General features: G+C 31.7%; 1 protein-coding gene across 1 annotated transcript; it reads right to left on the bottom strand.

Annotated features, from left to right (window-relative positions):
* Positions 1–14294: 14294 nt before the first annotated feature.
* On the bottom strand, positions 14295–58224 carry LOC134705099 (galanin receptor type 1-like). The gene is made up of 4 exons (XM_063563864.1): positions 58127–58224; positions 21959–23258; positions 18938–19142; positions 14295–15123 (listed from the first exon to the last, which is right to left on the bottom strand). The coding sequence occupies exons 2-4, from the start codon at positions 22781–22783 to the stop codon at positions 14708–14710; spliced, it is 1446 nt and encodes a 481-aa protein (XP_063419934.1). The 5' UTR covers positions 22784–23258; positions 58127–58224; the 3' UTR covers positions 14295–14707.
* Positions 58225–61591: the final 3367 nt, after the last annotated feature.

Raw genomic sequence — 61591 nt, 5'->3', positions numbered from 1 at the left:
TCAAAGAACATTTCATGATAATACAGGATTATTTTGAGTTATAGATTTAAGGTTCGAACGTTGAGTTTCCGATTTGTGTACTTTACAGTTTTCCATTCATTTCACTTTATACTGTTCTGTTTCTGTTGATCGTTTGGCACGTGACTCGGTATATGTGCTTCCAGCTTTTTTACGGTGTGGTGTGTATATGCAAGAGGTATTCATAGTGATGTTTTCATTTTGTATACCTTCATATTATTATTTTTTTTGAATTTTTCCTTTATCAGGTAATTGTTAATGTGACTATAATTAAGTAACTGTTAACTGTATGCATTATCAATTTCAAATACTTATTTTGTTTGGGTCTTATTCACAAGGGATTTGGTTATGATACTGGTGTCAGGTAATTAAATATGGAATACATTGGTATTCATAGGGTCTTTGCATAAAAAATAAATAAATTTATTCTAAAACCAGTAGTTGGCATAATACGCGTCATGTTCTTCTAATATATTTTAAGTTGGTTTGTTACTTTTCCCATAAATGAAGGGATTATGCTTGATTTTTATATGATCAAGACATAATTCTTCACTCAAGTAATTGGGGTCTACGGTTCAGCTACTAGCTCTTTGTTAATTTATGTATTCTCATTTTGCTTTGTTTCTTTTGTTACCTATTCTAACATCGGACTTGGACATCTGAGAAGCCGAGTGTCACTGTATGTATTACTGTGTGTTTGTATATTCTACGTTCGCAAGAGGTATAGGGGAGTGTTAAAATTTCACAAAAAATACTTCACCAAACCGCATTTTTGCGCCGGTCACATGTCAGGAGCCTCTGTCTTTTGTTAGTCTTGTATGTTTTTTTTTTATTTTAGTTCGTTTATATGTTTTGAGATCCATTTTCACTGAACTAGTAAACATTTTTGTATCGGGGCCAGATGAAGCCCGCCTCCGGTTACGACCCTTTCCCGCTGTGCTGAAGACCATTTGGTGGCCTTCGGCGGCTGTTTTTACCCTTTGATCGGGTGTTGGTATTTTGACACATTTCCACTTTCATGCCCTTAGCTATTGTTTTTAGGGGGTACATAGTATCCTTTCTTTTTATCACCTACTCCTAAATCCCTGACAACTTATTGAAACATTTTCATTTTAACAAATATATATATACTGCTATTTTGCAAGTCATATTTTCTTTCATTTGAATGACTTTTGTGGATCTCTTCATATGCAAAATGCAGTTTACAGTTAGAAGTCTTTCATCTCCTATACTCTTAACGAATTTTAATCCTCCAGAGGTAATGTCATAGTTAGCCTTTTGTTTATCAGAATTAGTTATGGAGTTTCCATTAGAGGGCATGTACTTTACAAGGGATAGGGGAAGCAGTTTTTTTTTAATTTACCCTCAGTATCTATGTTTTTCGATGAATTTACACGCTAAACACAACTATTGTTTCAGTTTGACACAGAATAGACACAAATGTACTTGGACTTTACGGTGACCTGTAGTTACTTACATCGACGTCACAGTCATTTGCACTAAATATGGCGGATATCGGTCGTATTGACAATCACATATAGATTTGTTTCAAAGACTGGTCAGAGTTATCTTCCTTCAAACCATCATTGTGAAATATATGCAAATGGCCACTTGCCTACAAGTGAGGGATCTAGCTATAATACCAGGTTTAAATAACTGTTTTGTACATAAGTTAATACCTGAACCAAGTCAGAACTATGGCACATACTTCCTGTTCGTTTGATGTGTCAGAGATTTTGATTTTGCCATTTGATAAGGGACTTTCAAATTCGAACTTTTCGGGGATCTTGGTATCTTTATTTGCTGTAACTAGGCCTCTTTATAAATACTCCATATATAGAAAGTTTAAATTCTATTTTGACTACTAGTATATCACGTTTCTTGGGTGAAAAAAAAGCTTGACCATGCACCTAGTATTCTTTATAACAATAGCGTGGTAAAATCAATTTTACTATAAAATATGTCATTCGAATATTTACAGAATGACTAAGTTGAAGGATTATGTTATGTTTAATAAAATAGCATTAATAAAAGAAAGAAACTTCCTTTGAACTACAAATACATTTTTTCATTCACATCAGTGACGCTCAAATAAAAATAATTTAAAAAAAACGAAATTTAAGACCCAAAATTCCGACAGATTAAAAAATGAATGTCTATCCCCATTTAATAAGGATGATTTTATAATTGCTGCCTTATTGAACTAATGTCTTGTTGAGCGGTCACATTCTAGAACATCGGAAATGTTTGACAGATATAATTATCTTTTGACCTTTGTGGTGTATGCCATTCTTAGAAATTAGATGTTTATAAATATGAAACAAATCAGTTTAATTTAATTACGTGTATGTTCTTATGAAAAGTTGCGCTGTATTGAACGGCATGTTAACAGTGAAACGTATTTATCTTTACTATCTTTTTTTATAAATTGTCTTTGTTTTATTCTGTACTGAGGATTCCAAATCTTTCACTTGCAACTTTTGTTGTGGCTATTTCTATCTACTTTTCAAAACATTTTTAACCCTTTCGCACATATTGCATTGCATTTATATTTATTGGTTGGATTGGGTTCTTATTTCTGTTCAGTTTCGAACTAAGTAAATTTTCTACTCACGATCTAGTTTTATATTTAGATTACCTCCCTTACTATAGAAGAATCTTGTATGCCGTATTTTCCTGGTTGAACTTTTCATTTTAAACTGACTTCAGATTTCAGGCTGATAGAAATTTGGTAATTCCTGGACTAGTCTTAAACCACAGTGTATCACAATATTGTTGTCCTTTAGGTTTCCGGAATATATTAACAAGCAGTTATGTCTTGTTGAAATAAGCTCGTAGGAAATCATATTGAATGCTTCCTTCGGGTATAAAAATATAGACATTTGGCAGCAAACACAAACCTATTGAGGTCATTAGCTATAGTTTGGCTGTGTGCGATATATAAATATACTTAGTGTAGATAGATTACCAAGCTCGCTAAACTTTTCAGACACATTAAGAAGGCCAATTGAAAGTTAGCAGCCTAAATGAAAAGAAGAACTGGAGTATATTTAAATGAGACAGACCCCTTGCGAGACAACAACATCAAATGCAGTCGTAAACAATAGACATGCATTTCTACAATTGTCAAGCTCTGTATAACGTCACTTCCACCCTATAAAAACGAAACAGGCATGAATAATAATTCTTCAAGAGAGTTAAACAAGACCTGAATTTATCATAAATCAGTCGAAACAACATTTTCAAACCTTGCACTAGATTACCTTAACTGTATTTAGCAAGATCTTTTGAAATTGTAGGTCTACAATGATATTATATGTCGTACCTGATTTTGCCTCTCAAATTTTTTATTCATGCGCTACTGATCAGTTTTTTGAAACGCGCTTCTGGCATACACAGTTATAATCTGGTATCTTTACCATAGCATAATAACACAATGACGATCGGGATGAATAAATACAGAGCTACGTCATATGTAAGAAACACAAAAAGGACATATATAAACTGAAAGACAAAGCACATTAGTAAAAATGAAAGATTAGAGTACAAAAATTAACCATAGCGCAATCACGAGTTGTTTAATTACAGACTTACAAGTAAATGGAATATTCAAAAAGACAAATAACAGAATACTATAACACGTTATTAAGATGATAAACAATCTATACTTTAAGACCATCGTGTATAATTTGTGAAGTTGATACGGAATATAAATCAACAAGGTCATGTACCTTCCAATAAATTTTATTTTAGAAAAAGACGATACGTTCTTTTACATATTCTTGGTTCATCAACTTTCTGCTCAGACACTGGTTACGTTTTACAAAGTCTGTTTTCAATTATTATAAACATTTAAAAAAAATAATCTCATATTATTACTTGTATGTGTTTGTGGAAAGTTGCGCTGTATTGCATTGCATGTTAATCTTGAAACGTATTTATCTTGAATTTCTTTGCTGTAGGGTACAAATTGTGTGTAAAGTACTGTACTGAGGATTGCAAATATTTCACTGGCAAGAGTCTTCTGGCTATTTCCCATTTTTGTTTAAAAAAAAAAAGGACGGATTAAACCCTTTCACTCCTATGGCATTGCATTAATATTTGTTGGTTTGATTGGCTTCTAATTTTTATTCAGTTAAGAACCAATGTAACAGTCTAGTTTTATATCTAGATTACATCGCTTAGTATAGATGTATCTTGTATGCCATATTATAATTTTTTTAACTTATATTTTTTTTTTAGTGTCGATGTTCTGATTTCATTTTAAACTCACTTAAGATTTTCTTGAAAGCGTGTTTGTCCCAAAACGAAAAACCACAGTGGTTGACAGGCTTATATAAATTTTGTAATGCCTGTATATCTCTCATACAACAATATAGTTCGAGAGTGACGTTCTTTATGTTAACCGGGATGTATAAATATGCAGTCATGTCCGGTTGGAATAGGGACATCAGCCATTATATTGAATTCTTCCTTTGGGTTTAAAAATATGGTTATTGGCAGCAAACACAATCCTAATGAGTTCATTAGTTTGTCTGTGTGGGATGTGGTAACGTCTGGTCAGAATAGGACGTTCAACGTTTCGTGTAGATATATTACCGTTCGCGTTGAACTATTGAGACCCTTAATAAACCTATTGAAATTTATCTGCCTAAATGAAAAGTAGAAATGGAGTATACTTAAAGAGGACAGACCAGAATCCCTTGTTAGACAAAAAACAAAAGAACACCGTACAGTCATAAAAAGCAGACAGGCGTTTCTACAATTATCAAGCTCCCAATAACTTAACTTCAGTTCCACCCGATATTAACCAAACATGCATGAATTATGATTCTTCAAGAAATAAAAACAGCACCTGAATTTATCATTAGTCAGTCGAAACAACTTTTAAAACACTTAAACTATTTACTTAAGCTGTATTTGGTGTAAGCCCACAATATTCTTCAAACCCGTACTTGATTTTACCTCTTATCCTATCCATTCATGCTCCACTGGTATTTTGAAACGCGTGTCTGACATACATAGTCATAATTTGGTATCTTTGATGAGTTTCTTGTTTGTTGAAATTTTGATTTTCAAGGACTTCAAGGAAATTTGAATTTCTGTAGGTCGAATAAGTAAAATAAGTTAAATTCCATAGTTACTTTTTTTAACGTATAACTAAATTTGAAACTGAAATACTAAAATCATTCAACCGCTAAATGGAGAAAGAAGCCATCTAAAATTTCGTGATGACATGGGTTACGGAAGTAAATAGATTGTCAATGATATACGTAACTGGAAAGATTGATATCCGTAACTGATTTTATTTCTAAACAATTCAATCTTGTTTTGAATGAAATAAATGTCTCCGGTTATTAAAAGGGTTATACATATGAATAAGAATAATTGTTCTTCGAAGTCTTTTAAATAGTCCGTAAAACTATTATTTGAAAATATTGATCAGGCTACCAGTTCAGTATTTTTATATTGTCATCAGCATGCAAACAGAGCTAGAAGACGGATATTTGGTAGCTTATTACAGATAAAATATAAGTAAAATAGAGAACGGACAGTCCTTTAGCAAATGAAAAAATAATAAACCTCAAACACACCAAACGAATTGATAACAACTGTCATATTCTTGATATGTTACAAGCATTTCCATATGTAGAAAATTGTAAGTGTTCCACAGAACCCTGTGTCTCCCCTACTTATGCTGTTAATCGCAGGCTCAACAAAAATTAAGGAAACATATTCCTCTCGATGCTATCTTTTGATTGTAAGAAGCTTTTTGTTATGTTGATACCACTTAAAAACAGACTATGTAAAACGCCACCAGTCCATTCGTTTTTTATGTGTTTTGTCATTTTATTTTGCCATGTGATTATGAACTTTTCGATTGGATTTTCCTCTGAGTTAAGTATTTTTGCGATTTCACTTTTTGTCCAATTTTGGAAAAAATCCAGGATAGTTTATTAATCTAAAAAATGTTTTAAAAACGTTAACTACAGACTGTATGTAATGTTTACTGGAAGAAAAACTTACGTCCATTTATATGTATAATACGGAAAAACATAATTTTTGTTACAAAATTTACTTCTGGATACTATCTTTTGATCATAAACGAGCTTCTGTCTCAGTTTAGTAGACATCAAGAATAGTCTAACAAAAGTTATTACAATTTCAAAAACTTTAACCCTAGAGTGAATCATCGTGGACGACGGCGACGACGACGACAGAATGTAGGATCGCTATGTCTCACTTTTTCAACAAAAGTCGAAGGCCAGGATTATAATTTAGTACGCCAGACGCGCGTTTCGTCTACATAAGACTCATCAGTTACGCTCATATCAAACTATTTATATAGCCAAACTAGTACAAAGTTGAAGAGCAATGAGGATTCAAAATTCCCAAAAAGTTGTGCCAAAAACGGCTAAGGTAATCTATGCCCGGGATAAGAAAATCCTAAGTTTTTCGAAAAATTCAAACAAAGTTTTGTAAACAGGATATTTATAAAAATGACCACATTATTGATATTCATTTCAACACCGAAGTGTTGACTACTGGGCTGGTGATACCCTCGGGGACGAAACGTCCACCAGCAGTGGCATCGACCCAGTGGTGTAAATAGTTATCAACGGTGTTTATATATCTCAAGTTGTACGATTCTCTCGTGTTTGTAACAATGTTTTAGATTTTAACGAGAGAAATTTATGTATTACTGAAAAAATATTACACCAGGGTTTTCGAAATCACAAACTAGTCAAAACATTTACTAAATTATATCATCGGTATAAAGACATCATTCGTAAATATAGCAGAAACTTACAAAACCTTTGAATAGACCTATTAAGAAGGGGTATAGTTACGATACTGTTGTCAAGTCATTAAAGATTGCATATTTTGGCGTTAAAATTGAGTCACTGATAAGGTCTTTGCATCGGAACTAAACACATTTATTCTAAAAACAGTTGTTGGCATGACACGGGTTATGTTCTTATCATATATGTTATGATGGTATGATAATAAACCCCTAACGGGAAGGATTGTGCCTGATGTTCATATGATAAAATCATAATCTTGCAGTCAGTTTAATTGAAGTCTGGAGCTGGCATGTCAGTTAACTGCTAGTAGTCTGTTGTTATTTATGTATTATTGTCATTTTGTTTATTTTCTTTGGTTACATCTTCTGACATCAGACTCGGACTTCTCGTGAACTGAATTTTAATGTGCGTATTGTTATGCGTTTACTTTTCTACATTGGTTAGATGTATATAGGGGGAGGGTTGAGATCTCACAAACATGTTTAACCCCGCCGCATTTTTGCGCCTGTCCCAAGTCAGGAGCCTCTGGCCTTTGTAAGTCTTGTATTATTTTAATTTTAGTTTCTTGTGTACAATTTGGAAATTAGTATGGCGTTCATTATCACTGAACTAGTATATATTTGTTTAGGGGCCAGCTGAAGGACGCCTCCGGGTGCAGGAATTTCTCGCTACATTGAAGACCTGTTGGTGACCTTCTGCTGCTGTTAACCGTGTTTTTTTTTTTTTTATTTAGTCGGGTTGTTGTCTCTTTGACACATTCCCCATTTCCATTCTCAATTTTATCAAAGCTACCAGGACTATAATTAAGTACGCCAGACGTGCGTTTCGTCTTCATAAGACTCATCAGTGACGCTCATATCAAACTATTTATATAGCCAAACTAGTACAAAGTTGAAGAGCATTGAGGATCCAAAATTCCAAAAAGTTGTGCCAAAAACGGCTACGGTAATCTATGCCTGGGATAAGAAAATCCTTAGTTTTTCGAAAAATTCAAAGTTTTGTAAACAGGAAATTTATAAAAATGACCACATTATTGATATTCATGTCAACACCGAAGTGTTGACAACTGGGCTGGTGATACCCTCGGGGACGAAACCTGTTTGTATAGCTAGCTAAGCTTCTCACTTGTATGAGAGTCACATAGAATTCCTTTATATCAACAACAATCTTTTAGCAGCAAACAGACATGCTAGGTCAAAACATAAATGATTGATTGATTGTTGGCTGCTTAAAGTCCCGTGGCAAATATTTCATGCATGTTCAGGACAAGAACAAGCTAACAATGAATACAATAGGTCTTGAAATAGAGGCCATCTGGGATGATGGTTGGTGAAATTTAGACTGCCACTGGAAAATGAGGGTAAATTTGATAAGGAAAGAAATTTAGTCTTGCAATATGCCATCCACGGACCATTCAAAGAGTTGTTGCAATGGTTCTTAACGTGCACAGAGCCTGGCACTCTGTGTACACAAGGCATCGGATTTAACGTCCCCATTCTGATCGGACGTGGATGCAAATGTGATAAATCCCGCACAGCCAATGAACGCCCAACTTTAGAAAGCGTTTTACTGACGGTCCGAAGAAGACCAAGTGACCATATTTATATTCCACAGTCACCTTTAGGAAATCAGAATATCAAAATTTGGGATACAATGTATGACAATCAACTGTATTTTTGAATCTTAATCACTATCAAACAAAATTTAAAACTATTTCAACAGAGAAACACAACACGGTATATAAACACGTTAAAGATAAAGTTCATAAGCCAAATTGTAAATCAAGAGGACAAAATGACCATAACACCGTGTTCTCGAGCGTATAAAAATGTCATTCCAGAAACACGTGTTGTGTCCTCGGAAATCAAATTGAATGTAATATCAAGGTAATCCATATCATTCATATTTTAAATTTATGCAGATACCCTTGCCTTATCTCCTCCCAAGTCCCTTAAGGCGTGTTGACATAAAAATGTTTTAGTCTTTGATATTTCTAGACTACTTATAAACTCTAACCCGGTGTTTGATAATCTAACATCGGGACAACATGGAATATTTGACTGATCAGTTAAGATATCTAAATGAACCGGAATTAAACGAAAATCAGATATGTAGAACAGTTACACAAAATATGGACGAAATTATTAGTCTTCAGACACATAGTTAAAAATAAAATCTACTACTAGTTAGGGAAACTGAGACGCCAGTTACCTGCATGTCTTGTAGATCATATGCAAAATTCGGAGATGGAAAAGATAATCAGCTTGATATTATTGGATATGTTAATATATAGATATAGGAAGATGTGGTGTGAGTGCCAATGAGACAACTCTCCATCCAAATAACAATTTAAAAACTAAACCATTATAGGTTAAAGTACGGCCTTCAACACGGAGCCTTGGCTCACACCGAAAAACAAGCTATAAAGGGCCCCAAAATTACTAGTGTAAAACCATTCAAACGGGAAAACCAACGGTCTAATCTATATAAACAATGTATACTTATTGGTTCCTGGCTTTAAATTATGTTTGTATTCACTGATTTTTTGTAGTATGAATGATGATACAGATTAAAATAAAATGTAGACTACATCTCAGACAAAGATGAAGCAGAAGTACAGAAGTTCAAAGCTAACCAAAACAAGTTCGTAACTGTCCATTGTGGAAGGAAAGGTAGTATATCCCACACCCCTTGCTCACAATAATCATGGAATTAGGCTGTTGATGTGGGTGCCACAAGATTCAATTTGGACATTCAAGGTTGGTACAGGAATAAGGTAATAACATAGTTTTGACGAGAACGGCTTGCCATAAATAACTACATTTCTCCTATGATAGTGGTTGTATTTACAGAAGAATATGCAGGGAAGTGGGTAAAGTTGGTAAATGGCTTTTTGGAGCACATGACAAATACTTTAGGATTAAACGAAATTATACTCAACCCTTTGATTATGTCAATTAATATTCAAATAAAAATGGAGAGTCGTGTCACCATTCTCCTTTTTTGGTGAAGATGCTTTTCCTATTCTTACATTCAATAACAGCAACCATTTATAACCGTTCACGGCAGACATGAAACTATAAAAAACGTTTTGTCCTCTCCTCACTGAAAAATACTTTCTTTACTTATATGATATAGATATGGCTGGAGGAATTAGATGTATTGTTGAAAAGTAGTTGCTATAGGAAAATGTGAGCTGGACATTATTGTTAGACAATCGTCAAAAGAATTTAAAAACGGAAAAAGGTCTAACGAAAACAAGCCAGGATTGCTAACATAAAGAGTTACCTGTTGTAATCCATTGCATTAAATTATGATATTTCAGATGAATGCCTTAGGACAGTCAATTTCATAGATTGAAAATGAACTGACAACGCCATGGTTAAATAATTTAAAGACAGACAAATAATAGTACACAAAACATAACACAGAAAACTAAAGACTAAGCAACGTGAACCCACACGGAAGGGTAAGCAGATCCTGCGCCATATGTGGCATCTTACCTATAGACCATCATATCCATAGACATTTTTTTTTAAAAACAAATAAGCAGTTTAAAATCATTTCATTCCTAACATGTTTTGCTTAAGGTTTTTGTAATATATATTAACAAGGATACTGTAAATGATGCTGTAACTCGATGAGATTGTTCATAAGAAAGAGCAATAAAGTTTGTTAAAATGGCTAAAAAAGAAATTTTGAAGAGATGACCTTTCTTATATTTGACCTTCAACATTCCTGATGAAGGTAAATCCAGAAAATCGCTTCCTACGCATCAAAATAATAAAATCTTATTTCCATTATTTAGTCGTAACTCTTAATATTAACTGTCCTATAGTAGTTTTATGAAGGTTATGAGAGTATCTTTCAGTAAATTGAAGCAATATGAAAAGAACGCTGATTTGCATAGTATTAACTGAAATTGATAAACGACAAAGTATGTGGTAGTTTAAGTGTTTCACTTTGATGTAATATCATTTTTAGATGCAGTACCAAAACTTAACTATGATTAGGAAAACTGGAGTTTGTGTACTTTAATAACCATCCGCTTTCGCCATAAATTTCATGTAATTGCAAACAATATTGCATTAAACATATAAAGTGAAAGACATTTATTATTCCGATCTCTATTTTAATGGAACTCAATTTTATAACAAGATTTACGATATTAAAACAAATAAAAATTACCACAGATTCTAAGCAATCCTTTACTTTAATTATCTTATATAAAATCCCTATCACGTAAACATCTTACTTTCAAATAAAAGATAATTAAATATTTAAATTTAGTATCCGTGACACATATTTCATAATGTTGAAAGCATGATTTTATCATTTCATTTTCATTTCTCGAGATTAATACAGTTTTGTAGCTTTTATTATATAAAAAAGAAGATTAAAATGCTAAAAGATTAAGGATCTGTATCAGATGTTTATTCATGTATTTGCTATTTTCGTTATTTTTTCAAATAAACTAAACACGCCAAAGTGAAAGCAACTCAACAATACAGATTTAAAGTGAAATCAACGAATTGATGTTTCAGGATAATACCTGTAATTGATTGAAAACAACAAAATGATTGTTGAAAACATATAATTCGTCATAAAGAATTGACCATTAAATTTTGTGTATTTTCATTGACTTTGGAGAGGGATATTTGAAATTAAATCATTGTAATTGTGTTTTACTGACCTAATACCATATGTACATGTATGGTATCAGTGAGAGCGAAACTCAATTTCTCATATGGAATTTACTGACCCCAATTATATCGTATTAGGTCACTAGCTCACTGTGTAACGAACTTATCTTACCGAATATCTTAACGTGTGGTATTTTGACTAGTATCAAAGTGTTCAAGTCCTCAATATTAAGAAACCTACATGCATTGGTCTATATACAACAAATACAAACAATAAAAACTTGTAAGCTTTTAGTGTATTTTGTGAATTTGGTTCAACCGTTCGCCATCATAAATTTCTTTGTCTGTTGAAACTTTTCTGATTTCCCCTAAACTTTATGTTGTTTTCACAAAGGGACGTAACATCACTACTAACCATGTATTGATATGAACCACGCCTTCTTATCCCATATGAAATATACACGGTTGCCTTTAACCAATCATATTCCTAGAAATGTATAGGAGGGAGGTAAGATAATTATCGATATTTGCTTGCATTATTATTTCTTTAAATACTTGTCCCCATTAGTGTTTTACCAACAAACATTGTACATACTTTTTGAACTTGAAAATATATGTTGAAAATCAGCATATTCTTAATAATATATGTGTATGCTTTGACGTGTTAAAGTATGTGTGTGTTAATGCCGGCGTCACACATTGGCGTATAGACCGACGTGCACCAGACGTACAGAGAAAATTGAAAATTGAAAAGTCGGTATTCGTGAGTGGCACGCCAGAGGAACGCTAAGCAATTGTTATACGCGCGTTGCATAAGTTAGAAGTACGTCGAAATCAAAGGTATACGCTTGGTGATTTTTTTAAATTTTCATTGTCTAGCGTATATCTGCACGCTACACGCTAGTAATACATCCGCTACAAGCGCGTTAAAAACGCTACAGATGAGTTTGAGACACGTTTAGCGCACGTTGTATACGCTTCAAGATCGTTCGACTTTAACTATAACGTATGCAGATGTGTTTGTAACAAATATCCCGTAATAAAACGTCACAGATACGCCGAAAGCACAGACTATCGTTCAAGATACGACCGGGACCCGTCGCAAATACATTCTAGAGACTTTTGTACCTTCGTAACGTGTATTCCATCTACGTTAGACAAACACCAGGCATACGCCAACAAACGTTACATGCACGCCAGATAAACGCTTAGGTACGACTCTCGTACGCCCAATACACGCTTAAAGCTCGTTTGGCAGTTGATACAGATATGATTGACAGGTTGAATGCATCCAAAATTACTTGCGTAATTGGCACCGTACATGATATTAACCACGCCCGACGTACGTCGGAGCTATACGTTGAAGTGTGACGCCGGTATAAGGGTTCCATGACCTTGAACATTAGTATCATCATGAACGTATTGGAGCCTTTCTATTAGATTATATTAATCATAGAAAGAGAAGATTATTCTTTTATTTCAATTCCGGTATCCCAATCTTCCTCAGAACTAATGTATCAGGCCTCCTAGCGAATGTTATAGAGGATGCTGTTATATATATATCACTACTGTGGCTTTTGAGACCTCACATGTTATATGTTCACTTTCCGCTATATAGATGTTGTGCTCTAGTTAAATATTTCATTGTTTGGTAATTTTGTTAAAGTCATCATTCCCATCACATTTGAATTATAGGATACAACAGACACAGTTAAGTCTGCCTCTCGACTTACATCTATAAATTGACAATGAAGTCGGACGCAAATTTCTTTTTATAAAAGAGATGTTTCAGCTTCAAAAGTTTGAATTTTAATTCCAAGTAGCAACATTCAAGAAATGGCTGCATATGAACTTATAATTTATGATTAAAACAGTAGTCCATGGGTTGTATTTTATCTGATGATTTAAGTTTATATGGTTGCTGCATACAAGCTATTAGAAGCTATTAGACCAAGAGTTCCAAGTTGTAAAGTTGAAATCATTCCTTTGTAAATTTTACCGCACTATATATGGTAAGTCGGTTGACAATAATTATCAAATGTACCAGGATTATAATTTAGTACGCAAGACGCAATAATGGAATTGGTCGACCGTGCAAGAGTTGTATAGCCGGTCAAGGTCGTTAAACACTTCCATTTGTTGTTGTATTATTGAATATATGTTGCACAGACGAGGATTGATATTTTCTATTTGTAATTACTGTAATCCCAACCTCTTTTCCCCAATATAATCTACCGAACTAGCCGGGTTCTTACTTTCATTAGCAACACAACGGATGTCACATATGTAGCAGGATGTGCGTACTCTTTCGAAACCTCTGAGATTTCCCCCGATGTGTGGTGGGTTTCGTGTTACTCAGTCTTTAGATTTCTTTAGTCAAGGCATTGTCAGTTTATTTTTGACTTACGAGTTTGAATGTTCCTTTGGTATCTTTCGCCTTACTTTAAAAGGGATTTGCAAGAACATCACAAATTAAATTTTAAGTTGCAGCCGAAAAGATTTTTTGCTAGATTTACCATAAAAGATATTTGATGTGTTTCAGCTTTCGATTTTTCAATTTTCTTATTTTTGTTATTCTACTTTTTTTCATATTGCATAAGAAATTTACTTTGAATAGGAAGTACTTTATGAAAATATACTAATATCTTGCGTGAATAATGTATATACGTTGGGCATGATCTTCGGACAGTTAGTATAAATAATACGATAGGGTAAGAAGTTCTTTGTATATTAGTGACACCCATCTCACAACTCGGATACTGATTTGGAATTTTATGAGTCTCTGACTAAAAATACGAAAACAATGCCAATCAAAATAATTTATAACTAATTTTTCCATGTATATGACAATATGACATGCATTCTTTCTATACCAAGCATAATAAATCTCCCTCAAAGCTGGCTACTTTTCTTGTATCTACTGTTTGGTTTAAAAAGAAAGGGTCAACTGGTCACACAAGTAGAATTGTAACCGAATATATTGATAACTTTTTAGTTGCCATGGTAGTTATTTAAAGCACAATGACAATGTGGTAAATGTTGTCTCAATACTATACTTGACAGTTAATGGTAATAATCAGAACATTATGTAACATCAAGATTCCTCATAATGCATCATATCTTGATTTCTCCAATGAGTACGACATCAAAATATGATAACAATTATCCCATCGGTAGTGCTTATAATTTTGCTATGCATGTACATTAATTATGTTTCTATATAACTTCAATATGATTTATTTAAAATGTACTTTCTACTTCAAACCCTTCCTCGTCCTCGTCGTCTTCCCCTGACTCCGATTGGTTTTCATCGAATGAATCTAAATCAGACGAAACTAATGATGAAGATGATGATCGATTTTCCTCGAGTGTTTTAGGGTTTCCAAAAGGCGACGAATCAAGAAGTGCAGTCTCTTCATCTGCTGATCTTGAATTTATTTCTCTGCTAAATGTCCGTACAATACCCGAAACACATCGCTTTGGGAAGAGTGTTTCCTGTGTCAAGGGATAGGTGTCACTACTAAACGCATCATTTTGTAACCCGGATGTTTCCTCGCTTATTCGAGAAAGTGACCTCGGAATGTTTGATTCTGCATTTCTGGAAAGACTCGTGGAATCAGATCTTGATCTTGAAATACCATTTGTCATTGATACAGCTGCAAAATATGTAATAAGAAATAATGAATGAAAATCGGCGTACTGTGCTAATCTTGGACATTTTTCTCATATGCAATAATTTTTTTACAACCTGTCCTTATCACTCTTCGGCAAAACATATATCTAGTTATTATGCATTCTTTCAATTATTAACGACCTATAAACGAAGCTGACAAGCCTTATAACAATACGTAGAAACCTATGGTTAGTTGTTCTTTATCCAGATACTTTCATTAATAACTTACTAGAAAAGACACAATAACAAAACTGTCTTTCTTACGCTTTCAATAATAGCTTAACGACCTATAAACAAATTTAGCATAACACTTACGAGCAAACGTCAGAACCTGCAGTACAATACAGTTTATGGAGATTTTTTATGTTGTAATTTTTCTAAAATAGGAGGTTTATATAGATATTCAATAAAATTCCATCTTCCTGTGTTATATATTATGTGTTATGTTACGACGCTAGATAAAAACTAACGAGGAAAGGCAACACTCGGCCATCGAAAGCATTATTATTGTAGAGCCTAGGTGGTCGAGAAGTATAGCGCGTCGAGCAAAGTGCAAGGCGATTTTGCGCAACGATATCTCAGTAGCATGAGTTCGAATTCAAGCCAGGAAGAACACAATTTTATACCACCATTCCCCATGTGAAATTGAAAAATCGCCTGAAAGAAATGATCCACAATGCCTTTCAACATAAAAATGGTAGCATACGCTATAAATTTATTACTCTGGGAAATCATATGTCATATTTTGTTAATAGTGACAAACAAAATGTTAAAACATGCAACACAGATCAACAAGTGATCAGTATGCTGGAGTTTCTTATCGACAACATATTTGTTGAGTTTAGAGGTAGACTTTTTCAACAAATTGTCGGCATTCCTATTGGAACAAACTGTGCGCATTTTCTTTCCGACCTCTTCTTTTGATTTTAATATGAATCGGAGTTCCCTCAGACACTTGTCAAAAACAAGAAAATCAAAGAAGCCAGATTATTTAATTTCACTTTCACATATATTGATGATGTTCTTTCCATAAAACAATCCAAACTATTCTGATTGGGTTCCATTAATATATCCCCCAGAACTAGAGATTAAAGAAACAACAGACACGGCTTCCTCCTCCTCATTGTTAGACTTATATCTCGAATTTGACTTCCACAGTTATCTCAGTACCAGAATCTATGACAAACGAGACGATTTTAATTTTGAAATTATAAATTTCCCCTTCCTTAGTAGTAATATACTAACTTCTCATGCATATGGGATATATATTTCCCAACTTATTCGATATTCAAGAGCTTGTACTTCTACTCAGACTTTGTAAAACGTCATCAGTATCATAGCAGAAAGTTGATGAAGCAGAGGTATGTCAAGGAATGTCTCGTCCTTTTTCTAAAAAAAGTTCATCGGAAGGTACTGGTGTTGTTTACCATCTTGCATTTTTTTCTATTATCAATATTACTTTTATTGTTGGATTGTTTTATGAGATATCCATTTTAACGTGGCTCGGTACTAAAACATCCCGTGAATGTGTTTATATTATTTTCATTTTTTGCTGGTGTGTTTTGTATATGCGAATTTTTGTGTTTCTTTGGTTCTTATAGCGAGACTCAGGACTTTAAAAGATCCCGTCAGTAAGTTATTGTTCTATTATATGTCATTAGGATATATTTCTATTATGAATTAAAAAATACGTTGAACCACAAGCGTCAAAATTATTCAATCGCGTAGTGGAATGAACTAATTGTGGATTCTTATAAATTCCATAGATCTTTTGAACTCTTTGAAATCTCTGTCTATTTCTGATATTAATTCTTACATACTTTTGAGATTTTAACCCTGCATGATAACATTGCCCATGTGAAATGTTAATAAAATTGTTTGTATAAACATTGAACGACAAAGATATGTGACGTATCAAATTTTCTGACGTCAGACACGCGAAATCAGTGAATGTGTTTGCAGATAGATGTTTTTGTGTTCTGTTAAATTGTTACTTTTAAAATTGTTACCCGATGATAACTGCTGTACCCATATTTTGACTATTTTATTTATTATGTCTGTTTAGTTCAGGCATCATTGTAAATATAACGGAATGTGATGAGACTGTCAACACAGTGAGAGGTTTAGCGCTATAAAACCAGGTTTAATCCTCCATGTTCTACATTTGGAAATGCCTGTACCAAGTCAGGAATATGACAGTTCTTGTTTTTGTCATTTGATTTTGCCATGTGATTATGGACTTTCCGATTAGATTTTCCTCTGAGTTCAGTATTTTTGTGAATTTACTTTTTACTTCCACTTCACAGATTAACATTGTTGGGCTGATATTCAGACGACCTATTCAAATTAAAAAAGAACACTATTCGTTTTATGCCCATATTTTGTCGATTATCACGTTTCTAAATTCGTTGATATCTTGTTTTTAAAACATGAGAAAAAGAGCAAGACACTGTATCAATGAAGTTTCGAGTGTAGGCTTCCTGCTGATGACCATGACAATAAAATCGTATCATCAGCATGCAATAAACAATTCATCTATAAATCAATGTATTACTGTTCGCATGCCATGTATTATAATTTATTATTCAATTTACTGGAATTTATAAGAAAACAGGAATACTGAAGCTGAGATTCTGATTGCTTTCAACCTTGAATAGCCCAAAGAATGCATTTCTTTACAAAGTTTGACATATCTTAAATACAATATTATATTCTTGTAAAACCATCACATGCAGGCGTGATCATTAGTTAGCCCTGGTCTCAGTGACTTATTTTCAATTTTAATTTTTTTAGATTCGTTGTCAGTAAATAAACATTAAAAATAAATCACTGAGGTTAGGGCTGGCCATGGACTAACGTGACCATTACCTTGTCATCGTCCCATTCTCTGTGCGTCAATACTCATGACTTTACTTACGACTGGACTTTTACCGTCAAAATAAAACATTTGTGAAATCTGAACGTCATTTTATTGTTCGATAAATGGTATGATAATGCCACACAATAATTATTTTTGTTTTTATGGTATAGTTACTATTTTTTCAATTAGCTATTGAAATTTCATCAACTTCATTGGGATCCAATAATTTCATGTATGTCTTCGTGTCTTGTTGACAGTGTTTTGTGAAATGTATTGTCTCTTTCTCTCTTACTTTGTTTGATTTATTTGTTATTTATGTAGCTACAAGGATGCAATCTTTAAAGTCTAAAAAATAAACGCATTATTATAATTATCACTATTATATCAAGAGGAATCAAAAATATAAAGTACAAGCAATTTATTAGTACGATGTCACAGGTCTATTCATATAGCATAATCCATGTATGTGTCTACCAGGTGTCTGAGAGGATACGGATTACTTATATCAATAGTTACATAAATTTGTCATCAATATTCGTATGTTTTCCATTGTCAAATCGATGAATGTGTACTGCAATTTTGACATTTTTGTGTAGTACATAATAGTACATGTTAGTTTAAGAAAAGTAGAAAATAGGACAAAAAGTATAAACACAAAATTCGGAACGCCGGGGAAAATTCAAAACGGAAAGTCCCTTATCAGATTGCAAAATCAAAAGCTCAAACACATTAAACGAATGGATACATAAAATAGACAAACAGACCAACAAGAGTATCCGATGCTTTACACAGAAAAACAAACTTAAGATTGGGCAACATGAACCCAATACAAAAAAAAACGGAAGCGATTACAGGTGCTTTTAAAGGGTCAGGTGTCCAAATTAAACTATTGAGAACCGGTGTAATTGTATGCCATATATCATATCGACAGACTTACCTGGTATAGAATCTTGTACTTTGGCACAGCAACAACATCTCTGTCTAAGGGCTTTAAACAGATTTTTGTATCCTCTTCTGTACGATGTATCAAACAATCCATATAGTATAGGGTTGAGTAGTCCCGATAAAGTAGTGCTTAGTAAAGCATAGAGGACGGAAATATCACTAACTGTTAGTCCTGCTTGCTGTAGTGTCATCAATAGCTGCAAATAGTAAATGTCTGTCTTAAAATACAACGAGATACATGTAATATTATACACAAAAGACTTTATTGTAAAAATTACCTCTTCATTTAACATTTATCAAAGGATTTATTTGCTTAAGCTAGTATATAACTTCATAAGAAACATTTAGAATATTTTCAGTTCAAATATAACGACGAGTTACCGTTTTTATAAAACAACACCAGTGGCTACAAATTAAAGCATAGGCACATACCATGCCACTTTCTTGTAGCTGTCGTTATAAACATAAGCAGATATGGTATGTATATCAAAAACCAAATTACATAGAAGTTAAAACAAGTTTTATAGGCAGTGTATGGCAATCAACAATGCACAAAATCCAAACCTGACGTTGCAAGGCATTTATAAATCCCCATAACAAAATAAGACAATAAAAGTACAGATATGGTAGTACTTGTAGTTACTGACCTTTTTTCAAAGCCAATAACAAATAATAAAAAAATCATGCATCTGAGACTTCCTTGTCTATCATCAGTACACATCCAACATCACATCATTGTTTACTATAGTCAGATTGGTTTGACGACATACTAACTAATTAAAGATACCACATAAGAATAAGTAATATACAAATAATTGGTAGTGGTATGATTGGTAATATGACAACTATCAACCAGTGATCATAACACGAGAATGTAAACAACTTTTATGTGGCATTGTGTGTTCATACTCATTTTTAGAAGGGAAACCATGTGAAGTAGCAAGAGTATAAAGACTAAGCCAAAAAGCGATTTATTTGAGAAAAAAAACGTCAAATCTTTTAACTCCGATATAGTTCACTATGGGTATAAAAAAGATGTGGAATGATTGCCAATGAGACAGTCGTTTTCTGATTAAAAGATGTATACCACCGAAATGTTCGAAAAGATTAAACCAATTTGGTGACAAATTTATATATTTTCGAATTCTTGTTTCAAATATATATTAAAGCTTCAAACGTGCTATTAAGTGTTCAACTGCAAAATAAAATTCGAAATAGCGTCGTTTTGAGGCCTTTTTTAAAATTACATTGTAGATTGATATTTGTATCATTACATTTTTTCAAAGATGTCTACTTGCGTTTTGAGGTATTAATTTGTCGATGATTTAGAATGTTTCAGTTGGAGCGAATAAGGTAAATCAAGAAATACGCTTCGGACAATCGAATAGCATAAAGCTTTTTTTTTGTTGAAAAAAGTATGCTTGATTGATTAGTCTTAGAGGCATGATTTTTTTATTAGTTGTTAATGGCTTTAAACTAGCTGTCAGATAACTGCGAGTACTCTCAGATCTGTTCATTGTGTCTTTTTGTGTCGGGATGTATAAGTACCCGGCCACGGCCACTTTTATTTTTTGTCTATCTGATGAGTTAAGCCTTTTTCAACTGATTTTTATAGTTCGTTCTTGTGTTGTACTGTTAGACCACTGTCCCAGGTTAGGGGGAGGGATGGGATCCCGCTAACATGTTTAACCCCGCCACATTATTTATGTCTGTGCCTGTCCCAAGTCAGAAGCCTGTAATTCAGTGGTCGTCGTTTGTTTATGTGTTACTTATTTGTTTTTCGTTCATTTTTTTTTAATTTTTTTTTTTACATAAATAAGGCCAAGTTTTTTCGCTTGAATTGTTTTACATTGTCTTATCGGGGCCTTTTATAGCTGACTATATGCAGTATGTGCTTTGCTCATTGTTGAAGGCCGTACGGTGACCTATAATTGTTAATGTTTGTGTCATATTGGTATTTTGTGGATAGTTGTCTCATTGGCAATCATACCACATCTTTTTTTTTTATATATTGAAATGGTTATTTAAGGAATTATATTGTCGTCAAGTTGTCAAATCCCAGGTGACATTTCTGTTCGAAATTGTCCAAATTATATCATATTATTCCTTTTATAAAAGTAGGTAAGAAAAATTTCATAGCTATTTTTATTTTTTTCCTCGGCTATGTAATGACTTTTATTAATCATACCAGATTCATTATCGTTCATCAGGGATTTGGCAGGTGCCTTAAACGACGTCTTTTATAAAGACAATATTGATGTATAGTCTCATATTACGTCACTATTAACAGTGGGTTGGTTATTGTTTTTGTCGGTTTTCCTTTTTTGTCATGGTTTTATCGATTTCTCTTTTACTAATAAATTTGTATTGTCCCTTTGGTATATTCCAATTGTTTAAAATTAGTTTTGGTAATGATATTATATACGTTCATTAAAATTCAAGACGTCACTACAGACACGGATATAAAGAACATGTATATTATATTCACACTGTAAGAAGGAACCTTACCGCAAAGAAAAAGAAATTTAATCATATATGATGTAAAACATTTAGATAAAAAAAAAAAAAACCCCAGACGACACTTATTGTAGCATAACAAACGTTTGAAACAGATAACACTCATGTAACTGTGTATTTATTCTTCTATGAACGTTCATATGCTAGTGAAGAACTAAAAAAACACACATGTATGAAAGACAATACTGGTTTTTTGAATTATAGTTTACAGTGAACACCACCAAGACCCTTTAATTAACACGTTGATAAGCTGTATCAAAGTATATTTTTTTAAGTTTGGCACTAGAAAGCCTGAAAAAGCAAATATCATACACAATCTCAACAAAGTACAACTATTTTAAAACAAAGTACACCTATTTTAAAACAAAGTACACCTATTTTAAAACAAAGTACACCTATTAATCCTAGATGCGACAATTCGAAAGTTTCAATTGCATAGCTAAACTAATGTAAAATTTTGTGTCATAAGGCTATTGAAGGTTTAAAACAAGCTTACCAAAGCAGGAAACCAGGTTATATACAGTAAAATAGACACCGCCATTACCATTTTAACACTATGTATTACAACAACTCCTTCTAACTGCCATCGGATTTCGTCCCGTTGATTTGGACCATTATTAGATCGGTACAAAGAACGTTTAACTTTTTTAAGATTTAATACCATTGATACATTTGTTAAAATTGCACAAAGGAAATTTCCATATCCACTCGTTAACAAAGCACCAATAAAAGCAAACTCTTTTGGCTCAACAGGTTCTTCGTTAATCCAGGAACCACATTTGTTTCTCGCTTTTCGAAGTGGTCCAAATCCTAAAACTGGAAAACATGAAACAATTAAGGCGACAGTTATGGCGGTGAAAATTGCGAAAATAAGTTTTGTTTTGCCGTGGTAACGTGCAGTAAAATTATGTTTGATGTAAAAATGTAGAGCCAAAGACTTGTCTATGCATAAGATTGAAACGATGAATATTGTGCTTAAACGAAACCAATTCGTGGTCACTTGATAAAATTGACATGACGCATCACCACCATACCATTTATCCCTAAAGTAGCTAAGATGACCCAGCGGTGTTGGCACAAGGACTGAGAGTATATACAATATACTTAAGACAACAATTATGTCATCAGTTGTTGTTCGTTCACTATACTTCTTCCATCGAATTATAACAAATAATGGCAAACAATTCACAAGTATCATCAACACCTCTACGATGATGGTGAATGAGCCGCTTATCTCTTGATAAGTGGCACTATCTGTGTGTCGCTTATGTCCGTAAGAATGGATGTCCATATTGCTCAGCATTTGGTGAAATACAAGCATTTCATTCCGAAGATGTTTTAAAATCTTTGTATGGTGATAAAATTAACATCAGCTTTATATATATCATCACAATTCAAGTTTTGTTTCTTGCAGAAAAGTTTCATTTTCAAAATACAGTCTGATGTTGAAGTTCCAAAGTAATTCTTGACTGATACTGAATTTATTAGCTTTATAAAATTCCCTTGGTGAATTATTATTACACAAGTTGTACATTTATCACGAGACTTTTATGTCGACATTTCATAAAAGTGCAGATGAAACCTTTCTACGGTTTAAATGACTATTTTCCTGTTAATTTTGATGTCAAAGAATTGGACTTAATCCTTTATTCCTCATAGTCTAGTTGGATGTCAAAGCATTGTAATTAATCCCATATTCCTCATAAACATGATTATTTCATTTCCTCGAGTTCCAATAAACTTTCTAACATCAGAAATCCTCTAGTTGATCAGCTTCATCATGCCGTGTTGATACTCTGAAATTAAAGAGGATATTTTTCATTAATAGAGTTTACATTTTACAACTTCTAGGGAATTAATGTCTGTTATATTTGTCGATATAATTCGATACCTCCCTGTCCAGAGCTAAGTCTCTAACTAAGCAAAAACTATTATCACATTATTATCGCATGATTAGATGGGTCCTTGGACATTAGTATTCTCTCAACGGTTTCCGCAGTCGTTGTAGATTCATCTTTCAACGGATATTGTCTTTCATTCAAATTAATGAGTTAGACAGTACTGTAACAGGAATCTATGTCCACAAAGTAGATTTGCACATTGTGATCTGATACTTTGATTGGTACTGGATGTATGTAATCGTAAACTTTTAATTAGAAAGTCCTTTAATAAGTAATTTTACCCAAATGGATTTCAAGTAATATGATATTTTAGGAATCAAGACATCTTCTTCCAATACGTCGTTCGGTTCTCAATCAGTAAATGACAAAACAGTTTTACAAGTTAAAAAAAATGTATTAGATGTACACCATTCAGATATGAGATGACCATATCAAATTTATTAATATCTTTTAATGTTCTAAAAAGAGAAATTTGTCTTGATTAACATGATGAATCAGGAATAGTTACTGTTCCATAAGATGTTTATAGTTATATATTTGTAATGAAATCTTAATTGCTACTTTTTTTCTGTCATCTTATTGATATCTTATCACTGCTTTTGTATGCAATATGAATCACTACTGTTTATTTTTTGTCTATTTCTACATTAATTTATAAAACGTCTATGTTAGTAGCAGAATTGTTTTCTGTGCCTTAAAAAAATAGTAAATCTAGCAAAACGGAAAAGGTGGAAATGAGGTAAAGAGAGGTTGTTTTTTTTAAAGTTAACAATCATGTGTTCAAACATTTGTAGCAATTATTATAGTTTATGCTATAAAAGGTCGAATCTTGTAATCTTTTATCTGAACTTGAGATTGTGATAGCGAGTGTTTAAAAAGGACGTATACTTCTGTAGTTTTCGATGTTTTGTTTTGTGTAATATAGTTTGTCAGTTTGTCGTTTTCTTTTTATCCATGACGTTGTCAATAAATTTTCTACTTGTTTAAACCTCCCTTTGGTATCTTTTGTCTATCTTTTTGAAATTTATGTAGTTTAGTTTACATCTTTCCGCTTTATTTTCTGAGCCTATTTTCAGATCACCTATTTTTCTTTAACTCTTTTGCACTTATTTTTATGCCATATGATACAAAATCTTCCTGTCAATAGGTGCTAATTCGCTACTAATGACGGAAAATTTAGTTCTCCATATATTTAGCAAAACTGTTTCGCATCCTTCCATAAACGCATAAAAAGTAGTTGCGTCCTAATTTACAGGATCGTTTACCAGTGATTATATATCTTTAAAAAATGAACGTACCTACTTAAATGTCCTTTTAATACCGGACTTAAAACCAATTTCCCGCACATGGCAGCGACTATTAATGAGAAAATGATATTAGCAGCACACGACTTTTAGCACGCATCCGTTAAATTGGTTTTATAATTCAAGATCACGTTGGATTTATCATAATTATTTAGTTATACAATTTCTTTCAAATATATATAACTGTAAATAAAAGCTTCGTACGGTGTGCTCCCTTAAAATAAAAACTGAAATATTTCTTAATAATGATACTGCATAACGCGTTAGAATTATTTTTCAATCCAATGCGTCAAACGAACAGAATAGTTAAACACGAAACTAGTATGAATTTCGATGCAGATTGACGCATCACTTTTTTTCAAATTGGGCTTGTGATTAAAATGGTTGGTTGCAATAATGTCTAATTTTTCTAAAAAAAAAATTATTAAAACATATTACGTAAATAAATGTGCTACATTATAACATTGAATGAGCTATATCTTACCACAAACAGCAATAAGTGTAATGATTGAGAAAAACAATAAACAATAAACATATATAAACACTGGAATGAGATATATTTTCAACGAACAAAACAAATTAGTCTTAACAGTGATATAATGTATAAGTTACCGTGAACTACCACACCTAGTCTGATCGATGAACAAAGCAAATATGTCTTATTGTAATTCTATTTGCTGTAACTCGTTTTAAGCCTTTTCTGTAACGAAAAAGAAAATAATGCAAGATACACTTACTGGAAATGTGAGGATATGATTGAAGCTTTAGATTTTCTGCTAGATAACACGTTTCGACGATAAAGTGTATCGTTATATAGTGGGTATTCATATGGGCACTAACTGCGCCCTTTAATAGCAGATTTATTCCTATATTGCTAATAATCGCAGTGAATGACCAAACTCAGTAAAGACACATCATTGTTACATTTGGTTGATACATTCAACAATACCTACCGTTATCTGGATGATATTTTTTCGTTAAAGAAATAATCCAGCGTTCTCTAAATATACTCCCGACATTTAACCAAAAGAATTTACTTTAACTGAATCTAACATGAACAGCAGCAGTTGCCCTTTTCTAGATTTAGACATTGCAATAGGGAAACTCCATACTCAAATTTACGAAAAAAGAGACGATATTTCATTTTCCTATGGTTAATTTTCCTTATTTAGACGACGATGTGCCGTAAGCTCCATCATACGGTGTCTATATATCCCAACTCGTTCGGTATGCCCGTGCGAGTAGTGAAGTCATAGATTTTAACGAACGTTATCAATGCATCACTGGTAAATGATTAAGTCGGGGATCTCGTTACCATTAATTATAAATTACTTAAAACTTTTACTTAATTCTTTCATAGATACAAATATTTGATGAGTAAATTTGGCTGATCAATTTTTCGATTTTATAAAAAAACATGTTATATCGAGAAATAATAAAAGTCTTTTTAATTAAACTCATCATACATACCAGGACTAAATTTTGTATATACGCCAGACGCGCGGTTCGTCTACAAAAGACTCATCAGTGACGCTCGAATCCAAAAAAGTTAAAAAGGCCAAATAAACTAGAAGCTCTAAAGAGCCTGTGTCGCTCACCTTGGTATATGTGAATTAAACAAAGGAAGCAGACAGTTCATGACAAAATTGTGTTTAGGTGATTGTGATGTGTTTGTACATCTCTCTTTACTGAACATTCTAGCTGCTTACAATTATCTCTATCTATAATTAACTAGTCCAGTTATAGTTTCAGTGGAAAATGTTAGAAAAAATTTACAAATTTTATGAAAATTGTTACAAAATTGATTATAAAGGACATTAACTTCTAGGGGGTCAATTGAACATTTTGGTCATTTTGACTTATTTTTGAGTCTTAAATTGCTGTACATTATTGCTGTTTACAGTTTATCTCTATCTATAATAATATTCAAGATAATAACCCAACACAGCAAAATTTCCTTAAAATTACCAATTTAACAATGGGTTGTCAGATTCATCTAAAAATTTCAGACCAGATAGATCTTGACCAGATAAACAATTTTACCCCATGTCAGATTTGCTCTAAATGCTTTGGTTTTTGAGTTATAAGCCAAAAACTGCATTTTACCCCTATGTTCTATTTTTAGCCCTTGCTCGGTCACAAAACACAATTTTTAAACTAGATAACCTAATAATGATTCTGGCTATGTCTGGTAAAATTTGGCCCAGTAGTTTCAGAGCAGAAGATTTTTGTAAAAGTTAACTAAGATTGATTAAAAATGGTTAAAATTGACTATAAAGGGCAATTACTCATAAAGGGGTCAACTGACCATTTTGGTCATTTTAACTTATTTGTAAATCTTACATTGCTGAACATTATTGTTGGTTACAGTTTATCTCCATCTATAATAATATTCAAGATAATAACCAAAAACAGTAAAATTTCCTTAAAATTACCAATTTAGGGGCAGCAACCCAACAATGGGTTATCTGATTTATCTGAAAATTTCACGGCAGATAGATCTTGACCTGATAAAGAATTTTACCCCTTGTAAGATTTGCTCTAAATGCTTTGGTTTTTGAGTTATAAGCCAAAAACTGCACTTTACCCCTATGTTCTATTTTTAGTCATGGCGGCCATATTGGTTGGTTTGCCCGGTCACACAACACAAATTTTAAACTAGATAGCCTTATAATGATTCTGGCTATGTTTTATAAAATTTGGCCCAGTAGTTTCAGAGGAGAAGATTTTTGTAAAAGTTGACCAAGATTTACGCAAAAATTGTTAAAAATTGACTGTAAAGGGCAATAACTCCTAAAGGGGTCAACTGACCATTTTGGTCATGTTGACTTATTTGTAAATCTTACTTTGCTGAACATTATTGCTGTTTACAGTTTATCTGCATCTATAATAATATTCAAGATAATAACCAAAAACAGTAAAATTTCCTTAAAATTACCAATTTAGGGGCAGCAACCAAACAATGGGTTGTCTGATTCATCTGGAAATTTCAGGGCAGATAGATCTTGACCTGATAAACAATTTTACCTCATGTCAGATTTGCTCTAAATGCTTTGGTTTTTGAGTTATAAGCCAAAAACTGCATTTTACCCGTATGTTCTATTTTTAGCCATGGCGGCCATGTTTTTTATGAAATGGGAATTCAAACACAAACTTTATTCTGGATACCCTAAGAATCAATCAGATGAAGTTTGGTTGAAATTGGTTCAGTAGTTTCAGAGGAGAAGATTTTTGTAAAAGTTAACGACGAAGGACGCAGTACGACGACGGACGACAGACGCCGGACGCCAAGTGATGGGAAAAGCTCACTTGGCCCTACGGGCCCGGTGAGCTAAAAACGAAGTTGATGAGCATCGAGAACCAAGTATATGACATAAGACTCCTTTATTTATAGCTCATTACGACTTGCTAACGTTTATATTTGGACAATTCTTGTGACGCAAAACACGACATAAATTATCCCTGCTTCTTTGAAATTCAAGAATCAGGTATAAATTCCAAAATACTTGAATACTAATATAAAAAAGAGACGTGAAATAATAGCCAATAAAAGATCATGAAATGGAATTTGCCTGATGGATTTTGACCCTACAAGATGATTTCTTAATTTTAACAACGGGAAATGTAAAATCTGGAAGGCCTATGCATTCAACTTAAGCTAACTATACATATGATAATTGATATTTATCATTTGCCATGCATACACAATCGACTACAATGACAGTTACAATATCACGGTCTTACAGTGAATATTGTGTATACTAGTATTTAATAAATTTGCGTTCATCTGATTCTGGGCTATTGTAATTGTATTCGCCAAATAAAATATTCGTGATGCCTAATTTTTATTTTTTCAACAGAAACTCAAACGTCCACAAAGGAGCATAAATCACAGAGGACAAGAGACCAGGAAACGAATAAAAGAACAACATTACTTAATAAAAACCGTATATAAATATTGAAAGCAAATTGTCGAAATGCACTTTATGTCCTGGTGAATCCCCTATACTAACTTATTTGACCTACAGGAAAACAAAAGGCACAATAGAATTAAACATATAATGACAGTAATCAATAATATAAACTGACGATAGACGGAATAATCATAGAACCAAATATCTCTAGAGAATTTTATTTCAGAATAGAACATAATGATCTTCTCTATTGCATTTTTAATCTGAGCATCAGATGTCTTACTGTCTTTTCAATCTGATGACAAAATTATATTGTTTCTGAACATCTGCGTTATTTAAAGATAAGTAAAATAATTCATTTCATAGCAAATTTATAGAAGATTCCGGGTATAGCTCGTATTATTCTATAACTCAATGTTTCGCACACATACCTTAAAATACAATAACCAATAAAGAAAATTTTCATACAGAAACAGACTTTTAATATTATGTGCAACAATTCAGGGTAAACTATATATTTTTAAACAGAATGACGCACCAATAGTCTGCCTCTAAAACTAAATAACTCTGACAAGTTATCTGCAACTTCACCTTTTTTTATTATGTTAACAACTTTTTATTAAATGGTAACAGTTCATTGGAAATTACCAAGGTTAAGGAATATACCTTACAATGGGACATTGTGTCGCGTATTGATATTTCATGTCTGTAATTTATTGCCAATATCCATTTGTGCGAAATAGATCATGTCTCTGTCTTTGTTTTGACATTCACTTTCACTTGGCTTAGCTGTGTTAAATGTTTTGAAGGAATGTTTCTTATATTTGGCCTCATAAAATCTAAAACATGTTAAGTTTTATTTGTGAAATCTTAATTTTACGTAGTGCAGATATAACATACAGATTTGTTACACGTTACAAGTCAAGTCGCATTGTCGGTGATAATCTATGTTACACTCAGTTATTTGTTTTTAATGATAACCGGAAGTTGACAATAACTTCATTTGTCGAGTATAAAAAATTGGAATTATGCAGAACTAACCGATTACTCAATATTTGATTGTAAATATCGCCAGTCTATTCATTATCAGATAATTGATTTCAGTCCAGTCAATGTATGATAATGGATAATTTCATAATAACAGGCAAGTCATTATAATACGATTGGTAAATCCATGATAACAGTTTAGCCATATGTGGCTATTAATAAATGCATGACAACAGTCAAGTCAGTTTGTGGCGATTGATCAACTCATCATAAACAAATTCATTATGTAGCGATTGATAAATTCATAATAACAGTCAAGTCATTATGTAGCGATTGATAAATTCATGATAAGTCAAGTCATTATGTGACGATTTTATAAAATTCTCATTTGCAGTCCAGTTATTGTATGCAGTTGAATTGGTCAGTTATACCAGTCTTGTCATAATGGGAAGTTGGGTTGATTGATAACACCAGTACTGTTATTGTGTGGAGTTTAGCTTGTTCGTTAAGGCCGGACTTGATTGCTCAATCCTTGATAACAGTCAAATCATTATGTCATGTTAAATTGATTGATATAAACAGTTTAATCATTATCTGAAGTCTGATTGGTGTTGATTGAGAACACCAGAGCAGACATGATGTAGTGATAAATAATAAGTCATCGGTAAAACCAGTCTAGTCATAGAATGATGATGCAATGCGTATAATTATATGATGAAAAATAAATTGATAACACAAGGTTACTCATTATCTGATAAATGATTGATTGATAACACAAGGTTAGTCATTATGTGATGATAGTTTGATTAATTGAAAAAGGTTAGTCTTTATATGATGACGAATGATTGATGACACAAGGTTAGTCATTATCTGATGAATGATTGATTGATGCCACAAGTTTAGTCATGATGTGATGATAAATTGATTTATGACAAAAGGTTAGAAATTATGTGATAATGATCTTAATTGATGACACAAGGTAAGTCATAATGTGAAAATGATTGATTGATATCACAAGGGTATTCATTATGTGATTATTGGTTGATTGATGAAACAAGTTTAGTAATTATGAAATGATGAAATGATTGATGACACAAGGATATTCATTATGAAATGATGAAATGATTGATGACACAAGTTAAGTCATTATGAAATGATGAATTGATTGATGACACAAGTTAAGTCATTATGAAATGATGAAATGATTGATGACACAAGGATAGTCATTATGAAATGATGAATTGATTGATGACACAAGTTAAGTCATTATGAAATGACGAATTGATTGAGGACATAAGGATAGTCATTATGAAATGATGAAATGATTGATGACACAAGGATAGTCATTATGAAATGACGAATGGATTGATGACACAAGTTAAGTCATTATGAAATGATGAATTGATTGATGACACAAGTTAAGTCATTATGAAATGATGAATTGATTGAGGACATAAGGATAGTCATTATGAAATGATGAAATGATTGATGACACAAGGATAGTCATTATGAAATGACGAATGGATTGATGACACAAGTTAAGTCATTATGAAATGACGAATTGATTGAGGACATAAGGATAGTCATTATGAAATGATGAGAAATGATTCATGACACAAAGATATTCGTTATGAAATGATGAGAAATGATTCATGACATAAGGATAGTCATTATGAAATGACGAATGGATTGATGACACAAGTTAAGTCATTATGAAATGATGAATTGATTGATGACACAAGTTAAGTCATTATGAAATGACGAATTGATTGAGGACATAAGGATAGTCATTATGAAATGATGAAATGATTGATGACACAAGGATAGTCATTATGAAATGACGAATGGATTGATGACACAAGTTAAGTCATTATGAAATGATGAATTGATTGATGACACAAGTTAAGTCATTATGAAATGATGAATTGATTGAGGACATAAGGATAGTCATTATGAAATGATGAAATGATTGATGACACAAGGATAGTCATTATGAAATGATGAATTGATTGATGACACAAGTTAAGTCATTATGAAATGATGAATTGATTGATGACACAAGTTAAGTCATTATGAAATGATGAATTGATTGATGACACAAGGATAGTCATTAAGAAATGATGAAATGATTGATGTCACAAGGATAGTCATTATGAAATGATGAATTGATTGATGACACAAGTTAAGTCATTATGAAATGATTGATGACACAAGGATAGTCATTAAGAAATGACGAATAGCTTGATGACACAAAGATAGTCATTATGAAATGATGAATTGATTGATGACACAATGATAGTCATTATGAAATGATGAAATGATTGATGACACAAGGATAGTCATTAAGAAATGACGAATAGCTTGATGACACAAGGATAGTCATTATGAAATGATGAATTGATTGATGACACAAGGATAGTCATTATGAAATGATGAAATGATTGATGTCACAAGGATAGTCATTATGAAATGATGAATTGATTGATGACACAAGGATAGTCATTAAGAAATGACGAATTGCTTGATGACACAAGGATAGTCATTATGAAATGATGAATTGATTGATGACACAAGGATAGTCATTATGAAATGATGAAATGATTGATGTCACAAGGATAGTCATTATGAAATGATTGATGTCACAAGGATAGTCATTATGAAATGATGAATTGATTGATGACACAAGGATAGTCATTAAGAAATGACGAATTGCTTGATGACACAAGGATAGTCATTATGAAATGATGAATTGATTGATGACACAAGGATAGTCATTATGAAATGATGAAATGATTGATGTCACAAGGATAGTCATTATGAAATGATGAAATGATTGATGTCACAAGGAAAGTCATTATGAAATGATGAATTGATTGATGACACAAGTTAAGTCATTATGAAATGATGAAATGATTGATGACACAAGGATAGTCATTATGAAATGATGAATTGATTGATGACACAAGGATAGTCATTAAGAAATGACGAATTGCTTGATGACACAAGGATAGTCATTATGAAATGATAAATTGATTGATGACACAAGGATAGTCATTATGAAATGATGAAATGATTGATGTCACAAGGATAGTCATTATGAAATGATGAAATGATTGATGTCACAAGGATAGTCATTATGAAATGATGAATTGATTGATGACACAGGGATAGTCATTAAGAAATGACGAATTGCTTGATGACACAAGGATAGTCATTATGAAATGATGAATTGATTGATGACACAAGGATAGTCATTATGAAATGATGAAATGATTGATGTCACAAGGATAGTCATTATGAAATGATGAAATGATTGATGCCACAAGGATAGTCATTATGAAATGATGAATTGATTGATGACACAAGTTAAGTCATTATGAAATGATGAAATGATTGATGACACAAGGATAGTCATTATGAAATGATGAATTGATTGATGACACAAGGATAGTCATTAAGAAATGACGAATTGCTTGATGACACAAGGATAGTCATTATGAAATGATGAATTGATTGATGTCACAAGGATAGTCATTAAGAAATGATGAATTGATTGATGACACAGGGATAGTCATCAAGAAATGACGAATTGCTTGATGACACAAGGATAGTCATTATGAAATGATGAATTGATTGATGACACAAGGATATTCATTATGAAATGATGAATTGATTGATGACACAAGGATAGTCATTATGAAATGATGAATTCACTGATGACACAAGTTAAGTCATTATGAAATGATGAATTGATTGATGACACAAGGATAGTCATTAAGAAATGACGAATTGCTTGATGACACAAGGATAGTCATTATGAAATGATGAATTGATTAATGACACAAGGATATTCATTATGAAATGATGAATTGATTGATGACACAAGGATAGTCATTATGAAATGATGAATTCATTGATGACACAAGTTAAGTCATTATGAAATGATGAATTGATTGATGACACAAGGATAGTCATTAAGAAATGACGAATTGCTTGATGACACAAGGATAGTCATTATGAAATGATGAAATGATTGATGCCACAAGGATAGTCATTATGAAATGATGAATTGATTGATGACACAAGTTAAGTCATTATGAAATGATGAATTGATTGATGACACAAGGATAGTCATTATGAAATGATGAATTGATTGATGACACAAGGATAGTCATTAAGAAATGACGAATTGCTTGATGACACAACGATAGTCATTATGAAATGATGAATTGATTGATGACACAAGGATATTCATTATGAAATGATGAATTGATTGATGACACAAGGATAGTCATTATGAAATGATGAATTCATTGATGACACAAGTTAAGTCATTATGAAATGATATATAATGACTTTGCTGTAATCGTGAATTTATTACCGCCAAATAATGACTAAACTGCTATACTTGATTAATTTTAACAAACGGCACTTAATTAATTGACTGTTATCATGAATTTATCAATCGTCATTGGTAAAATCAGAAAGTAAAAACAGTAAACGTACAAAATATACAAAAACAAACGAGTAGACGCTGATAAAGGAACAGTAGCTTTCGGTGAATAATCCAACCTTGTTGAATTTGCACTCATGCGAACTTTAATTTCAATCTTTTGTTAGAGATGGATAACGTATTTAATGTGCGTGTTTGTTAGTAAAAGTAAAAAAACACATATTGAAAATGAAACAACCTATAATATGAAATTAAACAGACTTAGAAAAATCCAACTGCACGAGTATATATACTTATATATATATGTACTTGTTTGGGTTTAAAAATATTTTTGATTTGAGCGTCACTGATGAGTCTTGTGGAGACGAAACGCGCGTCTGGCGTACTAAATTATAATCCTGGTACCTTTGATAACTATATATCTTTTTATATCTACATCTTCAGTATATCACTAATATGATCATCGGCAGTATTAGGAGGTCAATTCGATAGTTAATGAGATGGCGTCTATATTAAAATACACACGAAACAATGAGACATACTATCGAGCTCATGCTTTGTAAAATGTTTATTTAAGCTCTATTTTTTGTAATTTTAATAAATGTTTAAACTAATCCACGATCAAATTATTCCGATATCTATTTAAAAAATGAGAAACTGCATTTTGCATTTGAACAACTATAAATATCCTCAAATGCCGGATGTAAATTACATGTTAAAAACAATAAATGAACATTGTCGAAAACAAAACTTGATTTGTACGAAACTGAAGAAACGTTCGGTGAGCACAGCTTATCATCTGGTTTCTAAAGCTCGTACACATAAATTTCATATTTTCTGACATTGTGCATACATTGACTATGTTCGTATGTAAGAACAATTGGTTGATATTTACGTCATGTTAATTACTCAATATAATAGCATGTCATTAAAGTCTATTATGATCTGAGGACCGATTTGTTCTTCATTCTGTTTGATTATTAATATACGATTGTATCTTTATGACTTCCTTTCATACGACCACTGAGTTTGGATTCCATCATTATTGCTTCCTTTCATACGACCACTGAGTTTGGATTCCATCATTATTGCTTATTAATTTATAACTATATAGCTGATATCTACTGACATAGGTATATCAATCACATTAGTTTTCGTCGTAATAAGACTTATTTTCTAAATAGAAAGTGAAGTCGATCGTAAATTATTTTATATTGGAACAAAATGCATTATGAAATAAATGTCAAATTTGAAGTATAGCCACTATAATTAATTCAATTGTCTACTTCTTGTGAAAATGCCGAGACATCGATAGTTCATCTGATCATTAACGTCAAACGTGAGTTCATACAACTGCTATATCAAAAGAGGACAAACTTTGCAATTAATTAAATTGGTGAAAATAAAATTTTGTAACTTTACTGTTTGGGTGCTTCATATCAAAATAATGAGCCGCCCCGCCAAATGTATCGTTAAGAAACTGTTAGTTATTTAATTATTATTATATAAGTATTTCAATATTTAAAAATGTTTTGTCTACATTTCAACATATTTAGAATTTAGAAAAAATACGTACTTTTGAACCATTAAAAAAAGGAAACATTGTCAAGTTAACAACTATCAATCAGTTGACAGGCGATTATGTAACCCTCTAAAAAACACTTTATAGTGACATATCGAGAAAAGATGTATCTTTCGACTAATTTTAATCGTTCAGACTGGTTTAACTTGAAAACGAGTTTACGGACTCCTCTTTTTTATAATGACATTATGTTTAATTACGTATGAAGGTTATTTGTACCAACTTTTATGAAAAGGTCAACGACGAAATGTTTTGAAATAAGATTAATATACATTTTCCTTTAAATCCTGAAACTTCAATAATTCAATTATTTCAAACGAATTGTTATACAATGTTAGAGCATACTCATGTTGGGAAGATACTCCAAATTTTTTTAACATCGCATGTGTTTATCTTTTGAGACAAAATGTTGCGTAGGCTTATCTAAAGGATGGAAATGTAAAAAACAAATCCAGTTTTGAGTAAATGTATAAAATGTCGACCCCGTTAATCTCTGACAGTAGTATATATTTGAACTAACAAGGTGAAAAATAACTTTTATGAACATTTTGCGTACAAAAATCAACGTGGGATCAAAACTGTATCGTATATGTACAGGTTATTCCAGAACACGTGTTCTCGTAAAGTTTTATACAATAACATTTCATCGATCTAAAAGAAGTTCCCATTTGAAACTTGGTTACGCAAGTGAAGACTTATTAAATGTTTTGTTGTTTTTGTGTGATAAAATGTTAATATTTGAATATTATATCATCAAAATAATACCACCTAAATGTCAAACCCAATTTAATAGTATTTTTAACATTCAGATTTCTCCCATTTAATTATGCTTATTTAAATTCATAGCATGTTGGCAAAACAAAATCTAATTAATTTCGATATTATGTATCAAATTAAAACATCTAGAGTTTTGCAGCAAAGTAAAAATTATAATATATCAGATTTTAGCATACCAGCTTAGACATATAATACTAACATACATTTAACTAACAATAAACTATAAATATTCATTTACATATTCACAATTCTGTAGTACATAAATAGTTGTTGTCTGCTCTTTGGTCGGGTTTTTGTCTCTTTGACTAATTTCCCATTTCCATTTTCAAATTAATGTCTTGTTAAAAATGAATTGAGAATTTTCCTCGTAGATCGGCATTTTTGTTATTTAACATTTTACAATACTTTTGTAACCAGTATGTTTTAATCATAGATGTAATACTGTGACGTATATCTAAATAAAATAAAAATCTAAAATAAACAATTAACGATGCATAAACTCGGAATTATATATCAACATTTGGTTTGTACTTAAGTTTAGACTGCATCTAATTGAAATCGAGGCAACCCTTCCGCAAAATGCCCGCAATTATATAAACCGTTGTAAACATAAACATATATATACATAGATAGAGAACTCGTGCATTTGGATTTTTCAAGGTCTGTTTGATTTTATATTACAGGTTAAAACATTATGTTTATAAACGTTTTACTTGTATAGGGATAAGTTTTTGAAAATAAAAACAGTCAATCACATTGTTTAATCATGTTTCACTTTCAATGTTGTCATTTGTTTCCTTTTACTAGCTGATCACGCCTAGCTCATGCGTATCCCATCTCTAGCTAAAAGTTTTAATTTCGCATGAAAACTTTAATGAGGTCGAATTGTTCACTTGCAAGTAATTAACTCAGTAGCAATGTTTCTCTATTTATTTGACAAAACTGAAGCAAACTGGTTGCTAAACGCGAATTTTTACTCTACCAATTCACTTACATTAATGATTGAACAAAAAAAAATCATATTCTATTTTTTTATATATATATATATATATCGTAGCTAGTGCCCCTTTAAAACAATGCCTTTAATTAGCTCGTCTTAACATTTCAACATTTTATAACTTTACACATTGATAGAACAATTGACGGTGTATTAAAGTTCACCAATAATAAGTTTCTAGCTCGGTCATTTTATGAAAATATTTACTATATTCATCTCGTAAAACTATCATAATTTGATTTTGAATATCTTAAGGAGTGGTTTTGTATGAAACTGCTACAAATGTACATGCACCCAAACGTCAATTATATATGTAATAAGACATTTAATGTGAGTAAGTGCATAGTACTATCCTCTCATAACATGCTTTATTTTCACATAATTCAAGCAATTCTTTAGTTGAAATAACCACTCACGTCAAACGGTGAAAGGCATCAAATCTAAAACCAATTCTAAATAATTCTGTTTTCAGCAAATTGTAGTTAAAAGGAAATCATTTACGTGTTTGTGCATCGTTATGCGAAGAAAAATTGTCTTTTTCTAGCAATAACTGTTTTGATAATCTAATCGGCTGGTGATACTAATTCCCGTAATGTTTCCTCTGATGGTTAAGTTCCGTATACAGGAAATCAATTAATGGTCATAATACTAGTATAGGTGCTGTTGAATTAAAAAGCTTTTATCTTTTGTCACTTGCCTCAAAAATAATTCCTGCTGTCTAAGAAAAATGTAACTAACATTTATTATATTTGTTTTCCTATCACGAAAATTATTCGATTTTCTATCAATCCTCTTCTTTTATTTTTTATTAATTGGTGTGCATATTCTGATGATTAACCAATATAAAAAAATCAATCAGGTGACAGACGATTCCGTGACCTTTTTACAAACTTTGATATGTTTGCTTGTTTTCTATAGAACTGTTGTCTGTTTGAATTTTGCTTAATTGAATTCCTAACTTTACTTTATGTTGGTATTACATGTATAAACAATAGTTTAATCTTCAAATTGACATTTCAGATATATATAACTGCTGCTTTGTTGAAACAGAAGATATATTTTCTTCAATATGACTACTTTACGACCTATCGGGAAAACTTGATAAAAAACCTGTAACAGTTTATCTATTGGCCATTTCTTTGTTTTTCATAGCCTTTTAGAGCTTATAGTTATGGGTTTTGCTTATTATTAAACCGTACTATTTTTTTCACATCTTTATCCTTAATTAAGTTGTTTATTTACAATAATACCACATCTGGATTGTTTTGCTTATAAAAGCAAAGGATGGATTGTGACTACTACAAATGTAATGTACTAAATAGAAACAACCAATACAAGATAAATGTAGAACTTTAGAACTTATTACTTAAATACTATAACGTGGTGTAATATTATGGACACAGGTAGGGTAAAATCAAATCCTTCTCCACATGAAGCATTCGTCATGTTGCTTATGTAATTACATATTCCTTCATGTCCCTTTCCAGGAAAGAGGACGGGATTGTGGTTGTGACAATAATTGGGATAAATCCATCTAGAAAACTTCACAGTGACCTGCACTTAAAAAAGAATGCAACTGTTATGCAATCAAGACTATTCTGTACATTTTTTGACAATTTAAAATTTAAAATTCTTTTCTCCTTATATGATATTGAAGTTTAAATTTTTATATTTTACTTTCATGAACATTTTGGAAACAATTGTTATAGTGTTATTTTTGAAAAAAAAATATCATTACAAAAGATCAAATCGATTTGTTAATTCAGTATAAATATCACTTTGTCAAACTTATATGTTTGATCGATTTGTTTGTTAATTTTTTGAAAGCAACTAAGTGGTGTTCAGTTTTAGTTGTTTAGTGAAATTTTGTCTGTATAAACGTATAAAAATCTATGATAAATGATTCACTTGCAAGTGAATATTTTGTCCTCATTGAATCTGATTAATGTGACCTCCAATCAGTTAATAAAAGGAAACGAATGTCAGGATGAACCAATAGATAACTGGTTCGATCCACAAAAACTCATTCGAATACAAGTTAAAACGATGATTAACATATATTGTGAACCTATAATTTGAAAACGAACGGACCCAGACAAGTCCAAGTCCACGAGTTTAATTTCTATTCATATCTATGTTTATGCTTATATTGGGTATTAATACCGTCAGCTTTCTTCGGATATCACCTTCATAGTTAATTTAATGGTGTCTAGATTAAAACACACACAAAATACTGATACATATAATCGAGCCAATGCATTACAAGTAGTTTATTTTATACTTTTTTATAATATGGCTATACGTTTTAGTATATTATTTATTCAATACGACAATTATGAGTCAAATCGGTAAAAGCGTATTTTCTTTACATGCGAAAGAGGCGGCTTGAGAACATGCAAAACTAGTTTAGCCCTCATTAATTTGGTGTCTGTATCAAATGATGTTATCTGGACCATGTATCGTGCTTCGATGTATTGTTTTGTGTTAGTCACTATAATCAGGTGGGTCGAGTTTTTATTCCAAGCTAATAGTACAGGAAATTATATTCGCCCGTTACATTCATCTAAACGAAATTAATACAAACATATATCAAATGTCTGTACACATCGAGTCCACAAAATATATTAATAAATGAAAGCAAAGTCTGTCTTGACCTTAAACAAACGAGAAATTTATATCCAATTTGTGTAAATAAAACCAATGCTTAAAGAGATGAAGGAGACGATCTTTCAATTGAACATCTTTTTTCGTCTTTTCTTAATAAAATATGATTATATGACATATAGATATACAAAAACGAAGATTTCTTAAAATATTTATGAAGATACTTTGATAGTATGAAGGGTATAATCTAGACGTACAATTTGTTTTGTTTTCTCTGAACCGGAGAAAAACAATTATTTCACTTATTTCCAATTCTGCCCAACTGTCAGGTTTTGTGATTGATTAGAAGAAGACCTGTTTGCCGTTTGTACAAACAATTCTAAATGACGTTTATTTCACAAAGGATATGGAAATAAGTGATAGGTCGTGCAAGTCAATCGATGCAAACTTCTTAATATTGCAACACATTTGTTCTTACAAAATTAGTTAGCTGTCAAAAAAAGCAATAAACATTCCGTTTTGAACAAAAAAGAGAAAAACATGTATATCGATACGTAATTAATAATTTCTCATAAATTTACTTTTTCAAATAGAGAGAAAAAATCTATATTATCTTCCAAAGAATTTCATGTACATTGTTTGTCAAATATTAAGCATAATTTGCACAAGAAAAAGATATAAACCGCCTTGAAAAAATCGATTTCAAGGCGGTTTATATCTTTTTCTTGTGCAAATTATGCTTAATATTTGACAAACAATGTACATGAAATTCTTTGGAAGATAATATAGTATGCGATCATACAAGATGTCCAAACTGTATGGTTCAATGGCAGTTTAAAGTCAATAGCCAATCTACAAAATAGTCGTTTTGTTTTTTAGATAACCACTTATAATGACAAAATATGACTAGCTTGTTATGATAAATATTTTAACTCGATATGTGCGGGTTTTTTTCAAAAGATTTTTTTTCTTTTGACGATTATGTCATTTACATGTACTAGTAGTAATTTCAAATGTATCATTATATAATTTTTATTCAAATTTATAATGTAGTATGAGTGTTAATCATACTACATAGATGGCGTCAACATAGGCAATATCCTTCATCATAAATTAGTTCAATCGAAAATACCTCCTTATTATGAAGACCCGTCTGTACCAATCATTTCTTATACCTATACCAAACCTATTGCAATTAAAAATTTCAATTACAAACACGTTTTGCAGGATCTTGATATCGACGGCTTCAAGTCGAAACCTCCTGATTGCACTTGTGCTAGTTTCCAATTCATGATGACTGATGTACCCATATTTTGACTATTTCATTAATTGGGACTTTTTATTTAACGCATCATGTAAATATAACGGAATTTGATGAGACTGTTATCAAAGAGAGAGGGTTAGCGCTATAGAACCAGGTTTAATCCACATTTTCTACATTTGAAAATGCCTGTACCAAGTCAGGAATATGACAGTTCTTGTCTATTCGTTTTTGATGCGTTTTGTTATTTGATTTTGCCATGTGATTATGGACTTTCCGAATTGATTTTCCTCTGAGTTCAGTATTTTTGTGATTTTACTTTTCACATATAATCCTGCTGGCCACGTTATTACCGGTGACCTCAACATTGTTAATAATACTTCTCTACGAAATGTGTTATCGAATGGTCCGAAATATCGTGAGTCTAAATCCATCAATTGGAAATACAACTTTAAAATTTTGATGGAATCAGTAGAGGATTATGCCAGGCAATGGGCTAAGCGCGAGAAGGAAGACGTAGACACTCTTTCCGAATGGATTAAGGCAGTGAGGTCGTTGATACAAATCAGAATTAAGAAACTGTATGGGTATATCAATGTCCATGCTACGTCAATCTTTAAAGACCCAAATGTTGCAAAATACATATCCTTCCTCCATGACAAATATGTTGTTGTCCCCGCAGATAAAGCACCAAACAACATCGTTTTTTTTTTTTGTGTAAAACCTATTACATTAACTGCTTGATAAACGAATAAGGTATCGACAATTCACTTGGAAACTCAACATATACCCTCACGACACTTACCAAAGAGGAAATCCTGGATAATCATAGGTCTGAGCTATGTTCTTTTGGAATTACAACCAACGATGAAGAACTGGATCTTTCATCACTGTATTTGGATACCTAAACTACACAAGTGTCATTACTAACAACGGTATATTGCTGGGTCTTCCAAGTGCTCCACGAGACCTCTTTCTAAATTATTAACATCTATTTTATCAGCAATCAAAGATGGGCTTCAAAGTTATTGTAAAACTGCCTATTCTAAAGGTGGCGTGAATCAGATGTGGATACTTTAAAAATAGAGTACATACAATCTAACTCTCTTTCATCTTGTAACAGTATTAAAACATTTGATTTTTCTACTCTTTACACAAGTATTCCACATTCCAATCAAAAGACAAAATGAAAGAGTTGGTATTGCTTTGCTTCATAAAAAAGAATGGCCAACGTAGATACAAGTATCTTGTCTTAGGGAGGGATAAATCCTATTTTGTAAAGGATCACTCTGATTCAAACGAAAAATTATCTGAAACTGATATTACCATATTTGTTACGTTCGGAGGACGTGATTTTTCAACAGACTGTCGGCGTTCCAATGGGGACAAACTGTGCCTTTCTACTTGACGCCTTGTTTCTTTATTATTATGAGGCTGACTTCATGCAGGAAGCTCTTATGAAGAAAGATAAGAAGTTAGCAATATCCTTTAACTCTACTTTCCGCTTTATAGATGATGTTTCTTCACTACATAATTCAAAATTTAGTGAGACTCGGTTTTAGTTTGTAACACGGATTTGTTTTCTCTCAATTAATTTGTGACATATGAACAGCGGTAACATATTGTTGTCTATATTCATATACCAACAAATTGGTCCCCCTTATCATCTGAAAAATATTTTATTGGTTTAAGAACGAATTATTTTGGGGCGGTGTATCTTGTTCAAATTTTACATGAAAAAGTATAATGATATATGTAAAAACTAATTTTCTGAATACGATATATTTCAAATGTTGTCATCTTCAAATAGATGTTCGATCTTACAAAAACATACCCCATAGGTAATCAGAAGTCAAAGAAATAGAAATGAAAAAGCTATGCCGTATTATATCCTAGATATTAACGTTGGTTATAAAAGTTCCGGCGATGGATGGGAAGTTTCAAATCAAGAACATGACGTTTCTATATTTCACTAAATTATTTGATAGTTTATTTAAGAATTTTCACGATTTCAACCCTGCTTCCTATCCATAAAAATTAAATCAAGACAAACAAAGTACATCACAGCCATTAAACATGACTAGTTATATCTATATAGTTGATTTTAAAGTTGATATATAAGGACATAATGTTAGTTTGGCTCTATGATAACGTTAGTTTTGCCGTGTTTGTTTAATAACGTAAACCAAACTGTATTTATAGATTTATAAATCACATCAATATTTACATAATAGATCATTTAAAAGTTTTGAATCGAAATTATCGAAATCAGAAATGTTGATTACTGATTACTGCCTTCCAAACCTACCTACCTTTTTTTTCCGTCCCGACGTAAGACCGTAACAAAGTAATTGCAATCTCATTGTTTTTCTATAACAAGAGTTGTTTTACATGATATCCTCATAGCAAAAGCTCCAGAATTTGTTAACAAGGTTTCCTTTGTATAGAGTGGTTGCCTGATACAGCTAAAGATGTACAACGCATTTGTTTATAATCAATAGAATGTCCTATCGATAACAAGGTATCATATTTTCCGAATATTGTATGAACACATACCGTTCCGAGGCGAGTTATGATGAATTAATCAAAACTAAAGAAATCAACCAAGCTCAACCATTAGAGACCAGCGAACACAAAGAATCTGAAATTTGTATTTCAAAAAAAAGCAGGTGAACAAAAATTATTTGATTACTCTGTGTTCACAACATGTTTGATTACTATGTGTTCACAACATGTTTGATTACTATGTGTTCACAAAATATTTGATTACTTTCTGTTCAAAAATTAATCTATTATACTATGTGATTCTGCTTTTTCTAAAACGTACGTACCAACGTTGTCTTGATTTCTATAATGAAATTTGAAATAACTTTTTTAAATTGTCTGCCTGATACACAATTCAGTATATAGCTATTTCAGTATGTAAAAGCAACATATATACTAGTCAACAAAATAAACAATACACGCCTTTGGAAACTAATTGATCAAAAAGTATTGAATATAAAATAAAATCAGATGCACTATATTAAAATCGGGACAGTGTGACGCGAGCATTATAAGCAAATCATTTGCCATGTATTAAAAAAAAAATTGAAATGTGTTCACGTCTCAAATCAATTCTTTAGATATGAAAACACCACACTGTAAATTTTGAGCCTTTTAGATTAGTTTTAAGTTTGATACCGTGTATTTGAATTTTACTTTACATAATACTGTATATGGTGAATGAAAGGGTAATGTATACATTTTACCAATTACTTATGGGGCCGAATTTCGCTTTACAAATATAAGAAAGAACTGTATGATATTTAAAAACAAAATGATGGCAATCATTGTCTTTACCTTTAAATGAGAGATTGGCATCATTAGCAAGAACTTCTGTTAAGGATTGTTAAAATAGTCTTTTTTTGTAAATTTTGTCCAAACAAAATAATTTCGCCAAATGACGTTATGGAAGCAAAAATATGTTTTTTGTAAACGGATTTACAGTTTTGTGGTCATTAGGTATTACCATCTCGAAATATTGGCCGTATATAATGAAAACTTCATCTTCATCTCGAAATAAAATATTGTATCGTTTCTGTTGTTGACTAGAATAGTAACAGTCATACAGATGCATTGTATTATATACTTATAATATACTACTTTCTTTACTTTACAACATGACCTTTGAAACTACAGAAAACGAAAATAAAAATTGTTTGAATAGAGTAAGTTTTCAAGTTATGTTCCTTTTTACAAAGAACAATTTAGCAATCTTCCAGTATCCTTTCAATTTCAGTTATTTTGAGAATATGTGCATAATTAAATTTGGTATTGTGAAACTTTTTATTTTTCTTCCTTGGCAATCTTGCTGATGAAAAAGATAGATCTTCAATTAGATGATTTTTTGGTATCCATGTGGATCATTTTCGGAATGATTTGAGTCAAACTCTGTTGAAAGTATAATTGCGCTCTTTTAGAAATGACTATTCTGTATGGCTTGGATTAAGAAGTGATTAAACCAGGGAAATTACGCAATTCCTTTCTCATTAAGAGGCATTAGATTTAAATCTTTTAAAATGACTCCAGAAATAGAATCATCAATAACGAATACCGTTTCTAGTGCAGAAAATAGTAAAAATCATTCTAGATCGCATTGAATATACGTTATAAAAAGCAATTGGTTTAACCATTTGTATATACATATAAACATGATAGTCAGCAATGTATTTTTCAGTCTTTTACGTACACTCAAAGACATATCTATGTATTCTGAATATGTACATATGCCTTAAATGTTGGGTTTTTTTAATCACTTTAACATGATTTTTTGTTAAGTTATTTTTTGTCTTTAAAAGAAAAATACGAACGCAGAAGCAGTTGTTAACCTACAAATGCAATACAAGTAAATTGTGGTTTTATGATTTTGTTTTGTAGTGATGGACTATTAATAGAACTTCAATTATATATAGGGATTTAAGGAGTAGAAACCATTTCTACAACAAGTAATTACTCCACGTTTGTACTTCTTACTACCAGAAACATAGCATTAGTGCACATTTGAAACACAACAAAAGATAAACTTTCTTACTTATCGCAAATCGAAGTAATTACCAACGGAAATTTCTTTATTTAAAGGATGGTTCAAAGATAAGGTTTATTTCATTCGTTCAACGCTTTGAAGGCTTTCAGGCGTTTTAAATGAGAATGAATCGTTGACAATCTGAATTGCACACGAGAGAAATGATTTTACATTTGTTTAATTCTTCATATCCCTTTGGATAGACAAAATATGCTGATTATCATAAGTCGACAAAAAACCGACAACAACATCGACAAAAATAAAAACTACGAAACACTATTGAGTATTACTTATGAAAGAAAGAACACATGTATGTATTTCATTTTTCTATTTAATTGGTTATTTTTCTAGAATGAACTCATCATAAATACCATGATTTAAATTTTGTATTTGTGTCAGACGCACGTCTCGTTCACAAAAGATTCATCAGTAATGCTCGAATCAAAACAAGTTAAAAAGGGTAAATAAAGTATAAAATTGAAAAGTATTGAGGACAGACATTAACTAAAACGTTTTGCTTAATACAACTATCAACACCAAAATAATACCTTTTATTTTCTTAAGTAATATTCATTCGATGTGTGGAGCAACACGATACAAGATTTGTACATATCAACGTGAAACTAAGAAGATTTCTTCCTCTGTATGGTCTGATAAAGTAAACTGAGAAATAGCTGTATAGCATTTTTTTAAATATGAAAGAAAGGTATAAATATACTAAAGAGGCATTCAACATAAATTTGTCGAAGAAAGACAGACAATATATAACCCACATAAAAAAGACAAACAACAATCAAATAACGATAGACAGAAAGCGAATGATTGTACGACACAATATGTGTGTGATAAGTGGTTAAATTTACAACGTAATGTTCACTGCCGTACTCAATTTCGACATTGTTATGTCTGTTTGATTTGCTTATACACATTGTTGTCAATATGATTCCTTCTTATGCGGTTGTCATACAAGTGAGAAGTTCAGCTATCTATCTTACCAGGTTTAATCCACCATTTTCTACAAACGAAAATGCATGTACCAAGTCAGGATTATGACAGTTATTTTCTTTCCGATTGATATGCTTGAACTTTTGATTTCGCCATTTAACTACCCGTTTTAAATTTTCTGCATAGTTCGGTATTTTTGTGATTTTACTTTTAAATGTTTCTATTCCTAAAAGGTCGAATTAAACTGTTTGATAGGACAAATATTTAAAAATTATCATGAAACCGAGGCCTTTAGATTTGAGATGCTTGATTAGCAAATTTTCTTCATAATTTCTATTTTGTTTAAAAAATCCACTATATATAAAAGATAATTAAACCCGAAACGATCACGATGCGAGGTGGAAAGAAATTCAATTGTTCTCTGTTTAATTGCATTTTAATGTCTTACAAGGTTACATCCAGATAATCATATGGAAAAGAACTATTGTATTGTTTGAAAGTGCTTCTTTTATCGCCAAGGGGACAACTAATATGTCTTCTTTTGTATTAACGACATAATAAGTAATGAATCATGATCGGTGCTGCCTCATTTGACTTCTAGATGTATGTACCTTGGGAGTCGAATATCACTGGTAATAAATCAATGTAAAACATATCGAAAGTGCATTTGTTGTATTTGGACTTCTTTTATGGTTCTCAATTGTGAACTCGTACGGAAACTTTTCGATAATCTGGAATACATGATGACTTCGACTTCGCTATTGTTGAAACTTTGTCGAGACTAATAAAACCATATACACCATTTTATACTGAATACCAGATTTTGAAGAGCGAGTTTATGTCTCTGTTGATTGTCCCAAAGAGTAATCATAAAAGTTATGCATTATCACCAACTTAATTAAAATTCACTAAAATGACTATTTGTTAAATGTGGTCAATGACAACGTACAATTAAAACTTCTAACCATTGCTCTCACGACAAAGTACACGACAAACATAGTAACAGCGGGATTACTAAAATGTGTATCGCTAAATTTGTTTACTTGTAATAGATGTCAAAATCACAGTAGATTGTTGAAACTTTACTAAATATTGTGTCTTATCTTTAAAGACACTTCTGGTATATTCTGGATACCACAAGAACACATTTTTTCTTGAGTTAGATGGATAATTCATGACTTATGTAAACTCGACTGACATTAGTAAAAGAAACACAAACAACACAACTGTCAAAAAGGATAGATTGCCTCTTATACTGACTACTTTCAACTTTTAAAACTAACATTTGAGGAGTAAAAATGATGTGACACCCACTAATGTGATATTGACCTAAGTACAGATTTCTACCTTCATGTAGGAGAAAACAAATCATATTTTTATTAAAATATTGGTCGTATTTCCTACCAAGATATTGATGCGTCAAGTCAAACTAATCAACCAAAGTAAATTCTTGATAAAAAGGAAACAAAACACAATTTCCGAACAACGTCTTCATCGGGCAACTGCTGTTTTGCTATTCAGCTTTCTAAGTAGTCGAGCTTAAGCCAATTTATTCCTTCAAATAATTTTATACAAAATGAGATATTTACGTTAGCGAGAATGAAAGACATTGTCAATACCTGAGCACAATAGCTTGGCGTGACCCTTATATACTAGAAATATATTGGAAAATTAATAGTATCAGCCTGACAACATACAATCGAGTAACAAAAATATCATTAATTAAGTAATCTGATGGGCATATTTCCAGAAACGAATGTCAAAAGGGGACGTGTATTCATGTAAATGTCAAGTAGACTGATGTCTTGTCTACAAACAATACGGACATGATTTAAGGGGAGCACAAACGACTAATCAATTTTGATAATAGTTGGTGTAAATCAAAGATGTTGTTATATTAATGCAGCAGTGAAAGCAGATCGTTGACAATCGGCCTAGCGTAGAGAACATTAACAGAACTATCAAGACTAAAGGTTTCAATAGTTTACACATATACAAAACGGTATAAAGAAATTATCCGGAAGGTTGAATACAACAAATATATCACCGCGAAAATCCATACCAAAAGCAACATAATGACACAAATAGTGTATTACGTGTACAGCTGTGTTTCTTTTGTATCAGCATCGTTTTTTTTGGAATGGTTTATATGGTAATAAAAATAAAGCATTATATCCGAAAACTTGATTTAAACTTTTCTGAGTTAATAGACTTTTCCTAAATTTCGAAAATTTTATTCGTGATTTTCTTTTTGAAAAAAAACCAACATTGTTCAATGTTATAGTAAAATTGGTTATGTGAACACAAAAATGGAATATCTAACCAGAATGTTGATGAACAATGGGTATGGCAACGAACGTCTCGTCCTTTTTTTAAACTTTCATCGGAAGGCACCAAAAAATTCCGTATCAACTTCATAAATAATACACGATGAACTTGAAGTATAGATTCTTGGTATTGACCTTGTTTATCATTTTCATTGGACGTGACTCTGTACTTATTCATCCCGTTATTGTGTTATTGCGCAATAATTTTTGTATTCTTATCCTTCATTGTTGCTTATGTTCTTTGTCTACGTGACTTTTTGAGTTTTTTTTATCCATATGACGTGGCTCTGTACTTATACATGCCGCCATTGTGTTATTGTTTTATTATCATTTTTGTTTTCCTGTCTTTGGTATTTGCTAATACTTTGCCTACATACCCATTTATGTTTCTTTTGAAAATAAAAGTGGCTCTTTTTTAGATTCACAAATAAATTCACAATATAGAAGAACTGCAAGAAGGACAAATGAAACTTCTAATTTAGATTATGCAGAGGATATGCATACAAAAACTATAAACTATATTCTGTTCATACTCCAACGACACAATTATTTTATATATGCGTGACGGCAAACGCGCTATTCTACGTCTGAGTTAATGTTAACCTAACCATTTGCCTGTAAGTGTACGTAAGGATTCGGTCCCAGTAATTTAAATATGTCAATCCTTGATGGGTGGATTTAACCTTTATAAATAAAATTTTACAATAAAAACACAATTAATGGGATTGTTGAATTTTATGTATGCTTTTTTGTGCTTCTCTGTTACATTTGTTTGTATTTATAGTGATTAAAATTAAAACACAATGTTGACTGCTGTAACCCAATTTTTGAAATTTTTACCTATGGTTTGTTTTACTCACTCATCGTTGTCAATATAATGGAATTTGATGCAACTATCTTACAAGTGAGATGCTTAGCTAGCTTAAAAATCAGTTTCAATCCACAATTATCTTACATAAGAAAATTCCTGCAACAAGTCAGGAATATGACAGTTGATATCCATTCGTTACATATGTTTCAGCTCTTGATTTTTCCATTTGATTGGGGACTTTCATCGGAGGTCAGTATTTTTATTATTTTACCGTTATCAACTCTAAATAATGAAAGCACGTTATTAGAGCTAACATTGTAAATCAAGGTCTTTCTCATCAATTCTGTCCAATGGGCAATCGTCGCAAAACCTGCCAATCATTGATTCATCTCTTTTATTGACATATGAAAATTAAATAGAATGATAAGAAGAACATTTTTGCAAAGTTAAATTTTTTTCATGGGTTTCAATTTGACCTTTACAAGAAAATTGCACACCTTTACAAGAAAATTACCTTTACAAGAATAATCTACATTTAGTTTAAAATATAGTATGACGATATGTCAATAGATGTATATCGTGTGTTTACCCTTCAGAAAGTTTTTGGTGTTTTGTAATTTGTTATTGGCGGTCTCTTTGAAATGATGTATTTCATTATATATATTTTGCTGAAATTAATTTTATTTTTTCTTAAGCTCATGGAATGGGATAATAATATTTGTATTCATATCACTTAACATCGTAAAATAAGATGTTGTAACAAACAGAATCAGGCATAGACAAATACATCATTGTTCTTCCAAAGGGAAGACTTTTGCAGCACACACAATTCTATCATATTACTTCCCATATAGTCAAAGAACAATAAACATGAAATATTAATTTTGTTGCAATGAAGTAATATTTAGAAAGTTGTCTACCACAAAATTTATGATGAATCACGGTGAGTTGATTGTTGTACTAATTGGCCCTGATAAACCTCTAAATAAGACAGGTATGTTTTATCTTTTTAATCTTAGCAGTATGGTACACAGTCATACTTCTGTTGATAATTTCAATCTCAGATGACGTCTCTATCAAACTTAAGTTACGAACAAATGCTTAAAACAACGAATGACTAAACGTTGTCAATACTTTTGAAAGTTGAATGTCCAATGTATCGTGTTTTTTAAAAACCTTCGGAAATTCACAGCAAAACAGTTTTCATGGCATTATCAACGCTCAATTTTTCTATTTTAAGTGGCAACAATCTATTCATTCATTGAAACCAATAACGTTAAACGTACACTCTTTTTAAATACTTATGAATAGTGTAAGTATCAACTGTTTTTATTCGAATGCCAAAAAGGAGTCTTATATTTATATCCGGGACTTGCCTGCTAAAGTATTTGTCTGGTATCCTTGATAGATTTTTGGATAGCTGTTCTGTTACATATACCATCTGAGTCGCCTTTGCCAAAAGATGATTTATGAGCATTTCAGTTTCTCACCCTTGAAAAATGTTTGATGGAAGAGATGATTCATTCTCTCGACATAAAAAAAACCTGCTGTTTTATTGGGCATTCAATGTTGGTTTTTTTTAAATGAAAAAATGTTGACTTAGAATCAAATTTTCGAATCTATGTGATACATATAAATCATGAACAAAAGAGGAGTCAGGATGTTCCTCTAGAAGAATCTCTTTTATGCTCATGCTTCGGATGTATTCAATGATAAGGAATATGACAACATATGTAACTTTTCAGAGCAAACCGCCTTTCTTTTCCTTAAGACTTAGGACCGCTGAAACATTTTATCGAAAATCAAGACATAAAGGCATTGCAGCATACATTATCGACCAGCCATGTCGTGTAGTGTGGATTTTAGTTTTTCTCACAAATTTTCATATCACATCATGTTTACCAAGTTTGATAGCTGATGATGAACATGGACGTGTGTGACATATCAATTGAGAATTGTAAATCCATTGACGAGCAAACAAGTATTGTTCAGAAACAGTCATTTTGATCTGATCAACTCTCGATATACCAGATCATTCTTACGTCAATCGTTCAATTTCCGGATTTATCCACTGTGGTTAATACGATACTTTTCGTGGAATTTGCTTGCAGTCAATACAGACATGTGTAGTCTATGATCAGTGAATGACTATGTGCAGTTCGAACAATTTGGTTCAATCATTAATGAAAGTGAAAAAGTGAAATAATGAAATAATAATTCGCTGTCGGCAGCTAGAATAGTAGAAATTTGACAAAATAAGATAGAAACATTGAAGATAAACTATTCACTTAGACATTCTTTGAATCCGTCTTCATGTGAATTGCAATTTAATCCTTTATCTAAATATGTATTATGCATGATTTATACATGTTCCAAAATCAAAAGAAAAGAATGTCAACGTTGAAAGTTAAACAAAGGTAAAATCTAATTTTTTTTTAACCTACAGAAGTCAAACCATAAGAAAATCTACAGCAGCAACATATATTGATAATGTTAACAATAGCAATACGTGACTTTCTGCAGCAGCTTTTCTTTATTTTATTCAGGCAGTGTAGCATTTGTATCGAGATTAATTTAACACACGAACCTTCAATTGTTTCTAATGTTATTGCTAGGTGGGATTGTTTCATTGAAATTTGCACCTTGAAAATATAAGATGTGATTTAAGATATTTAACTGAATAAATGACTTCAAAGTTTCTCATTTTAAATATCCTGCAGCACATGTGTATGGAGTTAAATGAGATATAGTATTATAGGGCATCATTTGTGTATCAAAAGTGCCTTAATATACTTTAATAGGTTGGATGGTTAAATTGTCGCCATTGGACAAAGGGATTTTATGGAAAAACTGAAGTCATATCTCTTTTCAAAAAATAACCGGGCGCCATCATGATTTGGTTGATAGTGAAGGAATATTGTGTAACAGATGACCACATATTTGTTCCAAATGTCATAGCTACAATCCCTTCCTTCTTTCCGCAATAATAACATTATTTTTTGAGATAAATTTACGACTTTTTCTTGGCATAAACAACACGTTAACATAAAAGCATGCTTTTTTATTTGATTTCTTTAGGCAAAAAATATCAATCAAAATTACACGGAAATTATGTATGATTGGAGATGAAGGCTTATGTAAAATATTTTGCCCAGGAATAATGTAATTCCATGTAATTGTAGTTGATCTCTAAGACTAAATGGTGATTGTCTTCCATCGTTGCATTTAATCAAAACTGACAACATAAAAGCGACGTGAAGCATTACAACTATCTGAATTGGTTTATAATACTGCAGTTTCAAACGTAATAAAATTGTCTATTTACCATTATAAGGTTTTGTTTAGGGTTTTCGTTTCTTAATTGATTCAATGTACCGGAACAGTTAGTCCTATTAAAAGAATATTTCAAACAATTATTAAAACAAATTATGTCAGTTATTCAAATACTTGACATGATATGCCATGCATTTACTCATTGGAACATTAAAGTATAGAGGAAATCGCAGTTTAGCGATATACAAAAATTATGCTGAAAAAAAACATCTTCCATAGTATAACCATAACTTTCCTAATTACTTTTTCGGAATGATTCTTTTGGCGACAGTTTGGCGGGATAAATTCTTTTAATGTATTGATGGTAATAAATGCAAAGAAATATTTTACTGACAAGATCAGACTGAGTGAACAGTTATCTACTTCAAAAGCACAGAATATTGCTTGTTACAGTAAAACTATTCCAACAATTCAAATATAGAATAAAATTCAACGAGTTCCCCAACAAATCATATATTTATGAATATGAGAGGTTTATCAGTTGATCATCAGTTTAATTCGGTCTCAAGTTGAATATTGTTTTATGTTTGACTTGTCAGGATTATCATAATTTTTATAACATTGACCTTTAATAAGCATTATAAATTCATTTGATGAAAATTCATCGAGATTATCTTGATATCATCCATTGTTGTAAATCGTCTAGGAGGTGAAAATCGGATCTATTTCACATGTAGAATTTTCGGGGTCTTTTGTATTTGGAAATCATTGAATTGCATTGCAACCAATGAAATAATACTGCAATATCAACATTATCCAACAATATGCAACACAAGTTATATATATAATGTGAAATATTAAGCAGAAGTGTTCTAATAGTTGGTTGCATATAACATTTTATCTTACCTCCTCTACATTTCTAGGAATATGATTGGTTAAAAGCGACCTCATGGAGACCGTGTATATTCAATATTAGGTTAGAAGGGAGGCGGGGCATATTTCAATACACGGTAAGTAGTAGATTACTGTATGATTATATTCGAACACTTTGATACAGAAATAAGAAGTTGTGTTATGATAGCAAATAAGACAACTTTAGTCTAAATTTAACAAATAAAGATAGTCGGTAAGATAAATTCGTTACATAATGTGCTAGTGACCTAATATGATATATACAAGGTCAGTAAATTCCATATAGGGTTCGAGCTTCGCTCTCACCCCATATGGAATTTACTGACCCTGTATACATCATATTAGGTCACTAACACACTATGTAACTAATAATATTCCCTCATATTCAACCTCTATAAATTATGAAACGCAGTTGGTATGTGAATAAACAGTAATCTCATTTTCTGTGCCTGTACAACGATTGCAATCACTTGCTCTGTATACAAAAACGCATGAATACATAATTGTGAAAGTTCATATAAAATTTTTAATTTTTATCATCTCAGATACACGTATGTTTTGTTTATCTATGGTCATATATTTCTTCCATGGTTTATTGTTATTGTGGTCTGCTGACGATGCTATTGATTTAAATATACATAATTCCATATTCGATTGAAAAACTTTTTTTGACGATTGTTCGAAATTTATGCGGGGAAAAAATCGTGCACAGAAGATTAAGTGTATGTATGCATTGGTTCAAGAATTTGATTAACATTATTGTTTACCGTTCACTCGTTTCATTTGACTTTACTATTTTTGTTAAAAAATACAATTATCAAAATTGTCTAACCATATTCATTGTTGTGTTGAACGAAGAATAAGGTCCTTAGGGCTCTATAGTCAATGAAAAAGAAACCTCGCAAATGTTTAACCCGGTCAGAATAATAAATGAAACAGTTGAACGTTCCTTAAGACTTGTTTGTGATATATCAACCAATGTATTTATAAGTATGTTTTGGTTGAGTAGCTTCTGTATAATGAATGAATACTTACATATGTTAGTCACATGCAACAACGATAGGTTCCAATTTAATTTGTTAATTAATTGCAAAAGAAATTGGTTTATCCTTTAAAAAACAAATAGGTTAGTGATAAAAAACAAAACATTGTTTTTGGTTCAATGTTCAGACGTATTTACTCTAAGACATGTCATTTGGTGATGCGGTTATTCGTGAAAGCAGAAAATGTGACTTTAAAAAAAATCAATGAAAATCATGAATCGTCAGTGAACCCTAATGTACCAGTGTCTTGTTACTTTGCAAGGGCTGTTTGCAATTACATCATGTTCCTCGTAATGGATATTGAAAAGTCATTTTTTCAAATAATTCTTTTAATTTATTTTTACTAAGCAAATTTCATATGGTATCATAGTTTTATTGTTTTTATTAACTTAAATATACAGTTTTCTCGGTTTTCCCGTTTGAATGGTTTTACACTAGTAATTTTGGGGCCCTTTATAGCTTGTTTTTCGGTGTGAGCCCAGGCTCCGTGTTGAAGGCCGTACTTTAACCTATACTTGTTTACTTTTTAAATTGTTATTTGGTTGGAGAGTTGTCTCATTGGTACTCACACCACATCTTCCTATATCTAGTTACATAGACAATAACTGGTTAGTGTCTTTAAATATCAACTGTATTTGTACGAGGCTAGGAAACAAGGTGTATGCGAGCTTTTAGCGAGCTATTACACCTGTTTCGAGCCAAGTACAAATACATTTGATATTTATAGACACTAAACAGTTATTGTCTTTATCCTGCAAATAATTCTGTATATTGTTTGTGTTTTGAAAGACACAAAAACTAACATATTAAGCATTTATTTTCGATTTGTCATCCCTTGAGGCCCGCGTAGTAATATCAAAATCCCACATAACGCTGAAGACGGGTTCTCAAAAAAAAAATCTCGAATGGTCAACAATAATACATCGCTCAAGGTGAATAATTATCTATTTTAACATAACAACTAATTTCAACAGTAAAAACAAATAACAAAACATTGTTAAATTTAAAACAGGAGTGTTCGAGTTGTCCTACGCTTCAGACTCGACATTCACTAAACATGCATGCTGAAATTGACATGGTTGATTTTGTAACACAGTCATACACATTCACAAGTTTTGAAATCAACAATTGTCATCGTCATTGGAATGCAACTGGAATACACAATCTGAGGTCACGCAGGTTCAAACAATACTCAGTCCGGCAGTGGGCGGAGCTTTAAAGCGACATCTGTATAGTATACAGATACAGCATATCAATATCTGTAGGGCTGTATCTGTATAGTAGGACACCCAATTGCAGGATAAATAGAAGTATCACTTCTTATTAGAATAAAGTACATGTTCTTTTTCTCTTAAAAATTTTAATACAAAAATAACAAAATTTGCTAATCAACCATGTTTGACCGACTTCTACGATAAAAATAACGCACAAAAAAAAACTGAAAATATAGAACTCCAAAGAAAATTTCTAAACGAAGATTTTTTAAGCAAAAGCTCAATCCAACCAATCAAATGGATAACAACTGTCTTATTTCTGACTTTGTACAGACATTTTCTTATGTAGAATATGGTGGATTTATTAAACCCAATATGAACGACACATTATACAAATAACTTCAATTAGTATAGACATAACCCGTCGTTGAAAATGATGCATAAATATCGTTATTCAATTATCAAATTATGTACCACATTCACCCGTCACAATTCTACATATTTATATGTCCCTTGCACAATTTTGTGTGCACCCTTGCTGTCTCTTCAACACATTTCCAAAATCTATTTTCATTTGTATCCCCTCTATTGTATGATTACTCTCTATCAATATGCAAACCCATCTATTTGAAGTGTACTTCCTATTGTCCCCACTTTATAAGGTGTACGTACTCCCTATTCATATGTACCCCAACTATTTTTAAATTTGTACTTCCTGTCCTTTTGTCCCCGGTATTTTAGGTGTACTCTATATCCATATGTCCCTAAATTTCCAGGTGTACTTTCTTTCCAAATGTCCTTTGTTTTTTAGGCGTTCATCTTAATTTATAATAAATATTGTCTGCTCCCTGAGTATTAAGTAATCTCTTTATCTGTATGCCCCGCGTTTTAAAGCGTATTTCCTATATGTATGCCCTCTTTGCCGGCATACTTATGTGTTCTTCTTATCGTCAAGTTCCCGATGTTTTATGCGGATGTTGGTGTTGCTGAGTCTTTGCTTTTTTTGTCGTGCTTTGTTTACTTTGTTTGTCTTTCAAGTTTCTCATTTGACCTTATAATTTCTGGTTTTTGTCGACTTAATGTTATGAATTGTCCTCTTGGTTTATTCTCTCTCTCAATGTCTCATATGATTTAATGAAATTGAAATATGTATATTTGCATGTCCTAAAATCTAAAATAAAACACATCGAAAACACCAATTTACATCCAAAACTAGTTTGAAACGTAACGGGGTTTAATATAGGGTTTTCAAATATATTTCTTTGTGTTTGGAATTTTTGTGTCTTACTTTTCTTATTTAATACTAATGTATGAAATCTTCAAATAAAGCCTACTTGTGTGCATATAAATATAATTTGTCAATAGGACAGAAACCAGAAATACGCAACAAAACTAAACAAAATTCTTGAAACACAAAAATGAGTTTTAGAGATAAATACTTTGAATTATGGTTTATTATATAATTGCCTGAATTGTATGTTGATTGTGTTTGAGTATTTACCAACCATGTCAGAAAAAGAGTACGGTAACATAGTTTACCAGATGAGTTTTCAATTTTTGAAGTGATAAAATGAAATGTTAAAACTGTTATATATGTTATTGGCAAAATGCACGTACACAAATGTGTTATTAATCAACAGCATTAAGATGCTGAAAGTATTCAATTCTTTTCATTCCATTAATGTGAATTTAAGATGTTTTTTGAGAAAAGGTAAACAATGCAGTAAGCTGATGACACAAAAAATCAAAAGACTTCAAGCGTATATAAATGTTAAGACAGTGAATTATTACTTACCAGTAACTGAAATGCCTTCATTTTAATCCAGTTTTTTTCTAATGATTTTGTTCCGACAACCGTATGGCTCGGAGAATTCATTACAGCATTGGTAGATCCTACGAAAGTAATGTTTATATCAGTAAATGAAATTATTGGCTTTCCGTCATTTCTCCATAAGGATTCAACTCGTTAAATTAAGAATCCTTATATTATATATATCCATATCAGGATTCTTCATGTTCCCTACATACTAATACTACTTAATTGTCTTCTGCTTCCATACTTAATGACAGTCATATAAATTCAATAACTTAATGCAATTTTTGGGAAAAACATAATTATTTTTATTAATATTATACAAATCTTATATGATATTACATAATAATTTAGTACTTTGTCTCCACATTGAATAAATAATATAAAACAAATAAAAAAGTTTATTATTTTATATGTCAGTAGTTGGCATATTTTTTTGTTCAACTTGAAGAAAAAAAATGTAATGTTAAAGTCATAAGAAACGAGTGACCGGTGAAAAATAATGTTCCTCCAATTCTTGAACCAATGCATACAAACATCACACACTTAGTCTTTTGTGCCCGACTTTATATTTTTTTTCGTGTAAATTCCGTATAATCGTCATTTTTTTTAAATCGGTCAGTGTTGTTGAGATGGTTTTTTGAAGCCGAAGTTTTACGATTAAAACCTGTTTGTCTACAATCTACAAAAAATCAACAAAAATGCATGGAAATTGAGCACGTGTTTAACATGTAAATTCAGATAATAGTTTATTTTAAGTACATCCATGCGTATTGCGACCACCTGATTTTTACGAAATGGGTCACACTAAGGTCACATTGCATACGGAAAATATGCCGGGGGAATTGCTTCCTGGAAGGAAGCAATCAAAATAAAGTAAATTTCTTCTCAATATGAATAAATTAAAGAATATTCTTCAGAAAAAAGAATATGCACATAAGTTTTATAATGAAAACTATCCATTGAGTTATAAAAAAACATACGCATCCTTTTTTTCATTTGAGGTTTCTTATGACTTTAAGATTCATAATAGAAATGTAAGGAATAATTGTCTTTCCATTTACAATTCAAACTTTTCTGATTGGGTTTTATTGATATATACCCCAAAACTAGAAAATAAAAACACATCAGAAACGGTTTCCATTGTCTAAATATTAGACTCATACATCGAATTTAAAAATAAGCGGTCATCTCAATAACAGATTATAGGACAAGCTAGACAATTTAATGTTTTTAATTATCAATTTTCCCTACCTTAACAGCAATATACCAATCTGAATATGGATATACATTTCCCAACTCATTCGGAATTCAAAAGCAACTTGCAGCTGCTACTCAGAATTGGTAAAACGACACCAGGTTGATGAGCCAAGCTCATTATATAGAACTTCTATGATGGTCTTGTATTGAAATTTAGAAACTGGCGTCGTTTATCATCTTCATTAATTCTTAAAGTTCCCCTTTTTAGTCCTTGTGTATTCTTTTTTTTTTATACCATCGCTGTTTATTCATTTTTGATTTCTTTGATTATTTATTTATTCTGCTATGGTCAATTTCGAGTTCTCGACTTTCTGTTTTAAGAACATACCTTGTCCATATGATATTTTGTGTTTCTTTGTTGAAACAGTTATTTGTTTTATAGTGATCAAGATTCTATTTTAATGTTTACTATTGTACCCCAATTATTGACAGTTTTAAGAAAATATAGACACCGAAACATATCCGCCGTGCAGCAGACTAGAATGACATGTTTGTGTATTGATGAACTATGATCCAATTAGGAGGGTGGTAGTCATTATGAAATTACATTTAGTAAAAGAAAGTTTAGTTATTACGTCATGGTAGACGAACTCCGACGAACAAAATGTTCATTATTTGTTTTTATTTCCGCTTATTTTCTTCATAAATTGATGATCAGTTGCTATATATTCGTTTGATCATTTGCATGGTTTATTCTTTTCATTTAATTTTGAAACTCTGCTATATTTTATCAGATGAATCTAATTGGCATGGTCTTTCTTGTATGTTTCAAATGCTCTTTAACTTCGATAGATTTGGATATATAACTGTTTGATTCGAGTACCATTGACGAGTCTCACATGTAAATAAACTCATCATAGATACATGTACCAGTACTAAATTTTGCACATACGCCAGACGCGCGTTTCGTCTACAAAAGACTCATCAGTGACGCTCGAATCCAAAACATTTAAATAGGCCAAAAAAAGTACGAAGTTGAAGAGCATTGAGGACCAAAATTCCTAAAAGTGTTGCCAAATACAGCTAAGGTTATCTATGCCTGACGTAGAAAAGCCTTAGTATTTCAAAGCATTCTAAATGTTTGTAAACAGTAAATTTATAAATTTAACCATATCAATGACAATTCATGTCAGCACATAACGAAACGCGTCTGAAGTCCCAAAAGTAGTCATTTTAAAATGAAAACAATCAAACAAACAGCATCTAGCTATCATTGATAGTTTACCATTTAAATCTGCTTGGTTTGTTTCATAATCATAATATTCTTGATAGATATGTAATTATGTTTGTCGATTATGTAGATTATATTTGAATTAATTTCTTTAAAATCCGTGAAATAAAGCAAATTTGGTTAAATTCTGAATGTTCCACTCTTTCACCCTATATAGGTTGCATTTCTGTAAATCTTGACAAAGCAATTTCCCATAGTCCTTTTACGGCTAAAGCTGTACCACTTTTACTATGAAGTTTTAAAAAAAATCTTATCCTAGAATTGAAAGTGCATATGCACCACAATTTTTTTCAAAGGTCAAAATATAGGGCTGTGCGGCATATTTTCAACGTTTATATGCCCTGAACTTCTCAGAGTTTAAACTAACACTAATTTTCATAACAACTCCTACCTCGAATGAAAGTTTAGAACAGATTTCAATGTAAACTATATGCACATGTATATTTACTGGTAACATTCCAAAGTTATGTCTCTGTGAGATGGAACACAGAGAAAATAACTGGGAACCGGCATGTAAACATGATTAATTTTCTATGAATATTCAAGTTCTCCCTAATAGTTATCGAATTATACTATTTACCAGATTTATAATCACATAAGCAACACGACGGGATCTGCTTACCCTTCCGGAGCACCTGAGATCACCCCTAGTTTTTGGTGGGGTTCGTGTTGTTTATTCTTTAGTTTTCTATGTTGTGTCATGTGTACTATTGTTTTTCTGTTTGTCTTTTTCATTTTTAGCCATGGCGTTGTCAGTTTATTTTAGAATTATGAGTTTGACAGTCCCTTTGGTATCTTTCGTCCCTCTTTTATCAAAGGTACCGAATTATAATTTAGTACGCTAGACGCATGTTTCGTCCACATAAGACTCATCAGTGACGCTTATATCAAAATATTTATAAAGCCTAACAAGTACAAAGTTGAAGAGCATTGAGTATCCAAAATTCCAAAAAGTT

This window comes from Mytilus trossulus, chromosome 2, assembly GCF_036588685.1.
Source record: "Mytilus trossulus isolate FHL-02 chromosome 2, PNRI_Mtr1.1.1.hap1, whole genome shotgun sequence".
Taxonomy (NCBI): Eukaryota; Metazoa; Mollusca; class Bivalvia; order Mytilida; family Mytilidae; genus Mytilus; species Mytilus trossulus.
This window is presented reverse-complemented; position numbering and strand designations above follow the sequence as displayed.

What these genes read in the sequence shown, in the direction of transcription:
- LOC134705099 (XM_063563864.1), bottom strand. Translation starts at nt 22,783, where the DNA reads ATGCTTGTATTTCACCAAATGCTGAGCAATATGGACATCCATTCTTAC. An exon ending in TAACCTGGTTTCCTGCTTTG is followed by an intron (nt 19,143 to 21,958) that starts GTAAGCTTGTTT and finishes TACTATTTGCAG; the next exon opens with CTATTGATGACACTACAGCA. An exon ending in AGTACAAGATTCTATACCAG is followed by an intron (nt 15,124 to 18,937) that starts GTAAGTCTGTCG and finishes CATATTTTGCAG; the next exon opens with CTGTATCAATGACAAATGGT.